Source organism: Triturus cristatus, chromosome 4_1, assembly GCF_964204655.1.
Source record: "Triturus cristatus chromosome 4_1, aTriCri1.1, whole genome shotgun sequence".
Lineage (NCBI taxonomy): Eukaryota > Metazoa > Chordata > Amphibia > Caudata > Salamandridae > Triturus > Triturus cristatus.
In genome coordinates this window covers 473,806,598-473,878,686 of record NC_140585.1, presented here as the reverse complement: position 1 = coordinate 473,878,686, position 72,089 = coordinate 473,806,598, and positions in this window count along the sequence as shown.

Sequence of the window (72,089 nt, the reverse complement as noted above, 5' to 3'; positions counted from 1 at the left end):
AACCCAGAGCTTATAAAAGCTTGCGCAGACTGATTTTGGATCATGGTTTATGTGAGGTTTGGTGTAGGCTTAATTCTGGACAGTCAGGCCACACATTCTTCTCAGCTCCTCATAAAAAACTGGTACGACTTGATTATTTTCTTGTTTCCCATTCTATGTTGAACAAGGCATCTATTTACACTCTCCCAAGGTTCATTTCTGATCACAATCCTTTAATTTTGGAGATTGGGTTTGATTTTATAATTCAGCGCAACTCTGCGTGGACTTTTGATCGTAAATTGCTGCTAGACTTGGAGTATTGTAAACATATTAGGGATTGGATCATGTGTTTTTTTCAGATCAATAGGAATTCTGCTGCTGTAGCAGTGGTCTGGGATGCGTTTAAGGCGGGACTTAGAGGGGAGACCCTGAGTTTCGCCGCCCAAAAGCGTAAAAAATTTAAGGCAATTGTGAAAAAGCATATTTTGGATCTGAGTATTGTAGAACGTGAGTTGGACCAAAAAGTGAAGGAGGGAATTGATCTTAACTCTGTATTGAACAAATTAGCTATTAAAAAATCTAAAGTCTATCAGCAATTTGCAGAGGAGGCTGCCGCTAAATTTTTGCTCCATAAAAGAGAATGCTATGAATATGGGAAGCAGACTGGTAGGGTTCTTGCTAATCGGCTTCCTCAAAAGGAGGCACAAAATGATATTATTAAAATTAAAGATACGCAGGGGATAATTCAGGAATCCCCTCAAGGGGTGCGCAAGGCCTTTCAGGCATATTATGAGGGCTTATATTTTGGTGAGCAAACAAAAAAGGCAGATGATTATCTAGCTGGGATTCTCTTTTCATCATTAACAGCAGAACAGAAAGATGGTTTGTCAGAACCAATTTTGTGGGAAGAAGTGGAGGTGGCTCTTCTTTCACTTCCGCGTGGCAAAGCAATGGGCCCTGATAAAATCCCACTAGAATTTTATATTTTGTTTAGGACGGAGCTCAGAGAAGAGCTGCTGAATACCATCATTCAGGCCTCAGTAGGCTGTCCTCCGGAGTCATGGTCTAAAACGAAGATTGTTGTGTTTAAAAAGAAGGGGAAGGATGAGCTCCAGATGGGGTCATACCGACCTATCTCTCTGATAAACTCGGATAGCAAGATTTATTCCAAATTATTGGCTGGTAGAATTGCCAGAGTAATCAGCTCATTAGTCTCAGTGCGCCAGCATGGCTTTATAGCCGGCCGGGGGACTACTGATCATATAAGGCGTGTTATATCCTTGTTAGATTGGGCGCAGGCGACGGAATCTCAGATGGGGGTGGCCCTGCTGGACGCAGAGAAGGCCTTTGACAGGGTCTCCTGGGATTTCCTATGGTCGGTTTTAGCATGAAAGGGGTTCCCCCCTGATTTTTTGAGGGCTATTGAGGCTATGTATTGGAATTCAGCAGCTACAGTCCGTATCTCAGGGGAGGAATCCGAAGAGTTTAGAGTGCTCAGGGGGACTAGACAGGGCTGCCCTTGTTCACCTTTTCTTTTTGCCCTATACATAGAGCCGCTAATATTTTAGCTTGAACAGGATGCACTAATCGTCCCAGTTAAACCTTATTGGCACGAAGTTAAGGTTTTAGCCTATGCCGACGATCTAGCAGTTATTACAAGTAATGTGATCAGTGCTATAAACAGAATTGAGATTGTGACAATGGAATTTGCAGCATTCTCTGGCTATAAATTGAATTTAGCAAAAACACAGATTTTACACTCGGCTAAGGGATATCCATCCGATATTAAAATTACTGAAGAGGCAGTATATTTGGGTATCAAACTCTCTTCAAAAGTAGAAAATATCCCCGCTCTAAATATTGACCCTATTATCATAGCTTCTAACAAAACTTTGGAAAAGCTTGATCACCTGCATTTATCACTCTATGGAAGAAGTAACGTCATCAAAATGCTTATCTTTCCAAAACTCCTATATCTGTTCCGCGCTATCCCGCTATGGTTCCCTAACTCTATATTTATGAGTTTAGAAAGGATGTGCTCCCGGTTTATGTGGAGCTATAAAAGAGCGAGAAGGGCCCTGAGATGGCTTTATCTACCAAATGGTCGTGGGGGGTGGTCAGTCCCTAACTTTCGTCTCTATTATTATATATCATTACTACAGCATATGGGGGTTATGATTTCTGGAGAGAGGGCTTCATGGGACCCGGCCACCTCTCCTTCTGTTTATGAACTAATCTTGGGCCCAGAAGCCCTATACTTATTTGTGAGGCTTATTGAACCCAGTTACTACAAAAAAACGCGGTTTAAAATTATATCAGCCGCGTTTTACATATGGAAAAAGGTACGTTCTCTGTTTAATATAGTAGATTTTAACCGCTACACTCCGATTGGCTTATTAGGGACACTGCCTGTTATTTTTCAGGATTCAGTCGCACGTAGGTGGCGCACTGTCGGTATCCAGGATATTGAGGATTTAGCCGAAAATAATCAAATCAAGTCGTACGCATCTTTAAAGGAGGAATTTGGTCTCGATAAAGCTGACTTTTTCAAATATCTACAACTGCGGAGTTTTCTAGAGAAGGCCACTATAAAAGGTACCTGTTCGTTTGAGGACACTCCTATTGTCAAGGCAATAATCCGTAGGGATAAATTGGCATTGATGTATCAAGAAGTTAGTCGGGGGCAGCAGGACGACCTTATAGCACAGGAACAAAAATGGAAAACAAGGCTTGGGATCTTGAACATAGATCTGCAGGAAGTGCTAGAAATGGCTAATTCAATTTTGTTGACTGGGTCTTTTAGGAGTCAATGCTTTATGGTGATTTTTGATTTATACTACACCCCTGCTAAGATAGCTAAGTGGAAAACTGGAAGGGGAGATAGTTGCCCCCGCTGCGGCCTACATGCAGCTGATGCAGTACATATGTTTTTTGAATGTCCATCCTTAGCACCGTTTTTGCACGATATACAATATTTTTTAAATTCTTCTTTGGCAATCCAGATGGTCTTAAATGCTGGATTGATACTGTTTGGTATTGAAGCTGACACAATAGGTAATAAGCGGGCAGCACCGCAAAAGGGTTTTCTATTTCTTTGTATGTCAGTGCTGCGTCTCTGTATTACCTCACAGTGGTTGAGTCAGGATCCACCTTTGTTTTCGGAATGGAGGGCGAGGATTCTTGCCATGTATCATATGGAAATGGCCTTATATAAACTGAAAGGCTATAAAAGAAGGCAGCTGGGTATGCAATTATGGGCGCCATTGACGGGATGGATATGATTGGTATCTGTATTTTAATTCAACTAGATATGAATATAAAAGTATTTGCTAAAGTTGTGTCTATGTCTTGTTAAAGGCTTCATTATGTATGTTATGTTATTGTAATCTGCTTGTGCCGAATAAAAAATTTATAAATACGAAAATATACAAGAACATTGCTGAAAAAAATACTGTAATCTGCTTAATGCCAACACTACGTGAGTGCTCAATATTCAATGAGGAACTTTTGAAATTGGAAAAGGAAGAGAAAAGGAAGAGATTAAGAAAATGGAAGCAGAGGACAAAATTCAGCATGAAAGAATTACTTTTACATTAACAGGCAAACTGAAAAATAAATTGGATTCACTAGAGAAGAACATTTCCAAAACAGCTGGATTAGAAAAAAATCTATATGTTTGCATGAATTGTCGAGTGATTTTAAGGAGAAATTTGGATGTAGAAAAAGGTTTAGTGAATGGAGCTATGGGAAGAGTTGTGGGTTTTATTAATTACCAGAAAAAAGATGGAATTGAATGTTTAAAAATAAAATTTGTTCAGATAGAAGAAGTTAAAGACATTTGTCATTGTTCAGTTCGTTTCATGCTTGTGAAAGACTTATATGTGCGTAGAAAGCAGTTTCCATTTTCTCTAGCATATGCTGTAACTATTCACAAGTCTCAAGGATTGACTGTAGATAGTGCTTTTGTAAACATTGGTTCTACTGTGTTCAAAGAAGGTATGGCATATGTTTCTCTGTCACGAGTAAAAACATTATCTGGTTTATTTGTGATAGACTTTGATGACTCAAAAGTTAGTGCTGATACAAACTGTGTAAAGGAGTATAATAGATTAAGAAGAACCTATGCTCCTCATTTAGGACAGTATCCTGTGATTGAAAAACATGTTGTTTCTCGGAAAAGGAGATTTGAAAATATCTGTAATGTGGATGAACAGAACAAAAAAAAAAGGACAGTGATGTGATAGCAAGGAAAAAGAAAAAGGACAGTGTTGAAGAGGTTGTTGGTTGCCATTTTGAAAATAGCTGTGGTGTCAACTGCTATGCAAATGTAGTGCTGAATGTTGTATTTTATCTTGAAAAGTTGCAAGAACAGATAATAGTAAATCATGGAAAAAGATAGTGTTCTCTGCTGAGTCTCCTTTATGAGAAGCTGAGTAATGATAAAACTAAAATAGAAAGTGCTTCTGATGTTAGAAATCTTTTAGATGTATGTTCTGGATCTACACAGTTTAAAGAAAATGTCCAGCAAGATGCACAGGAATTCTTAATATATATACTGAGCGTACTTGAAGATGAAGGAGTAGAAGTAGAACACTTATTTGGTGTCTCTTACAAATGGGAACATTGCTGTGAAAACTGTATGAACACATGTAGTAGTAATGTTGATTCAGAAAGGTTCATATTTTTACCATTACCACAAAGTAAATCAGTGACTTTTAGTAAATTAGTTAAAGATGCCAATCACAACATGGAATGTTCTGACATGTTTTCCACGTTATTTTTACAGAAATATGGTCAGTATGTAATTTTAATGATGCAACGTTGTAGAGCTGATGGTTCAAAATTGGATACTTTAATAAAGAAGTTTATAGGACAACAATTATCAATTTCTGGAAAAACTTTTGTTACAGTTGCAATAATTTTTCATGAAGGACCTACTGTAACTTCTGGACATTACACAGTTTATCTTAAATGTGAAAAAGGCTGGACACTGTGTAATGATTCCCAATTGATTTTCAAGCAACGTTTGCCTTATGATTTACCCAATTCTTACTTAATAATTTTGAAAACTAAAAACTGCATCTGAAGAAAGCATTTTTTGTAATTTTAAAGGATTATAATTGAAGATATCACTTAAAAAAGATTTTGAAATTACTATTTGGCCTAAAGGAAAAGTAATAAAAACAATTGTGGACTCCTTTGACAGAAATTATTTTGGCATGTGTGCTTTTGTGACAAGGTTTAAAGACGGTTTATCTAGAAAATTTTTATTCATCTAGAAAAGTACTTGTAATATATATGTAATATTTCTAACAAGGTATATCTTAGTGAGGATAGTTTTTGGGCTTTGTTTAAACAATCTTTCAGATTGTTTTTTTTTTGCCCGCTGTTAAATGATGAATACAATTGTCTTCACTATTTGAAGTGAAAATTAAAAAATTCTGAAAACAGCAAAAAAAGGGCAAAAAATTGCTTTGTAAAATATGTAAAAACATGTAATGTTTTTTGAAATGTATGATTGAATGTTAATACTTTTTTCTTTTTTTGCAGAACTAGAAAGAAAAAAGAAAAAACGAAATTCTGTTCCCTTGCAAAATACAAAAAATTTATTTTTTCCAAATAAGTTATTTTTTTAAAAAAATAAGTGAAAAATATTTGTATTTCTCAATCCTCCCTTTTCATGCTTCCATTTCTTCACCTCTATTTGTACATCCGCGCACCCAAAAAAAAAAAAAAAAAGAAATCCCCCAAAAATTTTTGGGGGTTTAGTTTTTAAGTGGCTCTTAAAAGAGCCCTTGAGTTAATGGAGGGAAACAGGAAGAGAAATTTGAAAAAAAAGAAAAAACATCTATGGCCTACTGCACTCATGCGTATCAAATTTTATCTGAATGAGATCAAGACTGGTCTCAACCACAGAAATAAGTCGACCGCAATCAGTGCAGCGTGTGGACAACCTCGCAAGGTGGTCCAAAAAGAGGTGTGGAAGAAGGCAAAGGCACCACTGCAGAAGAAGTGCTCGCCTGAGCTGCCGAAGATGTGCTCGGCTGAGCTGCTGCAGATGTCGTCGGTTGAGCAGGTGGAGGGTTTGCTCCAGAAGCTCGACAAAAAGATACTGGATGCATTGCCTCAACATGCCTCGTCATTGTGTGTATGCTAAAAGAATATTTCTTGTTAGCATTCCCACGTGATAAGACTTTTTGACACAATGTACAAGTAACTTTCGGTGCATTTACCTTTTTTTGTCCCTCTGGGAAAGTAAAAAACTGCCATATAAAGCTGTCTTTCTGCCTCTCAAGAGTGTCCTGCTCAATGTCTGAAGATGGTTGCTGTTCAGCCATTGTCTCTCAACAACAGAATAGCTCCTTCTCCAAAGGAATCAGAACTAATAATTGGGAAGAATCTGGAACTGAAAGTACTTCAAACCAATCAAAAGTGATGATTCTTGATCACATGACTTGCCATGAGGGGATTGGGTGTGGTGTTGAAACAATCAGAAACTGAAAGTAATGTTAACCAATTAGAAGTGTTGTTTTATTATGCATATAACCCGAGGTGCGCGCACTGAGCAAGCTCCGAGCGCGCACATTGTGTTTACGCATGCGCGAACGCGTAGGAGCGCATGTGCATACGTCATATGCGCGTACGTAACGCGCATACGTTGCACACGCGTATACGCGAACGTTAACGCGCGGAATTTAAGCGTATGCCGAAGTGAACCGCGTGGAGCGCGTACGACGCACGCACGCATGCGTACGTACTTACGCATACGTACTGGGTGCGCGCTCCCAGCGCGCACTATAACGTATGTATGCGTACGTAAATAACGTACGACGGTATTCATAAAAAACTTACGAAAACGTACTAGGTGCGCGCTCTGAGCGCGCACCCCAAGAATTTATATTAAAAAAAAAAAGTGGAGAAAAATTAATTGCAAAAATTAAATAAACTGTTCAACTTTATCCTAATGAAAGTAAAAACAAAAGAGCAAAAACAAATAAAAGGATACAGATAATATATAAATGAATACATAGGATTTTTTTTTTATAAAAAAAAAATATATATAATTTAATAATTCAAAAATTAGCATTTAAAAAACCGTACAAATTCACTGAAAAAGCCATAGGTTTCACACACGTTATAGTTAGGAATTAGCATTTAAAAAACCTTGCAAATTCACTGAAAAAACCATAGGTTTCACACACGTTATAGTTAGCTGGACATTTCTCTCATACAAAACCAATGAAATTCCCCCGTTATAGTTAGTACAGCTAACTATAACTTGCGCAACCGCAATCCATTGCTGATGACGTCACATATTACATCACTCATGACATGGTCAGTGACATCACTCATGACATCACTGATGACATCTCAAATGACATCACTGACGATGTCACTGTTCAAGACATCAATGTGATAAATTACCACATCTTCTCACACCCTTATAAAACCATTGATATACCAACTGAAAATTACACAGTTCCATTCTCAAATCCATAAATAATGCAATACTAATAACTGCATGCCTAAAAAAAAACTTTTAGATCTTCATTCACCTCCACACACTCACCTGTACAGTCACTCATAGTTACATTCAGTCCATAAAAAAGTATCATATGAATTTATACATATATCTATATAGACACTCACACACTAACAATCATCTATAGAGGTACTCTCACACCTAGTCATTCATACAAATAATCACACTGCCATTTACTCATTAATGCAGTTATACACACTCAAGTTCACTCACTCACAAAATAGTATCATATTCTTATGCTCAATAAGAATCATTGACACAAGCACACATTCATCCATACAGACACTGTCACAATTACACACTCTCACATCTAACCACTTATATACTCTTACACACATATAATATGCCTTTTACATATTTAGTTAGTCACAAATGTACCACTGAGATATACATTCAAACCATAACACAGCCATACATACACTCACTCAACCATACAGTCCTTCACAGATGCATTTTCAATAACATCCAGTCATAGAATCACACACTCACTCATCTATGCACACTCACACACACTTTACCCACACAAACACATAGGAACTCATACAGATACTGAGACAAGCAATCAAAAACCCATATAGACACTTATATAGCTATTCACAAAACCATGCCACGACTTATACACCAACACACAGACACATACAAAACATTTATACAGTTTATGCACTACTCTGAAGTAAGATGTAGTTAAAGGACTCACTTGTCGAGTCAGTTACACAACACAGAAAATCAACCCTTTACACACTTGTACACCCACTCATTCTTTAACAGGCCTTTCTCTATATTTATCATTTTTTTTGCAAATTAAACGTTCACTGGATGACATCATCAGTGACATCGTCAGTGATGTCATTTGAGATGTCATCAGTGATGTCATGAGTGATGTCACTGACCATGTCATGAGTGATGTAATATATGACGTCATCAGCAGTGGATTGCAGTCGCGCAAGTTATAGTTAGCTGTACTAACTATAACGGGTGAATTTCATTGGTTTTGTATGAGAGAAATGTCCAGCTAACTATAACGTGTGTGAAACCTATGGTTTTTTCAGTGAATATATATATAGAAATCACAGCATGCCCACAATCGGGAGCTGGCCTTAGTGGGAAAAAACAACCCTCGCGTTTTTATCCGCAATTACCACCTGGTAATAAAATTGACATCTTCCAGGAGGCAGTGGTACAGGAAATTTACAACATAAGGGGATCTAAATACAAGGACAACTTAAAAAAAGAGGAAAGAACAGCCTTAAAAGCACTAATGGAAGATAAACAATTACCATCAAAATGGCTGATAAGGGTGGGAATATTGGCATCCAAAACACCGAAGACTATGTAATGGAATCACACTCCCAACTGAAAAACAAAGAATACTATAACAAATTGGACAGGAATCAAACAAAAACTTTTAAGGAAAATCTAGACAAAAAAATCTGTCAATGGCATAAAAACAGAATTTGATTGATGAGGATGAGAGGAAATTATTGGTCACTGAACATCCAATTACAGCAACAATATATTTCCTACCCAAAGTGCACAAAAATCCCCAGAAACCACCGGGTCGGCCGATAGTGTCCGCAAAGGGATCACTGTTGGAACCTGTAGCTAGTTACATCGACCATTTTTTGATGCCCTTTGTGCTCAGCCTTAATTCATATTTGAAGGATACAACCGATCTCCTGAGACATCTGCAGGAATTACCCTGGCAACCTTAATACATGCTAATCACGATGGACGTAATATCACTGTACACTAATATTGAGAATGACATTGGTCTGGCCGCATGCAGCTATTTTCTAAAAGAAAGGGACATCAAACTTAAACATCACAATCAGATGTTGATAGACATGATCCAAATGTGTCTTACCCAAAATGTGTTTCTATTTGGAGAAGAAATCCAGGATATGCGTGTCTCACCATGGGATGGTGGGAGCAACAGGTAGCATGGCATCCAAATAATGACAAATATGTGGAAAATATCATGAAGTGGTTGAGATATATCGACGACTTGTTGATAGTGTGGGACGGCACAGCACAAGAGTTTGAGGAATACTTCAAAATTCTAAACTCCACGGATGCGAAAATCAAATTTACATACAATATCAGCAACGAAAGAATTGTTTTCCTCGACACAGAGATTTATGTTGCTAACAACAAATTAGAAACCACGCTACATAGAAAAGAAACATCTACCCACTCAACCTTACATGCAAATAGCTTCCACCAGACAGCAGTTAAGGACAACATCCCATATGGAGAATTTTTGAGGCTACGCCGTATTTGCTCGGAACAACATGAGTGGGAACAACATAGCAAAAACTCAGCAATGAGATTTAAACACCGTGGATATAAAAAAGGAATCATCCAAAGATGCTGGAGGTGTGCCAATGATAAGAAGAGACTGACCATCCTGGACCCAAACTACAAAAGAAAGAACAAGGAGACCAATCAATCGACCCCTGTAAGACTAATCTTGGATCACTCTAAAGAAGCAAAACAAATAGGAGACATCCTACGCAAGAATTGGAAGCTTTTACAACTATACCCAGTGGTAAGCGAAATTATGGGGAAACACCCCAATATCACTTTTCGCCGTGCTAAGAACTTACGAGATAAACTAGTGCACAGTCACCATCAGGACAATACTAAAAAGAAGGGAACACAATGGTTAACAACCAAGGGATTCAAGAAGTGCCACTCACGTAAGGTTTGCCAAATTGCTAGAAACATGACAGAGGTTTCACTCCCGGATAACAACAATAAAAAATGGCAAATAAAAGAACTCATCACCTGTAAAAGTCAGTTTGTGGTTTATGTAATCGAATGCCCGTGCGCACTGAAGTACATTGGTAGCACCAGGTGTGAGCTAAAAAAGAGGATCCTTGAACATGTAAGAGCGACGGTTAACAAGGATAGGAGCAACGCTGTTGCTAAACATATGGAGAGCCATCATGGAGGTAACTGGAAACTCCTTTGGTTCTATGCTTTAGAGACAATTCCTGCACATGAGAGAGGAGGAGATCGTGAAAAAATCTTGAGACGTCGTGAGTCACGACAAATTCTGAACTTTAGGACCTATACCCCATGGGGCTTGAACCAAAGTGAGGAATTATATGTTCATCTGTAGGATTTCTAGATGATTAGTATGTCCATATTATAATGATGTTCTCTATGAAGCCAGGGAGAAGGGTGTTGATGTCACAATGCCAGTTGGAATAGATGTAGTATGCACATCACATTCGCCATATTAGTAATGTGTCAATCCATAATGAATTTATGTGTCCTTCTAATTGGGTCCAAATGTCCAACCAATCATTATAATGTCTCAAAACTATTCCTTACAATATACAGGGAGAGTAAGCCCACCGGAGGGCGAATTAACATAATTGGAATCGGGCTCACCATAGGTGAAAGTGAAATCACACTATCACTCGAAACCATATAAGGTGGGGACAAATTAAAATCGGAGCTCCGTTTGTCTCCTTCATGGAGCAGAATCAGTAATATAAGGGTTAATGAGCTCATGAATAAAAGCCCATTTACCATCGTAAAAAAACAGTGGTAGCAAAAAGGAATTGACCATGAACATTAAAATCTGGGTAACAGACCTTCGGTTCCAAGAAACTCACATGTGCAAACTCCAATATTGACAGAAATACATAGTTGCAGACGAGGATAGTTTCTCGCTAGTTAAAGTATAAATGTTTCTGATTGTTATATACATGTTTGTGTTCTAAATAAGATTGTTGGGACTTGCTCCACATAAAGGATTGGTAGTGGAATAAATCAGGACACATAGACAATAGGTTTTAAAAAACACATAAGTATTGGACCCCCCCCAAAAAAAAAAAAAAACTGTATGTTAGTGCAAACTACGAGGACCATAAGTCCATTAGAAATGTTGACATGACATCGCTAATCACATGACTATGCATCACTTTGTCTTTATTGGGTGTTTTGAATCAGGTACACTAACCGTGACCAAGCTATCGGCTAATAGCGAAAAGGTGGTCCAAAAAGAGGTGTGGAAGAAGGCAAAGGCACCACTGCAGAAGAAGTGCTCGCCTGAGCTGCCGAAGATGTGCTCGGCTGAGCTGCTGCAGATGTCGTCGGTTGAGCAGGTGGAGGGTTTGCTCCAGAAGCTCGACAAAAAGATACTGGATGCATTGCCTCAACATGCCTCGTCATTGTGTGTATGCTAAAAGAATATTTCTTGTTAGCATTCCCACGTGATAAGACTTTTTGACACAATGTACAAGTAACTTTCGGTGCATTTACCTTTTTTTGTCCCTCTGGGAAAGTAAAAAACTGCCATATAAAGCTGTCTTTCTGCCTCTCAAGAGTGTCCTGCTCAGTGTCTGAAGATGGTTGCTGTTCAGCCATTGTCTCTCAACAACAGAATAGCTCCTTCTCCAAAGGAATCAGAACTAATAATTGGGAAGAATCTGGAACTGAAAGTACTTCAAACCAATCAAAAGTGATGATTCTTGATCACATGACTTGCCATGAGGGGATTGGGTGTGGTGTTGAAACAATCAGAAACTGAAAGTAATGTTAACCAATTAGAAGTGTTGTTTTATTATGCATATAACCCGAGGTGCGCGCACTGAGCAAGCTCCGAGCGCGCACATTGTGTTTACGCATGCGCGAACGCGTAGGAGCGCATGTGCATACGTCATATGCGCGTACGTAACGCGCATACGTTGCACACGCGTATACGCGAACGTTAACGCGCGGAATTTAACCGTATGCCGAAGTGAACCGCGTGGAGCGCGTACGACGCACGCACGCATGCGTACGTACTTACGCATACGTACTGGGTGCGCGCTCCCAGCGCGCACTATAACGTATGTATGCGTACGTAAATAACGTACGACGGTATTCATAAAAAACTTACGAAAACGTACTAGGTGCGCGCTCTGAGCGCGCACCCCAAGAATTTATATTAAAAAAAAAAAGTGAAGAAAAATTAATTGCAAAAATTAAATAAACTGTTCAACTTTATCCTAATTGAAAGTAAAAACAAAAGAGCAAAAACAAATAAAAGGATACAGATAATATATAAATGAATACATAGGAATTTTTTTTTATAAAAGAAAAATATATATAATTTAATAATTCAAAAATTAGCATTTAAAAAACCGTACAAATTCACTGAAAAAGCCATAGGTTTCACACACGTTATAGTTAGGAATTAGCATTTAAAAAACCTTGCAAATTCACTGAAAAAACCATAGGTTTCACACACGTTATAGTTAGCTGGACATTTCTCTCATACAAAACCAATGAAATTCCCCCGTTATAGTTAGTACAGCTAACTATAACTTGCGCAACCGCAATCCATTGCTGATGACGTCACATATTACATCACTCATGACATGGTCAGTGACATCACTCATGACATCACTGATGACATCTCAAATGACATCACTGACGATGTCACTGTTCAAGACATCAATGTGATAAATTACCACATCTTCTCACACCCTTATAAAACCATTGATATACCAACTGAAAATTACACAGTTCCATTCTCAAATCCATAAATAATGCAATACTAATAACTGCATGCCTAAAAAAAAACTTTTAGATCTTCATTCACCTCCACACACTCACCTGTACAGTCACTCATAGTTACATTCAGTCCATAAAAAAGTATCATATGAATTTATACATATATCTATATAGACACTCACACACTAACAATCATCTATAGAGGTACTCTCACACCTAGTCATTCATACAAATAATCACACTGCCATTTACTCATTAATGCAGTTATACACACTCAAGTTCACTCACTCACAAAATAGTATCATATTCTTATGCTCAATAAGAATCATTGACACAAGCACACATTCATCCATACAGACACTGTCACAATTACACACTCTCACATCTAACCACTTATATACTCTTACACACATATAATATGCCTTTTACATATTTAGTTAGTCACAAATGTACCACTGAGATATACATTCAAACCATAACACAGCCATACATACACTCACTCAACCATACAGTCCTTCACAGATGCATTTTCAATAACATCCAGTCATAGAATCACACACTCACTCATCTATGCACACTCACACACACTTTACCCACACAAACACATAGGAACTCATACAGATACTGAGACAAGCAATCAAAAACCCATATAGACACTTATATAGCTATTCACAAAACCATGCCACGACTTATACACCAACACACAGACACATACAAAACATTTATACAGTTTATGCACTACTCTGAAGTAAGATGTAGTTAAAGGACTCACTTGTCGAGTCAGTTACACAACACAGAAAATCAACCCTTTACACACTTGTACACCCACTCATTCTTTAACAGGCCTTTCTCTATATTTATAATTTTTTTTGCAAATTAAACGTTCACTGGATGACATCATCAGTGACATCGTCAGTGATGTCATTTGAGATGTCATCAGTGATGTCATGAGTGATGTCACTGACCATGTCATGAGTGATGTAATATATGACGTCATCAGCAGTGGATTGCAGTCGCGCAAGTTATAGTTAGCTGTACTAACTATAACGGGGGAATTTCATTGGTTTTGTATGAGAGAAATGTCCAGCTAACTATAACGTGTGTGAAACCTATGGTTTTTTCAGTGAATATATATATAGAAATCACAGCATGCCCACAATCGGGAGCTGGCCTTAGTGGGAAAAAACAACCCTCGCGTTTTTATCCGCAATTACCACCTGGTAATAAAATTGACATCTTCCAGGAGGCAGTGGTACAGGAAATTTACAACATAAGGGGATCTAAATACAAGGACAACTTAAAAAAAGAGGAAAGAACAGCCTTAAAAGCACTAATGGAAGATAAACAATTACCATCAAAATGGCTGATAAGGGTGGGAATATTGTCATCCAAAACACCGAAGACTATGTAATGGAATCACACTCCCAACTGAAAAACAAAGAATACTATAACAAATTGGACAGGAATCAAACAAAAACTTTTAAGGAAAATCTAGACAAAAAAATCTGTCAATGGCATAAAAACAGAATTTGATTGATGAGGATGAGAGGAAATTATTGGTCACTGAACATCCAATTACAGCAACAATATATTTCCTACCCAAAGTGCACAAAAATCCCCAGAAACCACCGGGTCGGCCGATAGTGTCCGCAAAGGGATCACTGTTGGAACCTGTAGCTAGTTACATCGACCATTTTTTGATGCCCTTTGTGCTCAGCCTTAATTCATATTTGAAGGATACAACCGATCTCCTGAGACATCTGCAGGAATTACCCTGGCAACCTTAATACATGCTAATCACGATGGACGTAATATCACTGTACACTAATATTGAGAATGACATTGGTCTGGCCGCATGCAGCTATTTTCTAAAAGAAAGGGACATCAAACTTAAACATCACAATCAGATGTTGATAGACATGATCCAAATGTGTCTTACCCAAAATGTGTTTCTATTTGGAGAAGAAATCCAGGATATGCGTGTCTCACCATGGGATGGTGGGAGCAACAGGTAGCATGGCATCCAAATAATGACAAATATGTGGAAAATATCATGAAGTGGTTGAGATATATCGACGACTTGTTGATAGTGTGGGACGGCACAGCACAAGAGTTTGAGGAATACTTCAAAATTCTAAACTCCACGGATGCGAAAATCAAATTTACATACAATATCAGCAACGAAAGAATTGTTTTCCTCGACACAGAGATTTATGTTGCTAACAACAAATTAGAAACCACGCTACATAGAAAAGAAACATCTACCCACTCAACCTTACATGCAAATAGCTTCCACCAGACAGCAGTTAAGGACAACATCCCATATGGAGAATTTTTGAGGCTACGCCGTATTTGCTCGGAACAACATGAGTGGGAACAACATAGCAAAAACTCAGCAATGAGATTTAAACACCGTGGATATAAAAAAGGAATCATCCAAAGATGCTGGAGGTGTGCCAATGATAAGAAGAGACTGACCATCCTGGACCCAAACTACAAAAGAAAGAACAAGGAGACCAATCAATCGACCCCTGTAAGACTAATCTTGGATCACTCTAAAGAAGCAAAACAAATAGGAGACATCCTACGCAAGAATTGGAAGCTTTTACAACTATACCCAGTGGTAAGCGAAATTATGGGGAAACACCCCAATATCACTTTTCGCCGTGCTAAGAACTTACGAGATAAACTAGTGCACAGTCACCATCAGGACAATACTAAAAAGAAGGGAACACAATGGTTAACAACCAAGGGATTCAAGAAGTGCCACTCACGTAAGGTTTGCCAAATTGCTAGAAACATGACAGAGGTTTCACTCCCGGATAACAACAATAAAAAATGGCAAATAAAAGAACTCATCGCCTGTAAAAGTCAGTTTGTGGTTTATGTAATCGAATGCCCGTGCGCACTGAAGTACATTGGTAGCACCAGGTGTGAGCTAAAAAAGAGGATCCTTGAACATGTAAGAGCGACGGTTAACAAGGATAGGAGCAACGCTGTTGCTAAACATATGGAGAGCCATCATGGAGGTAACTGGAAACTCCTTTGGTTCTATGCTTTAGAGACAATTCCTGCACATGAGAGAGGAGGAGATCGTGAAAAAATCTTGAGACGTCGTGAGTCACGACAAATTTTGAACTTTAGGACCTATACCCCATGGGGCTTGAACCAAAGTGAGGAATTATATGTTCATCTGTAGGATTTCTAGATGATTAGTATGTCCATATTATAATGATGTTCTCTATGAAGCCAGGGAGAAGGGTGTAGATGTCACAATGCCAGTTGGAATAGATGTAGTATGCACATCACATTCGCCATATTAGTAATGTGTCAATCCATAATGAATTTATGTGTCCTTCTAATTGGGTCCAAATGTCCAACCAATCATTATAATGTCTCAAAACTATTCCTTACAATATACAGGGAGAGTAAGCCCACCGGAGGGCGAATTAACATAATTGGAATCGGGCTCACCATAGGTGAAAGTGAAATCACACTATCACTCGAAACCATATAAGGTGGGGACAAATTAAAATCGGAGCTCCGTTTGTCTCCTTCATGGAGCAGAATCAGTAATATAAGGGTTAATGAGCTCATGAATAAAAGCCCATTTACCATCGTAAAAAAACAGTGGTAGCAAAAAGGAATTGACCATGAACATTAAAATCTGGGTAACAGACCTTCGGTTCCAAGAAACTCACATGTGCAAACTCCAATATTGACAGAAATACATAGTTGCAGACGAGGATAGTTTCTCGCTAGTTAAAGTATAAATGTTTCTGATTGTTATATACATGTTTGTGTTCTAAATAAGATTGTTGGGACTTGCTCCACATAAAGGATTGGTAGTGGAATAAATCAGGACACATAGACAATAGGTTTTAAAAAACACATAAGTATTGGACCCCCCCCAAAAAAAAAAAAAAACTGTATGTTAGTGCAAACTACGAGGACCATAAGTCCATTAGAAATGTTGACATGACATCGCTAATCACATGACTATGCATCACTTTGTCTTTATTGGGTGTTTTGAATCAGGTACACTAACCGTGACCAAGCTATCGGCTAATAGCGAAACGCGTTGGTTTGTCCCTCAATTTTGGATGCTGCAAGCTGAATAAAAAGGAAATTTGGGATAATAATTTCAGAACCCGTGAGTGCGTGCCATTTAGTTCCAGGAGGAAATTAGATGACGAATATATATATATATATATGTAGGTAGTTATAGTTAGGACCGTGTTTCCATAGGAAATCCGCAACATTCTATTTTGAATAACTTTTGCGCAGATTGACTAATCCTCGCGAAATTTTCAAAATAGGTGGGGCGCTCCGCTCCGCTCCTACCCTGAACGTCTCGGGGGGATTCGTCAAGCGGGGGCTGAGAAAAAAGGGGAGTCCCAAAACGTGTTTTCCCCATGCATTTTTCCATAGGACCTTTAGTCCAAGCTACAGCCCGAATGGCTGAACAGAATTACTTGAAATTTGGCAAAGAGGTAGTCCTCAGGTCAGGGATGTGCCTTTTGTAGGTCTGGTGTAAATGTGTTCAGTATTTGCTGAGAAAATAGCATTTGAATCAATATATATATCTAGAGGCGCGCTCCGAGCGCTTACGGTAAGCTTACCGTACGCGCACGCTGCCATGCGCGAGCTCAATTCTGATTGGTGGTTACATGACTGTAAACATTCGAATCGGTCGAAATCAGGAAGTGTTGGCCTCCATTTTGTGTGTCTCACACTGATAAAAAAAAAGGAGGAGAATGTGGAAAGGGGGCAACGAAGAGAGTTGCAGACCCCCTAGCGTTTGTCAGGGGGTCCAAGAAGGCCATAAAAGTATGAAAAATACATTTAATTTTTTTTTTTTTTTAAACGCGGGGTGCGCGTACGGTAAGCTTACCGTACGGTAGAAAAAAAAATAAAAGAAGAAAAAAACAATTTGAAGTGTTTAGATATTAGGGGGCTCTAAAAAGAGCCGTTGTGTTCATTGAGTGTTTTTTGGTACCTACAAGTAAGTACCGATACAGAGTCTAAAGTTCAAGAGGAAGACTCTGTTCCCTTCATCATTGAAATGTACACCGTCTCCTCTATAAATGTCTTGCATGTTGTAACGCAAGTTGTTGTGGTATATAGAACCCATACCATAGTCTCTGAGGAAAGCAGAAACAGATTTGTTGACGTGCTTTCTTGCTTTGTCAATCTGCGGACAAAATTGATTGGACCAGTTCCACTTTTGCCTTTGGCATATGTTAGAATATACAAAGGCAGAATGAGGAAAAAGCGACATCAATTGCACAAAGGTGTCCTTAATAAGCATTTCCAGACCTACACCAGTTAAAGTGCCTAGGTCATTTCCACCACAGTGCACAATAATAAGGTTAGGCTGTGGGAGATGTAGAAAGGTTTTCACCAAAGGCATTAATTGGTGCCACTTTAACCCTCTCTGACCAATCCATTTAATGTCTACATTTGGCAAAGCAAGGTCTCTCACCATACCTCTTTTTTCTGCAAACTTTTCACTCCAGAAGACATAGCTGTGACCTACAATCCACACTGTGAACATCTTTCAAGGAGATCTGGATGCACTCTGAAGGTGTCTTTCAGTAGAATGGCAATATGAAATGAAAGACAGTTTGAACATGGAGGCATACATATTTTTTTTAAATAAAAAGAACTCATTGGCTGTTTCACACCATTCTACACTAAAAACTAGGCTGTATGTGTACATTTTTAGAAGCATGTTTTGTATTGGTTCAGAAAATTGTGTTCCCACTGAAGAATAGTTTGGATTTGCTGTTAGGTTGGACAGGTGAAGCACTCTTGGTCTTTCGATTTGAAACATTGTGTGGTGAACTTCTGACCTCTCTCCTCACAGCAGTGTTCCATGAGCTGTTGCTATGGTAGCAGGCAGAAGACAAGTTGGGGGAAGGGTACATTTGGAAAAGTGTTGAAGTTTTCAACCAATAGAAATGTTTGATTTCATTTGAAAAAAAGTTGGAAGCACAGAGATTTGTAATTAACATGTATATGTGTGAAAAAAGAGAGGGAAACATTGCCATTAATTGGTTCTGCTCAGAGGAGAGAGGTGTACAGCTCTGATATTCTGACTCTGATAGTCTGCTGTTTGAGTGACACATTTCTTTCTCAACTAACTAATCTAATTTTAAAGGTGAGTTATGAGTTTGAGAGGGGATGTATGTGGTGAATTTTGCATGAGTCTGTGAGCACAGAGGAATTGTTGTCAGAGATGTATTTCGTGTCTCTCTGGTTCTTTTGAGAAGTAACCATGCATATGTCTCTTGCAACTGAAAATACACAGTCTGCATAAGCAGACTGTTAGCACACACCCAGCAGTGTATCCTGTAGAATCATGCTGAGTATTCACAAGTGACTGGTGTTTTATGGAAGCAGTGAGTAACGCTAATACATTCAACATCACTAAGGCTGATTTCTTTTGCTGGAGTGTAGTCAGTCACCAAGGTCACACATGTTCATGGTCTGAAATAGCTGTTTGCACATGTGCTGTTTTCTGTATCTGAAAACTGTAATGAAAATGTATGCGACTGTTAGAGTAATTAACGCTTGCAGGAAAAAACAGTACTAAGTGTGGTTAGAAATTGGCAAGCAAATTTCATTTTCTGCGTAAAATCACAGCATGATTCTGTGAGCATAGAGGAATTGCTGTCAGAGATGTATTTCGTGTCTCTCTGGTTGTTTTGGGAAGTAACCATGCATATGTCTCTTGCAACTGAAAATACACAGTCTGCATAAGCAGACTGTTAGCACACACCCAGCAGTTTATCCTGTAGAATCATGCTGAGTATTCACAAGTGACTGGTGTTTCAGGTAGCAGTGAGTAACGCTAATACATTCAACATCACTAAGGCTGATTTCTTTTGCTGGAGTGTAGTCAGTCACCAAGGTCACACATGTTCATGGTCAGAAAAAGCTGTTTGCACATGTGCTGTTTTCTGTGTCTGAAAACTGTAATGAAAATGTATGCGACTGTTAGAGTAATTAACGCTTGCAGGAAAAAACAGTAGTAAGTGTGCTTTGAAATTGGCAAGCAAATTTCATTTTCTGCGTAAAATCACAGCATAAGTCTGTGAGCACAGAGAAATTGCTGTCAGAGATGTATTTCGTGTCTCTCTGGTTGTTTTGGGAACACGGAATTTGGATGTAGGGAAAGGTTTAGTGAATGGAGCTATGGGAAGAGTTGTGGGTTTTATTAATTACCAGAAAAAAGTTGGAATTGAATGTTTAAAAATAAAATTTGATCAGATACAAGAGGTTAAAGACATTTGTCGTTGTTCAGTTCGTTTCTTGCTTGTGAAAGACTTATATGTGCGTAGGAAGCAGTTTCCGTTTTCTCTAGCATATGCTGTAACTATTCACAAGTTTCAAGGATTAACTGTTGATAGTGCATTTGTAAACATTGGATCTACTGTGTTCAAAGAAGGTATGGCATATGTTGCTTTGTCACGAGTGAAAACATGATCTGGTTTATTCATGATAGACTTTGATGACTCAAAAGTTAGTGCTGATGCAAATTGTGTTAAGGAGTACAATAGATTAAGAAGAACCTATGCTCCTCATTTAGGTCAGTATCCTGTGTTGGAGAAACGTGTTGTTTGTCGGAAAAGGAGATTTGAGTATATCTGTAATGAGGATGTAGAGAAGAGAAAACAAAAAGAGAGTCATGTGATTGCAAGCAAAAAGAAAAAGGACAATGTTGAACAGGTTGTTGGTTGCCATTTTGAAAATAGCTCTGGTGTCAACTGCTACGCAAATGTAGTGCTGAATGTTGTATTTTATCTTGAAAGAGCAGATAATAGAAAATCATGAAAAAAGATTCTGTTCTGTGCTAAGTCTTCTTTATGAGAAACTGAGTGTTGATAAAGCTATAATAGAAAGTGCGAATGAAATTAGAAATCTATTACATGTTTGTTCAGGACGAACACAGTTTTCTCAAAATGTCCAGCAAGATGCACAGGAATTCTTGATGTACATCCTTTTGGTACTTGAAGATGAAGGAGTAAAAATAGAAAATATGTTTGGTCTCTCTTATAAATGGGAACATAGTTGTGAAAACTGTTTCTACACATGCAGCTCTAATGTTGATTCAGAAAGGTTTATCTATTTAACATTGCCAGAGACTAAATCAGTGACTTTTAGTAAATTAGTTAAAGATGCCAATCACAACATGGAATGTTCGAAATGTAAATCAGACATGTTTTCAACGTTATTTTTAAAGAAATATGGACAGTATGCAATTTTAATGATGCAACGTTGTAGAGCTGATGGAACAAAATTGGACACTTTAATAAAGAAATTTACAGGACAGCAATTATCAATTTCTGGCAAAACTTTTGTAACAGTTGCAATCATTTTCCATGATGGGCCTTTTGTAACTTCTGGTCATTACACATGATTCTGAATTGGTTTTCAAGCAACGTTTGCCTTTTGATTTAGCAAATTCCTATTTAATTTTTCTGAAACCAAAATTTTAGAAAGAAATTGCAACATCTAAAGAAAATATTATTACAATTTAATTGGATTACCATCGGAAATGTCATCAAAAATTATTATAAAAATTACCATTTGGCCTTACGGAAAGGTAATAATTTGCATTGTGGACTTCTTTGACACAAATTATTTTGGTGATTATGCTTATGCAACAGAATTTTCAGACGATATTTACTGAAATGAGTTATTGTTCTTACGTGAGATTTATATTGCAAATGTTTCATTTCTATTACGGTATGTTTTAGTGAGAAGAGATTCTGGGCTTTTTTTAAACAATCTTTCTGATTTTTTTTTTTTTGCCCGCTGTTAAGTGATGAATGCAATTGATTTTACGATTTACAGTCAAATGAAATATATTCTGAAAACAGCAAAAAAAGGGCAAAAATATGTTTGTTGAAATATGAAGATATGTGCACTGTATTCTAAAATGTATTGTTAAATATTAATACCTTTTTCTTTTTTTACAGATTGAGAAAGGAAAAATATAAAAATAAACTTCTTTATAGAAAGTTAAATAAATCACTTATTTTTCTTTAAGTTATTTTCATTGTCAGGTAAGTGAGAAATGTCTGGAATTATCACACATTTACTTTAATGCTCACTTTTTTTCACTACTCTTCTCTATGCTTTTCTCATTTGTGTAGTAGTCCATCATGGACCTTGTAGGTTGATTAAATTTTTTGGGGTTTTTAAAAAAAAAAAAAAAAAAAAAAAATGCGCGTACCGTACGTGTACGGTAAAAAAAAAAAAAAAGTCATTTAAAACATTTAAAAATAAGTTAAGAGGGAAGGTTGGCTCTTAAAAGAACCGTTGTGTTCATAAAGGGAGAGAGGAAAGAAAGAATGGGAATACTAACAAGGACCACAGATGTGCTGGTCTATCCTATTGTTTATGAGGGAAACACTGGTCTCCGCATGAACAATAAGGCCATGACATCTTGTGCACCTCATTGTAACCCTCCCAAAACGAGGATTTATATCCAGAGGACCAGAAAAGGGTGATGCTCCCACCGCAGAGGAAGGGCTCAGCTGAGCTGCCGAAGATGTACTCGGCTGAGCTTCTGCAGGTGTGCTTGGGTGACTTACTGGAGATGTTTCTCCAGTATGTCTGTACAAAAGGGGGTGGTGATGGACGGAGCATCAGAACCAATCAAACACTCACACCCAGTCAACAGATCTGGGTTTGATCCATCACCGTTCTTTAGCCCACTCTGCCACCCCAGTTCAGACATGGCCATATGAAAATCAGTCTGACCCTGTGCCTCATGGGAACAGTCCAGCCCGAACTGCCAAGCCATGTCTTCTCTGGACCGGAAACAAGCTTCCTAGGACCGGTTTCTGGCATTTCAGCCGTCTTCAGCCAGGCTTGTTTGAATCCAGTGGCAAAGTGAGCAAGGGACTCACGTCTGAGCATACCCTGCCAACTTATGGCGAACAAAGCGGTACAAAAGGGGGTGGTGATGGACGGAGCATCAGAACCAATCAAACACTCACACCCAGTCAACAGATCTGGGTTTGATCCATCACCGTTCTTTAGCCCACTCTGCCACCCCAGTTCAGACATGGCCATATGCAAATCAGTCTGACCCTGTGCCTCATGGGAACAGTCCAGCCCGAACTGCCAAGCCATGTCTTCTCTGGACCGGAAACAAGCTTCCTAGGACCGGTTTCTGGCATTTCAGCCGTCTTCAGCCAGGCTTGTTTGAATCCAGTGGCAAAGTGAGCAAGGGACTCACGTCTGAGCATACCCTGCCAACTTATGGCGAACAAAGCGGTACAAAAGGGGGTGGTGATGGACGGAGCATCAGAACCAATCAAACACTCACACCCAGTCAACAGATCTGGGTTTGATCCATCACCGTTCTTTAGCCCACTCTGCCACCCCAGTTCAGACATGGCCATATGCAAATCAGTCTGACCCTGTGCCTCATGGGAACAGTCCAGCCCGAACTGCCAAGCCATGTCTTCTCTGGACCGGAAACAAGCTTCCTAGGACCGGTTTCTGGCATTTCAGCCGTCTTCAGCCAGGCTTGTTTGAATCCAGTGGCAAAGTGAGCAAGGGACTCACGTCTGAGCATACCCTGCCAACTTATGGCGAACAAAGCGGTACAAAAGGGGGTGGTGATGGACGGAGCATCAGAACCAATCAAACACTCACACCCAGTCAACAGATCTGGGTTTGATCCATCACCGTTCTTTAGCCCACTCTGCCACCCCAGTTCAGACATGGCCATATGCAAATCAGTCTGACCCTGTGCCTCATGGGAACAGTCCAGCCCGAACTGCCAAGCCATGTCTTCTCTGGACCGGAAACAAGCTTCCTAGGACCGGTTTCTGGCATTTCAGCCGTCTTCAGCCAGGCTTGTTTGAATCCAGTGGCAAAGTGAGCAAGGGACTCACGTCTGAGCATACCCTGCCAACTTATGGCGAACAAAGCGGTACAAAAGGGGGTGGTGATGGACGGAGCATCAGAACCAATCAAACACTCACACCCAGTCAACAGATCTGGGTTTGATCCATCACCGTTCTTTAGCCCACTCTGCCACCCCAGTTCAGACATGGCCATATGCAAATCAGTCTGACCCTGTGCCTCATGGGAACAGTCCAGCCCGAACTGCCAAGCCATGTCTTCTCTGGACCGGAAACAAGCTTCCTAGGACCGGTTTCTGGCATTTCAGCCGTCTTCAGCCAGGCTTGTTTGAATCCAGTGGCAAAGTGAGCAAGGGACTCACGTCTGAGCATACCCTGCCAACTTATGGCGAACAAAGCGGTACAAAAGGGGGTGGTGATGGACGGAGCATCAGAACCAATCAAACACTCACACCCAGTCAACAGATCTGGGTTTGATCCATCACCGTTCTTTAGCCCACTCTGCCACCCCAGTTCAGACATGGCCATATGCAAATCAGTCTGACCCTGTGCCTCATGGGAACAGTCCAGCCCGAACTGCCAAGCCATGTCTTCTCTGGACCGGAAACAAGCTTCCTAGGACCGGTTTCTGGCATTTCAGCCGTCTTCAGCCAGGCTTGTTTGAATCCAGTGGCAAAGTGAGCAAGGGACTCACGTCTGAGCATACCCTGCCAACTTATGGCGAACAAAGCGGTACAAAAGGGGGTGGTGATGGACGGAGCATCAGAACCAATCAAACACTCACACCCAGTCAACAGATCTGGGTTTGATCCATCACCGTTCTTTAGCCCACTCTGCCACCCCAGTTCAGACATGGCCATATGCAAATCAGTCTGACCCTGTGCCTCATGGGAACAGTCCAGCCCGAACTGCCAAGCCATGTCTTCTCTGGACCGGAAACAAGCTTCCTAGGACCGGTTTCTGGCATTTCAGCCGTCTTCAGCCAGGCTTGTTTGAATCCAGTGGCAAAGTGAGCAAGGGACTCACGTCTGAGCATACCCTGCCAACTTATGGCGAACAAAGCGGTACAAAAGGGGGTGGTGATGGACGGAGCATCAGAACCAATCAAACACTCACACCCAGTCAACAGATCTGGGTTTGATCCATCACCGTTCTTTAGCCCACTCTGCCACCCCAGTTCAGACATGGCCATATGCAAATCAGTCTGACCCTGTGCCTCATGGGAACAGTCCAGCCCGAACTGCCAAGCCATGTCTTCTCTGGACCGGAAACAAGCTTCCTAGGACCGGTTTCTGGCATTTCAGCCGTCTTCAGCCAGGCTTGTTTGAATCCAGTGGCAAAGTGAGCAAGGGACTCACGTCTGAGCATACCCTGCCAACTTATGGCGAACAAAGCGGTACAAAAGGGGGTGGTGATGGACGGAGCATCAGAACCAATCAAACACTCACACCCAGTCAACAGATCTGGGTTTGATCCATCACCGTTCTTTAGCCCACTCTGCCACCCCAGTTCAGACATGGCCATATGCAAATCAGTCTGACCCTGTGCCTCATGGGAACAGTCCAGCCCGAACTGCCAAGCCATGTCTTCTCTGGACCGGAAACAAGCTTCCTAGGACCGGTTTCTGGCATTTCAGCCGTCTTCAGCCAGGCTTGTTTGAATCCAGTGGCAAAGTGAGCAAGGGACTCACGTCTGAGCATACCCTGCCAACTTATGGCGAACAAAGCGGTACAAAAGGGGGTGGTGATGGACGGAGCATCAGAACCAATCAAACACTCACACCCAGTCAACAGATCTGGGTTTGATCCATCACCGTTCTTTAGCCCACTCTGCCACCCCAGTTCAGACATGGCCATATGCAAATCAGTCTGACCCTGTGCCTCATGGGAACAGTCCAGCCCGAACTGCCAAGCCATGTCTTCTCTGGACCGGAAACAAGCTTCCTAGGACCGGTTTCTGGCATTTCAGCCGTCTTCAGCCAGGCTTGTTTGAATCCAGTGGCAAAGTGAGCAAGGGACTCACGTCTGAGCATACCCTGCCAACTTATGGCGAACAAAGCGGTACAAAAGGGGGTGGTGATGGACGGAGCATCAGAACCAATCAAACACTCACACCCAGTCAACAGATCTGGGTTTGATCCATCACCGTTCTTTAGCCCACTCTGCCACCCCAGTTCAGACATGGCCATATGCAAATCAGTCTGACCCTGTGCCTCATGGGAACAGTCCAGCCCGAACTGCCAAGCCATGTCTTCTCTGGACCGGAAACAAGCTTCCTAGGACCGGTTTCTGGCATTTCAGCCGTCTTCAGCCAGGCTTGTTTGAATCCAGTGGCAAAGTGAGCAAGGGACTCACGTCTGAGCATACCCTGCCAACTTATGGCGAACAAAGCGGTACAAAAGGGGGTGGTGATGGACGGAGCATCAGAACCAATCAAACACTCACACCCAGTCAACAGATCTGGGTTTGATCCATCACCGTTCTTTAGCCCACTCTGCCACCCCAGTTCAGACATGGCCATATGCAAATCAGTCTGACCCTGTGCCTCATGGGAACAGTCCAGCCCGAACTGCCAAGCCATGTCTTCTCTGGACCGGAAACAAGCTTCCTAGGACCGGTTTCTGGCATTTCAGCCGTCTTCAGCCAGGCTTGTTTGAATCCAGTGGCAAAGTGAGCAAGGGACTCACGTCTGAGCATACCCTGCCAACTTATGGCGAACAAAGCGGTACAAAAGGGGGTGGTGATGGACGGAGCATCAGAACCAATCAAACACTCACACCCAGTCAACAGATCTGGGTTTGATCCATCACCGTTCTTTAGCCCACTCTGCCACCCCAGTTCAGACATGGCCATATGCAAATCAGTCTGACCCTGTGCCTCATGGGAACAGTCCAGCCCGAACTGCCAAGCCATGTCTTCTCTGGACCGGAAACAAGCTTCCTAGGACCGGTTTCTGGCATTTCAGCCGTCTTCAGCCAGGCTTGTTTGAATCCAGTGGCAAAGTGAGCAAGGGACTCACGTCTGAGCATACCCTGCCAACTTATGGCGAACAAAGCGGTACAAAAGGGGGTGGTGATGGACGGAGCATCAGAACCAATCAAACACTCACACCCAGTCAACAGATCTGGGTTTGATCCATCACCGTTCTTTAGCCCACTCTGCCACCCCAGTTCAGACATGGCCATATGCAAATCAGTCTGACCCTGTGCCTCATGGGAACAGTCCAGCCCGAACTGCCAAGCCATGTCTTCTCTGGACCGGAAACAAGCTTCCTAGGACCGGTTTCTGGCATTTCAGCCGTCTTCAGCCAGGCTTGTTTGAATCCAGTGGCAAAGTGAGCAAGGGACTCACGTCTGAGCATACCCTGCCAACTTATGGCGAACAAAGCGGTACAAAAGGGGGTGGTGATGGACGGAGCATCAGAACCAATCAAACACTCACACCCAGTCAACAGATCTGGGTTTGATCCATCACCGTTCTTTAGCCCACTCTGCCACCCCAGTTCAGACATGGCCATATGCAAATCAGTCTGACCCTGTGCCTCATGGGAACAGTCCAGCCCGAACTGCCAAGCCATGTCTTCTCTGGACCGGAAACAAGCTTCCTAGGACCGGTTTCTGGCATTTCAGCCGTCTTCAGCCAGGCTTGTTTGAATCCAGTGGCAAAGTGAGCAAGGGACTCACGTCTGAGCATACCCTGCCAACTTATGGCGAACAAAGCGGTACAAAAGGGGGTGGTGATGGACGGAGCATCAGAACCAATCAAACACTCACACCCAGTCAACAGATCTGGGTTTGATCCATCACCGTTCTTTAGCCCACTCTGCCACCCCAGTTCAGACATGGCCATATGCAAATCAGTCTGACCCTGTGCCTCATGGGAACAGTCCAGCCCGAACTGCCAAGCCATGTCTTCTCTGGACCGGAAACAAGCTTCCTAGGACCGGTTTCTGGCATTTCAGCCGTCTTCAGCCAGGCTTGTTTGAATCCAGTGGCAAAGTGAGCAAGGGACTCACGTCTGAGCATACCCTGCCAACTTATGGCGAACAAAGCGGTACAAAAGGGGGTGGTGATGGACGGAGCATCAGAACCAATCAAACACTCACACCCAGTCAACAGATCTGGGTTTGATCCATCACCGTTCTTTAGCCCACTCTGCCACCCCAGTTCAGACATGGCCATATGCAAATCAGTCTGACCCTGTGCCTCATGGGAACAGTCCAGCCCGAACTGCCAAGCCATGTCTTCTCTGGACCGGAAACAAGCTTCCTAGGACCGGTTTCTGGCATTTCAGCCGTCTTCAGCCAGGCTTGTTTGAATCCAGTGGCAAAGTGAGCAAGGGACTCACGTCTGAGCATACCCTGCCAACTTATGGCGAACAAAGCGGTACAAAAGGGGGTGGTGATGGACGGAGCATCAGAACCAATCAAACACTCACACCCAGTCAACAGATCTGGGTTTGATCCATCACCGTTCTTTAGCCCACTCTGCCACCCCAGTTCAGACATGGCCATATGCAAATCAGTCTGACCCTGTGCCTCATGGGAACAGTCCAGCCCGAACTGCCAAGCCATGTCTTCTCTGGACCGGAAACAAGCTTCCTAGGACCGGTTTCTGGCATTTCAGCCGTCTTCAGCCAGGCTTGGCAGTTCGGGCTGGACTGTTCCCATGAGGCACAGGGTCAGACTGATTTGCATATGGCCATGTCTGAACTGGGGTGGCAGAGTGGGCTAAAGAACGGTGATGGATCAAACCCAGATCTGTTGACTGGGTGTGAGTGTTTGATTGGTTCTCATGCTCCGTCCATCACCACCCCCTTTTGTACCGCTTTGTTCGCCATAAGTTGGCAGGGTATGCTCAGACGTGAGTCCCTTGCTCACTTTGCCACTGGATTCAAGCAAGCCTGGCTGAAGACGGCTGAAATGCCAGAAACCGGTCCTAGGAAGCTTGTTTCCGGTCCAGGGAAGGCATGGCTTGGCAGTTCGGGCTGGACTGTTCCCATGAGGCACAGGGTCAGACTGATTTGCATATGGCCATGTCTGAACTGGGGTGGCAGAGTGGGCTAAAGAACGGTGATGGATCAAACCCAGATCTGTTGACTGGGTGTGAGTGTTTGATTGGTTCTCATGCTCCGTCCATCACCACCCCCTTTTGTACCGCTTTGTTCGCCATAAGTTGGCAGGGTATGCTCAGACGTGAGTCCCTTGCTCACTTTGCCACTGGATTCAAGCAAGCCTGGCTGAAGACGGCTGAAATGCCAGAAACCGGTCCTAGGAAGCTTGTTTCCGGTCCAGGGAAGGCATGGCTTGGCAGTTCGGGCTGGACTGTTCCCATGAGGCACAGGGTCAGACTGATTTGCATATGGCCATGTCTGAACTGGGGTGGCAGAGTGGGCTAAAGAACGGTGATGGATCAAACCCAGATCTGTTGACTGGGTGTGAGTGTTTGATTGGTTCTCATGCTCCGTCCATCACCACCCCCTTTTGTACCGCTTTGTTCGCCATAAGTTGGCAGGGTATGCTCAGACGTGAGTCCCTTGCTCACTTTGCCACTGGATTCAAGCAAGCCTGGCTGAAGACGGCTGAAATGCCAGAAACCGGTCCTAGGAAGCTTGTTTCCGGTCCAGGGAAGGCATGGCTTGGCAGTTCGGGCTGGACTGTTCCCATGAGGCACAGGGTCAGACTGATTTGCATATGGCCATGTCTGAACTGGGGTGGCAGAGTGGGCTAAAGAACGGTGATGGATCAAACCCAGATCTGTTGACTGGGTGTGAGTGTTTGATTGGTTCTCATGCTCCGTCCATCATCACCCCCCCCCCCCCTTTTGTACCGCTTTGTTCGCCATAAGTTGGCAGGGTATGCTCAGACGTGAGTCCCTTGCTCACTTTGCCACTGGATTCAAGCAAGCCTGGCTGAAGACGGCTGAAATGCCAGAAACCGGTCCTAGGAAGCTTGTTTCCGGTCCAGGGAAGGCATGGCTTGGCAGTTCGGGCTGGACTGTTCCCATGAGGCACAGGGTCAGACTGATTTGCATATGGCCATGTCTGAACTGGGGTGGCAGAGTGGGCTAAAGAACGGTGATGGATCAAACCCAGATCTGTTGACTGGGTGTGAGTGTTTGATTGGTTCTCATGCTCCGTCCATCACCACCCCCTTTTGTACCTCTCCAGTATGTCTAGCATAAGTCCTGGGATGTTTATACTTAATGTGTCTAACCATAGAGTGATTTCCAAAGGAATACTTCTTCATTGGATTCCCTCTAGATAAGACACGCTCACAAAGTGAGCAGGTGACTAAAGGAGCATTTACCTTTTTCTGCCCCTCTGGATAGGTGAAATATTCCCATACAAAAGAAGTCTTTTGTTTCCTCCTTCTCTCTCTGATGATACTGCTCACTCTCAGAAGAGGACTGCTGTTCTGCCATCGTATCACAAAGACAACTCAGCTCCTTCTCCTAAGGGATCACAAGCAGAAATGAGGGGAATGGGTGTGGTGTGGTGTAGGAAGGTTCTAGAACTGAAAGTAGTTTAAACCAATCAAAAGTGTTGTTTCTTGATCACATGACCAACCGTGCGCATACGTTACGCTTACGGAGCGCTTACGGTAAAAGTATGCATGCGCGTATAAAAGACACGCGCACACGCGCATGCGCATAACAGGCACGCTCCAACACTGTCGCGTAACGTGCGCGCGCGCGTGCGCGTGTAACGTATGCGCTTACGCATCGCGTGCGCAGTACGGACGTCTACGCAAATTGCGTAACCATACGCAAACATAGTAGAAATATTACATACTTAAAGCAAAACGAGCGCTTACGGTAAGCTTACCGTACGCGCACGGAAAAAAACAAAAATAATAATTGTAAAAAAGAATCACTATGTTATACTACTATATCTTACCTGTTTGATTAAAAAAAGGTGAAAAATTATATATTGCTGAATTTATTTTATTTTACCATAGTGTTTAAAGGGAATATAAAGTAAAAAAAAAAAATGTAAAAAACCTTGCAAAGATAAAAAATAAAAATGTTTCAAACATGTTACATATAAGAATTAGCATTTAAAAAACCATACAAATTCACTGAAAAAAACATGGGTTTCACACACGTTATAGTTAGGAATTAGCATTTAAAAAACCTTGCAAATTCAGTGAAAAAACCATAGGTTTCACAGACGTTATAGTTAGCTGGACAATTCACTCGTAAAAAACCAATGAAATTCCCCCGTTATAGTTAGTTAAGCTAACTATAACTCGCGCACCCGCAATCCACTGCTGATGACGTCACATATAACATCACTCATGACATGGTCACTGACATCACTCATGACATCAACTGTGTCCCCCCGGGACACAGTTGTTTGCAATGACAGATCGGGAGCCTCACGGCTCCCGACCTTTAATTGCAAACTGCTTTGCTTCATTGAAGCGAGAGCAGGGAAACGTGCTCTCACTTCAGTGAAGCAAAGCAGATTGCTTTTCCCCATGGGGAGCTGCATGTTAGCAGCTCCCCATGTGGAAAAGCAATGCCGGCTCCCGTAGGACGCGGGGAGCCAGCAGGGACCATGGGGGCATTGGGGATCCCCCCACGGTCCCCAACGTATCAAATAGGCCCCGGGGGATTGGGTCCCTGCGGCGAATAGAAATTATTGGTAGGAGCCGTTTTTTAAAATGGAAAATAAAGGAGTCACGTACCTAGTGCGGCACTCAGAGCAGCCCCCTAGTGTGCACGCGAGGGGTACGTGACTCCTAGCATGAGAAGCTATCCCGGCTCCCGAAGGTCACTGGGAGCCGGCGGGACCGTGGGGGCATTAGGGCGCCCCCCACGGTCCCCAACATATCACATAGGCCCCGGGGGATGAGGTCCCCGGGGCGAATAGAAATTAATGGTGGGAGCCGTTTTTTTAACGGTAAAATAAAGAGTTTTGTACCTAGCGCGGTGTTCAGCACACGGCCCCCTAGTGTGCATGCGAGGGGTACGCGACTCCTAGCACGAAAAGCTATGCCGTTTCCTGAAGGTTGTGGGGAGCTGGCGGGACCATGGGGGCATTGGGGCTCCTCCACAGTCCCCAACATATCACATAGGCCCCAGGGGATGGGGTCCCTGGGGCGAATAGAAATTAATGGTGGGAGCCATTTTTTTTTAATATGGTAAAATAAGGAGTCGCGTACCTAGCACGGCATGCAGCGCAGCCCCCTAGTGTGCACGCAAGGGGTACGCGACTTCAAGCGCGATAAGTTATGCCGGCTCCTGAAGGTCGCGGGGAGCTGGCAGGACCGTGGGGGCATTGGGGCTACCCCCACAGTCCCCAACGTATCACATAGGCCCCGGGGGATGGGGTCCCCGGGGCGAATAGAAATTGATGGTGGGAGACAGGTTTTTTTACGGTAAAATAAGGAGTCGCTTACCTAGCACGGCGTTCAGCGTGGCCCCCTAGTATGCACTCAACGGGTACGTGACCCCAAGCGTGAAAAGGTATGCCGGCTCCCGAAGGCCGCGGGGAGCCGGCAGGACCGTGGGGGCATTGGGGCTCCCCCCATGGTCCCCAACGTATCACATAGACCCCAGGGAATGGGGTCCCCAGGGCGAATAGAAATTAATGGTGGGAGCCAGTTTTTTTTACAGTAAAATAAGGAGTCGCGTACCTAGCCTGGCGTTCAATGCGGCCCCCTAGTGTGCACGAGAGGGGTACGTGACTCCAATTCGCACTGGGTGCACGACTCCAAGCAAAAATATTAAAGAAAATGTTAATAAAAACCTAGGTTATATGTTAGGAGGATATTGGGTGGCTCTAAAAAGAGCCCTTGTGTTTATTGGGAGATTTTTGAAGCTACATGTAAGTGTCGATGCAGAGTCTTAAGTTGCTGAGAAGGAATCTGTATCCCTTATCTGTGAAATGTACACCATCAGTCCTGTAGATGCCATCCATATTAAAACGCAGATTGTTGTTGTATATGGACCCCATACTATGGTCTCTGAGATAAGCAGAAACAGCTTTATTGACATTTTTTCTAGCCTTCTCAATCTGTGGACAAAATTGATTGGACCTGTTCCATTTCTGTCTTTACAAAAGGGGGTGGTGATGGGCGGAGCATCAGAACCAATCAAACACTCACACCCAGTCAACAGATCTGGGTTTGATCCTTCACCATTCTTTAGCCCACTCTGCCACCCCAGTTCAGACATGGCCATATGCAAATCAGTCTGACCCTGTGCCACATGGGAACAGTCCAGCCCGAACTGCCGAGCCATGCCTTCCCTGGACCGGAAACAAGCTTCCTAGGACCGGTCTCTGGCATTTCAGCCGTCTTCAGCCAGGCTTGCTTGAATCCAGTGGCAAAGTGAGCAAGGGACTCACGTCTGAGCATACCCTGCCAACTTATGGCGAACAAAGCGGTACAAAAGGGGGTGGTGATGGGCGGAGCATCAGAACCAATCAAACACTCACACCCAGTCAACAGATCTGGGTTTGATCCATCACCATTCTTTAGCCCACTCTGCCACCCCAGTTCAGACATGGCCATATGCAAATCAGTCTGACCCTGTGCCTCATGGGAACAGTCCAGTCCAAACTGGAATGGCATGGTGAGCAAAAAAACGATGGATTTAGGCCCAGATCGCTGTACTGGGGTGAATGTATGACATTGTTCTGCATTCTGTCCATCAATTGTTGTTTTTGCATTTGTCACCCCGTGTGGGAAGGGTATGCTCAGACGTGAGTCCCTTGCTCTCCATGCCACTGGAATCAAGCTATCCTGGCTGATGAGGGCTGAAAGCCCGAAACCGGTCCTAGGATGCTTGTTTCCAGTCCAGGGAGGACCTGGCTTGGCAGTTCGGGCTGGACTGTTCCCATGGGGCACAGGGTCAAGACTGATTTGCATATGGCTGGGTTCAAACTGGAATGGCATGGTGAGCAAAAAAACGATGGATTTAGGCCCAGATGGCTGTACTGGGGTGAATGTATGACATTGTTCTGCATTCTGTCCATCAATTGTTGTTTTTCCATTTCTGTCTTTGGCACATGTTAGAGTACACAAAGGCAGTTTGGGGGAAAAGCAACATCAATTCTGCAAAGGTGTCCTTCATTAGCATTTCCAGTGCTACCCCAGTCAATGTGCCTAGGTCATTGCTACAACAGTGCACAATCATAAGGTCAGGTGGTTGGAGATGCACAAAGGATTTAACCAATGGTATCAATTGGTGCCACTTTAATGCTCTCTGTCCAATCCATTTAATATCCACATTTTGCAAAGCTTGGTCTATGTCAATACCTCTGCTTTCAGCATACCTATTGCACAAGAAAATATAGCTGTGTCCAATAATCCACACAGAAAGCATCTTGAAGGGATTTCTGTAGGTAATCAGAAGATGTCTGCAGCCTAGGAAGGCAGGTGGAAGAATAAAATCTAAAATAGTGGACAAGATGCTGTTTTTAAGAAAGTAGCGATTTGATTGGCTGTTTAAGAACACTCTACATTCAAATATAGGGTGCATTTTACTTTGTTTACAAAACATGTTTCTTATTGTTTATTAACATATGCTGGAAAGTTACAGCATAAAGGATAAGGTCAAGCATTGCAAAGCCAACCACACCTGCTATTGTCATTTGCAACACTGTGTGGTGAACTTGTGACCTGGCAGCTAAGTGGAATATTGCATGCCCTGTTCCTATGGAAACTGACATTAAGGACAAGGAGTGAAGATGTCAGTTGAGAAGTACTATTATCTGTGACCAATGAAAAATCGTTTTTCAATTTGAAAATCACTGAGAAGCAATGCCATTTGTTGCTTATGTCTATATGTGCTGAAAAATTTAGGGAAGGTTCGCCAATACTGGTTCAGCCTTGCAGAGTCTGTGGATCAACATTCTCTGTGTGAAAAAGAAAATCCTGACTGAGTGTGTGAGATTTTGTATTCAACAGATTTTTTTAGGTGAGTTACATATTTTTGAGGTTTATTTAAAAAAGATTTGACATTTTTATAAAACTGTGTTGTTTGAAATATATTATTAAATGCAGCGATGTATATTGAGAATATTTTTATTGTACTTGAAGTTTGTTTAAAAAACAGTATGTACAGTAATATATATATTTAAGTGTGTTGGAAGATATAGTTGAATGAAGTCTCTTATTTACTATTATTAATTGGTTAAATATGTACTGAGAAGGTGTATTTTCTAAAATATTCATATAAGGTGTAGTTTAATAGGCATGGATATTTCTTCTGTGTAAAAAGGTATAGTTTAAAAATATAGCATTATTATAGATAGTGTGGTAAAATGAGGTACAATTGTGCGGTTTGGAAGATGATCATATAAGGTGTTAATAATTATGATTCTGTTATTAGTTTGTACAGTTTGTGCAGTTTTAAAAATCCACATAAAAAAGTGATATTTATTACTCTTCTTCATTAAGTCTGTTGAGAGGTACAGTTTGATGAAGTTTCATATTTGTAGATTTAAAGGTCAATATTTAGCTGCAAAGAAAGACAGTACATATTCCTATTTCTGGTATGTAGTGGTATGTAGTGGTTAGTATGTCATGAGTCAGGTATTAGTTTACATTATATTTATATACTTGTATGAATTAATGAGAGGTACCTGATGCATTAGAGGAATGCAAAGGTCGTGAAAAATTTGATTTTATAAGTGCATGAGAAGTGATTTTGTGTTTCTATAATGTCCAATTTCGTAGTTAGTATATAAGTAAAAGTGCACAATCTATGTGGTCCCCTTACCCCCTGCACACTACTGATTCACTCCTGCAACAATACATCCAGTAGCCATACAGATAAGCAATCACAGTTTCACTCCCTGTCCACTCCTCCTATCATCCTTACTGAACCATGTCCGTATCTACTCTCTGTGCAGAAACACAAGCACTTAAAAACTCACCCTCCTGTCAACTACAAGCATTCTCACTATCTAGTCACTGTCCGTACACCTATAGAATGCCTCAGGGTTTAATACACATAGTGCTACAGTGAAATGTACACAATGTATGCAGTCTTCTAACCCCCTGTAGACTACTGATTCTGTCTTGCAATAAGCCTCGTAGTATTCATGTAGTGCCCCAATTAGCCTGTCACTGTCTGTCCACTCCTGCAATCATTCTGACAGAACCAAGTCCTTATCTAATATCTGTGCCAACACACATGCACTTATAAACTGTCACTGCAGTCAAATACCAGCAGTGTAACTATTACGTCACTATCCATGCACTTGTAGAGTGAATCAGGCATTAAGATGAACAGTGCTACAGTCAAATGTGTACAATCTATGCAGGCCTCTAACCACTAGCAGACTATTGATTTACACTTGGAATAAGCCAGGAACTGTTTATGTAGTGCCCCAATCAGCCTTTCACTGTCTGTCCTGTCCTGTAATCATCCTTACAGAACCATGTCCTTATCTAATATCTGTGCCAACACAAATGCACTTATAAACTGTCCCTGAAGTCAACTACCAGCAGTGTAACTATCAAGTCACTATCCATGCACTTGTAGAGTGACTCAGGCATTAAGATAAGCAGTGCTACAGTCAAATGTGCACAATCTTTGCAGGCCTCTAACCACCACGATACCAAAGGGGATGATGGACGGAGCGTTTGAGCAAATCAAACTTACCTGGGTTTAATCCATCATCATTCTTTAGCTCACTCTACCACCCCAGTTCAGACATGGCCATATGCAAATCAGTCTGACCCTGTGCCTCATGGGAACATTCCAGCCCGAACTGCCAAGTCATGTCTTCTCTGGACCAGAAACAAGCATCCTGGGACCGGTTTCGGGCTCATAACCCTCATCAGCCAGGCTATCTTGAATCCAGTGGCAAAGTGAGCAAGGGACCCACGTCTGGGCATACCCTGCCAACTTAGGGTGAACAAAGCAATACCAAAGGGGATGATGGATGGAGTGTTTGAGCAAATCAAACACTCACCCTCAGTCAACTGATCTGGGTTTAATCCATCCTCATTCTTTAGCTCACTCAACCACCCCAGTTCAGACATGGCCATATGCAAATCAGTCTGACCCTGTGCCTCATGGGAACAGTCCAGCCCGACCTGCCAAGCCATGTCTTCTCTGGACCGGAATCAAACATCCTGGGACCGGTTTTGGGTTCATAACCCTCATCAGCCAGGGTATCTTGAATTCCGTGGCACAGTGAGCAAGGGACCCACGTCTGGTCATACCCTTCCAACTAAGGTCAAACAAAGCGATACCAAAAGGGATGATGGACATGCGTTTGAGCAAATCAAACACTCACCCCCAGTCAACTGATCTGGGTTTAATCCATCATCATTCTTTAGCTCACTCCACCACCCCAGTTAAGACATGGCCATATGCAAATCAGTCTGACCCTTGTGCCTCATGGGAACAGTACAGCCCGAACTGCCAAGCCATGTCTTCTCTGGACCGGAAACAAGCATCCTGGGACCGGTTTCGGGTTCATAACCCTCATCAGCCAGGCTATCTTGAATCCAGTGGCAAAGTGAGCAAGGGACCCACGTCAGGGCACACCATGCAAACTTAGGGCGAACAAAGCGATATTTAAGGGGATAATGGACGGAGCGTTTGAGCCAATCAAACACTCATCCCCTGTCAACTGATCTGGGTTTAATCCATCATCATTCTTCAGCTCGCTCCACAACCCCAGTTCAGACATGGCCATATGCAAATCGCTCCGACCCTGTGCCTCATGGGAACAGTCCAGCCCGAACTGCGAAGCCATGTCTTTTCTGGACCAGAAACAAGCATCCTGGGACCGGTTTTGGGTTCATAACCCTCATCAGCCAGGCTATCTTGAATCCAGTGGCAAAGTGAGCAAGGGACCCACGTCTGGGTATACCCTGCTAACTTAGGCCAAACAAAGCGATACCAAAGGGGATGATGGATGGAGCGTTTGAGCAAATCAAACACTCACCCCCAGTCAACTGATCTGGGTTTAATCCATCATCATTCTTTAGCTCACTCCACCACCCCAGATTAGACATGATCATAGGCAAATCAGTCTGACCCTGTGCCTCATGGGAACAGTCCAGCCCAAACTGCAAAGACATGTCTTCTCTGGACCGGAAACAAGCATCCTGGGACTGGTTTTGGGTTCATAACCCTCATCAGCTAGGCTATCTTGAATCCAGTCGCAAAATGATCACGAGACCCACGTCTGGGCATCCCTGCCAACTTAGGGCGAACAAAGCGATACCAAAGGGGATGATGGACGGAGCGTTCAAGCAAATCAAACACTCACCCCCAGTCAACTGATCTGGGTTTAATCCATCATCATTCTTTAGCTCACTCCACCACTCTAGTTCAGACATGGCCATATGCAAATCAGTCTGCTCATGTCCCTCATGGGAACAGTCCAGCCCGAACTGCCAAGCTATGTCTTGTCTGGACCGGGAACAAGCATCCTGGGACCGGTTTCGTGTTCATAACCCTCATCAGCCAGGCTATCTTGAATTTAGTGGCAAAGTGAGCAAGGGACCCACGTCTTGGCGTACCCTGCCAACTTAGGACAAACAAAGCGATACCAAAGTGGATGATGGACGGAGTGTTTAAGCAAATCAAACAGTCACCCCCAGTCAACTGATCTGGGTTTAATCCATCATCATTCTTTAGCTCACTCCACCACCCCAGTTCGGACATGGCCATATGTAAATAAGTCTGACCCTGTGCCTCATGGGAACAGTCCATCCCGAACTGCCAAGTCATGTCTTCTCTGGACTGGAAACAAGCATCCTGGGACCGGTTTCAGGTTCGTAACTCTCATCAGCCAGGCTAGCTTGAATCCAGTAGCAAAGTGAGCAAGGGACCCAAGTCTGGGCATACCCTGCCAACTTAGGGCAAACAAAGCGATACCAAAGGGGATGATGGACGGAGCGTTTGAGCAAATCAAACACTCACCTCCAGTCAACTGATCTGGGTTTAATCCATCATCATTCTTTAGCTCGGTCCACCGCCCCAGTTCAGACATGGCCATATGCAGATCAGTCTGACCCTGTGCCTCATGGGAACAGTCCAGCCTGAACTGCCAAACCATGTCTTCTCTGGACCGGAAATACGTATCCTGGGACCGGTTTCGGGTTCATAACCCTCATCAGCCAGGCTATCTTGAATCCAGTGGCAAAATGAGCAAGGGACCCACGTCCGGGCATACCCTGCCAACTTATGGCGAACAAACAATACCAAAGGGGATGATGGACTGAGCATTTGAGCAAATCAACTGGAATCAAGCTATCCTGGCTGAAGAGGGGTGAAACCCCGAAACTTGTCCTAGGATGCTTGTTTCCAGTCCAGAGAGGACCTGTCCTGGCAGTTCGGGCTGGACTGTTCCCATTGGGCACAGGGTCAAGACTGATTTGCATATGTCTGGGTCCAAACTGGAATGGCATGGTGAACAAATAAACAATGGATTTAGGCCCAGATCTCTGTACTGGGGTGAATGTATGACATTGTTCTGCCTTCTGTCCATCAATAGTTTTTTTTGCATTGGCCTCTAACCACCAGCAGTCTATTGATTCACCCTTGCAATAAGCCAGGTAGTATTCATGTAGGGCCCCAATCAGCCTGTCACTCTCTGTCCACTCCTGCAATCATTCTTACAGAACCATGTGCTTATTTAATCTCTGTGCCAACACACAAGCACTTATAAACTCACTCTGCTGTCAACTACCACCATTTAAATTATCCACTCAGTATCCATGCACTTACAGATTGACTCAGGTATTAAGAGATGCAGTGCTACAGTCAAATGTGCCCAATGTATTCAGGTTACTAACCTCCAGCAGACTATTGATTCACCCTTGCAATAAGTCAGGTAGTATTCATGTACGGCCCCAATCAGACTGGCACTCTCTGTTCACTCCTGCAATCATTCTGACAGAAGCATGTCCTTATGTAATCTCTGTGCCCACTCACAAGCCCTTATAATGTCTCCCTGCTGTCAACTATCACCACTGTAACTATCGCCTCAGTATTCATACACTTGTAGAACGACTCAGGCATTAAGACAAGCGGTGCTACAGTCAAATGTGCACAATCTATGCAGGCCTCTAACCCCCAGCAGACTACTGATTGAGCCTTCCAATAAACTAGGCAGTATTCATGTAGTGTCCCAATCAGCCTGTCACTCTCTGTCCACTCCTGCAATCATCCCCACAGAAGCATGTCCTTATGTAATCTCTGTTGCAACACACAAGCACTTATAAACTCTCTCTGCAGTGAAGTACCAGCAGTGTAAGTATCCAGTCACTATTCATACACTTGTAGAGTGACTCAAGCATTAAGACAAGCAGTGCTACAGTCTAATGTACACAATGTATGCAGGCCCCTAACCCCCAGCACAGTACTGATTCATCCTTGCAATAAGCCAGGTAGTATTGATGCAGTGCCCCAATCAGACTACCACTCTCTGTCCACTCCTGCAATCATCCTGACAGAACCATGTCCTTATCTAATCTCTGTTGCAACACACAAGCACTTATAAACTTACACTACTGTTAACTAACAGCACTCTAACTATACAGTCTAGGTATCCTCAAATCTATCCCATATACTTCTCCAATCACTTATCCACGACTATACTTATCCTTTTACTCTGCCAATACCAGCAGTATCTTCTTATCCTATCACTCCGCCAATACCTCAGTACTCATAAATTGACCATGTATTCTACTTGCAGCACTGTAATCATTTCAATTACTAGTAATGTATTTATAGACTGGCTTAGCCACTAATACAATTACACCTCCAATATTCTGTACAGTACGCATGCAAACCTCCAACCAGGTACATACTAATTATACATTCATGAAAATTCCCACTTACTACCCTTGCAGCCTAGGAATCCTCTTGATACTCCCATGCACTTCCTCAATCACCCATCCAGCACTATGTACTTATCTTATTACTCTGTCAATACGTAAATACCTCTGGAGCAGATTTACAAGCCCCCTACGCCACTACTACATCACTTTTTGTGACGTAGTGGTGGTGCTGGGGGCACATCCATTTTTACAAAGTTAGGAAAAGCCACCCTGCATAGGTTTTCCTCTCCTTGTAAATACAGCCTTTTCATACGCCGCACTTTCTGTTGAAGGGGCATTCCATGGGTGTTGCTGTGTATGTTTCCACACAACACCCATAGAACCAGACACATGTCTAAATTGACAAGAAAACATAAATCTGGACATGTGTTTGAATGCTGTACCACCCTAGAGGTGGCGTAGCAAGGCGCAACAAGGAGAATTCCTTTCATTTCTCCTCATTTTTTCCATATTCAATGCGCACTGCATTTTACGCCACACATTGAAGGAGGAAAATGTCTTCCGTGATTGTTTTTGTACTGGAAGATGTTCCTTCCTGCACAAAAACAATCTGCCCACGATGCAGGCATCCTTGCACCATGGTGCAAGGGTGCCTGTGCTAGCACATGGCTACAGTTTGTGCGCCAGTGCAGATGGAAGCACAGAGATGCGACATATTCATGTAAATATGTTGCATGCCTGTGTTTCAGAAGTGTTGCAGCGTAGTGCAGCAAAAGGGCTTGCGGTGCCACACTACGTCATACATCTGCCCCCAAAAATTCATCATACACTACTAAAGCATTCTTTCATTCAATCATGCTGTACACATACATTCAAGCAAACTTTCAGACATACCATACAATTATAGTTTTTTTTTTAACCAGATAAGGTAGTTCTGAGAAGAACTTTTTTTTTTGTGGTATTTTTTTGTATTTTTTAAACAATTTTGTATTTTTTTGGTGTTTTTTCAGAAACTTATCAAAAAATCGTACAAAGTAAACAGAAAACTTTTGGAATTAGATGACATTCCAAAAACAAAACAAAATAAATAAATTAACAATGGTGATTCCGTTGAGTAGCACAAACTGTATCTACTGACTGCTCTCCGTAGCAGATAATTTTCTTGAACTTGCAACAGTGCTGTTGCAAAAAGGCAAATTCTGGACGTATATCCATAGGAGGTTGGGATGTTGACGCTCCTGATGTACTTGCTCCTGCTGCTGGTGGATTTTTAGAAGCGTGCCTCATTTCCTCCTGAGCCAGATTTTTAGGATGCTGAGTATACAAGTGCTTATACATACTGGCAGTCCCGCAGGAGGTTTTCTTCTGACTGCATCTTGAAAGTACTCTGTCACAAATTATGCAGATCACCTTTGTAGCGTTCACTTTCTTTTCTCCTGCTGGATAAGTGAAAAACTTCCACACCACAGATTCTGGGCTTTTCTTAGGTGGATCCTCTACCAACAGTTCTTCATCCGAAGATTCTTCCACCTGCTGGTCCTGTTGTGATGCCATTTTATTTTGAAGTCCTAAAATAAACATAAAAAAAGCCAAACTTGATCTTGATGAAGAAGCGATGCTCCTCTGAAAATGCTCTAACAAGAATGAATAAAATGGGTGGGGTCCTTCAATACTTAAAGTGGGAAATTTTATAGACCAACCGAATCTTTTATTTTGAGGTCACATGGGATTCACGCACCCTACGCTCAGGAAGTGCACACCCGACGCCACTTCGTGAAAATATATTTAAAAATAATATAAGTTAATTACAAGTAAAAATATATTATTTTTATGAATATCTTAGATAATCTCTTGCCCTAATATGTACATTAAAGATACATACATATAATTTTAGAATATAAAAACGATTGCGGGATGAGCGCACACAGCACACCCCAGCACGCATATGATGTCACGCGGGGCCTGCCACCGTTCAAGTGCTGCGTACCGTAATGCGCATGTGTCGCTAATACATGGGAGCAGGAGTCGCGCATCGGTCGCATAGCTATTGTGCACATCACGTAATATTATACGTATTTGACGTAACTGGAAAACACGCACCCGTCGCACACCGTACGCGGATCCTTCACAACTTTTTTTTAAACGCGCACCCACCGCAATGGGTGCGCTGTGGGTGCGCAACGTGAAATTTAAAAAAATATATATATAAATGAATGAAAATAAAAAAATAATTATAATATATTTCAGAAAAATATATAATATTGCTTAATAAATATTATATTTACAAAGAAACAGTTTAAAAAAATCTAGATATTCATTACAAAAAATATAGGTATAACTACTATAATAATTCACTGAAAAAACCATAGGTTTCAGGCACATTATAGTTAGAAATTAGCATTTAAAAAACCTTAGAAATTCACTGAAAAAACCATAGGTTTTAGGGAAAGTTATAGTTAGTTGGACATTTCACTCATACAAAACCAGAGAAATTCTCCCGTTATAGTTAGTTCAGCTAACTATAACTCGTGCCCCCGCAATGCACTGCTGATGACATCACATATTACATCACTCATGACATGGCCAGTGACATCACTGATGACCATCTCAAATGACATCACTGATGACATCATCCAGTGACTGTGTATCTGTAAAGTTTAAATATGTTTAATATATATAGGGAAAGGCGTATTGAAGAATGAGAGGGTGTATAAGTGTCTGAATGGATGATTTAGTAGGTGCGTGACTGACTCTATAAGTGAGTGAATTAACTTATCTTACTGAATGCATGGGTTAGTGAGTAAACCGTGTGAATGTCTGTATCCGTCTGTCTATTGGTGTGTAAGCGGCTGCATGGGTTTGTGAATAGCTACATGAGTGTCTATATGGGTTATTGATTGGTTGTCTGAGTAACTGTATGGGTGCCTGAGTGTTTGTGTGGGTGCGGAATATGTGACTCTGTACATAGATGTGTAAGTGGGTGATTCACTGTGTGCATGGTTTCAAGAGTGTATCTGTGAAGGACTGCATGGGTGGATGAGTGTGTGTATAGGTGTGCTATTGAGAGAATGTATATCTCAGTTGTATATGTGTTAGTGACTGCATATGTGAATGGCAGTATATATGTGTGTTGGAGTATATAAATGGGTATAACTGAGAGTGTGTGATTGTGAGAGTAGCTGTATGGATGAGTCTGTGCTTGTATCATTGATTGTATAAGAGTGTAAGTATGTGCTAGTATTTGTATGAGTAAGTGAGCTGGTGTGTGTATAACTGTATAGGTGAGTAAATGGGAGTGTAATTAATTATTTACCTCACTGACTAGGTGTGTGAGTACCTCTATGAATGAGTGGTGGTGTGTGAGTGTCGATATAGGTGTATGAGTGCTTATGATAGTCCTGTATTGAGTGACCGTAAGTATGAGTGACTGTAAGGGTGAGTGAGTGGATGTGTGTGTAGACCTAACAATCAGTGAGTGGGTATCTAGTTATTTGTCTTGTAGTGTCTATGGTTTTGAGAATGGCAGTCTGTAATTTAGAGTGGGTGTATCAAAAGTTATATTAGGGTGTGAGAAGAAGCATCAAATTATCACATGGATGATGTCATCAGTGATGTCATTTGAGATGTTACTAGTGATGTCATCAGTGATGTCACTGACCATGTCATGAGTGCTGTAATATGTGACATCATCAGCAGTGCATTGCGGGGGCACAAGTTATAGTTAGCTGAACTAACTATAACTGGATAATTTCACTGGTTTTGTATGAGTGAAATGTCCAACTAACTATAACTTTTCCTAAAATCAATGGCTTTTTTCAGTGAATATATATATATATATATATATATATATATATATATATATATATATATATATATATATTCACTGAGAAAAACATGGGTTTCAGGGACGTTATAGTTAGAAATTATCATTTTAAAAACCTTTGAAATTCACTGAAAAAAACATAGGTTTCAGGGACGTTATAGTTAGAAATTAGCATTTAAAAAAACATAGAAATTCACAGAAAAAAACCATAGGTTTCAGGGACGTTATAGTTAGTTGGACATTTCACTCGTACAAAACCAGAGAAATTCATCTGTTATAGTTAATTGAGCTAACTATAACTTGCACCCCCACAATGCACTGCTGATGACGTCACATATTACATCATTCACGACATGGTCAGTGACATCACTAATGACATCACTAGTGACATCTCAAGGGACATCACTGATGACATCATCCAGTGACTGTGTGTTTCTGTAAATTTTAAACATTATATATATATATATTCACTGAAAAAAACATAGGTTTCAGGGGTGTTATAGTTAGCTGGACTTTTCACTTGTACAAAACCATTGAAATTCCCCCGTTATAGTTAGTTCAGCTAACTATAACTCGCGCGCCCGCAATGCACTGCTGATGACGTCACATATTACATCACTCATGACATGGTGAGTGACATCACTCATGACATCACTGATGACATCTCAAATGACATCACCGATGACATCACTGATGACATCATCCAGTGAATGTCTGTTTTTCTGAAAATTAAATATGTTTCATATATGTATATCTAAACAATGATGGAAGAATAAATGGGTATAAAAGTGTCTAAATGGATGATTTGTTTTTGAAAAATTGATTGTGTAACTGACTGATTAAGTGTATCATAGTGAATACATGGCTTAGTGAGTAATGTTTAAATATGTAAATATCTGTATCAGTCTCTCACTTTGTGTATAAGTGGCTGCATGGGTTGGTGAGTAGCTACATGGGTGTCTATATAGGTTATTAGTTGGTTTTTTGAGTATCAGTCTGAGTGTCTGCATGGTTCGGTGGGGGTATTACGTAGTGCATAGGTGCATGAATGAGTGACTCACTGTTTGTATGTGTTGAAGACAGCATGTGAGCAGGACTGTATGGGTGGATGAGTGTGTGTATGGGTGTGTTAGTGAGTGAATGACTGTCTAAATAGTGTCTTTATGAGTAACTACATATGTTTTAAATTAGTATATGTGACTATTGGTGTATATAAGTGAGTATATGTGAGAGTGAGAGATTGAAAGAGTTCCTGTATGGATAAGTATGTGTTTCTATAAGTGATTGTTTAAAAGACTAAGTATGTGTAAGTTTCCGTAGAAGTAAGTTTGGTGGTGTGTGTATAACTGTATATGCACATAAATGTATGTTTGATTCTTTATTAGCATGAGTGACTATGTGTGTGAGTAACTCTATGGATGAGTGGCATTGTGTAACAGGATGTATAGGTGTATGAGTACATATGATGAGTGAGTACATGTATGAGTGACTGTATAGGACTGTTGGTGAATGAGTGGATATGTATGTGGATCTTAGAATTACTGAAGAGGTTCTTGTAACTGGTATTGGTATGTCCATTGTTTTGAAAATTTTAGTCTCCTTTTTTGAATGTGTGTATCAAAGGATATATTAGGGTGAGAGGAGGTCTGCCACTCTATCACAAGGATGATGGCATCAGTGATGTCATCAGTGATGTCATTTGAGATGTCATCAGTGATGTCATGAGTGATGTCACTGACCATGTCATGAGTGATGTAATATGTGACGTCATCAGCAGTGCATTGCGGGCGCGCAAGTTATAGTTAGCTGAACTAACTATAACGGGGGAATTTCAATGGTTTTGTACAAGTGAAAAGTCCAGCTAACTATAACACCCCTGAAACCTATGTTTTTTTCTGTGAATTTCTGAGGTTTTTTAAATGCTAATTCCTAACTATAATGTGCCTGAAACCTATAGTTTTTTCTGTGAATTTCAAAGGTTTTTTACATGCTAATTTCTAACTATGCCTACAGAGATAGGACATGTGAAGAAAGAAGAAAAAATGCACAGAAAGAAAAAAAAGAAGTGCAGAAAGAAGCAACAGAAGTCCTCAAAGACGAAGACAAGTGCAGGAAGAAGGATAACGTGCAGAAACAACAAAAAGAAGAGCAAAATCATCCTGTACCCTCAACTTTTTCAGACGGATACTGGTGGTAACTGAGTCTGACTAACCAGTCCTAGAGCCAGTGCTATGTTAAAAGACACTTAGAATACAGTGAAAACACCTACATACACTAGGGAACATTATGCGTTGGGGTCCCCCTGTGATTAGCATGACCTCCTCTGTAAGCCCCTAGTATATAATAGGGCAGGGGGGTTAAAACTACCTCTTAAAACAGGCCACAGGGCGGTTTTGCACACGTTAACTCAGGCCCCGTCCCCTCCCTTCACCACTGTGTAAACACACCCTGTGTCCCTTTTTAGTTGGGAGATTAAGTTCATTTGAATCCTGAGGGTCCCTAGGGTCCAACTAGCCCACTAGGTACCTCCAGTAAGTGCCACAGAGCTGCGTTGCAGAGAGGTGTAAAAAGTGGCACGGCCTGGACCACCTCTCTGCAATGCAGCTCAGTGGCGCTTACTGGAAGCACTTGGTGGGCTAGTTAGCCCCCAGGGGCCCTCAGTATTGAAGGGAAATTATATCCCCAATTTAAAACGTGCCATAGTGCGTGTTTGCACACGTCACCTCAGGCCCAGTCCTCTCCCTTCACCACTGTGTAAACGCGCCCTGTGGCTGTTCTAAATTGAGAGATTAAGTCCCCTTGAATCCTAAGGGTCCCTAGGGTCAAACTAGACGACTAGGTACCTCCAGTAAGTGCCACAGAGCTGCGTTGCAGAGAGGTGTAAAAAGGGGCTTGGCCTCAGAACACCTGTCTGCAGCGCAGCTCCCTGGCACATACTGGAGATGCCTGTTTGGCTAGTTGGCCCTCAGGGACCCTCAGTATTGAAGAGGAATTAATTCCCCAACTTACAACTCGCCAGGGGGCGCGTTTGCAGAGTGCTGCAAGGAAGGGGCGTGGCCTCCGGCACGATGCCAGTCTTTTGTTTATTTTAATTTTTTTAGAAGGGGGGCTGTGTGGTTCCCCTTCTTATTCTAATTTATTGGCCCTGATGACCCCATCCCCCAGGGCCTGTCTCCTAATTATATTTTTTTGATCTCAATCCCCAGGGCCGGCCACTGTTTTTTATTATTTTTAAAAAATATATATTTATAGACACACCTAGCACATGCTGGACAAACCGTACGTACCTATCACCATGACGATTTGCGTGATATTCATTAAAAGGCGACTATGCATACAATGAATCCACGTGGAATGTATTTACACCACTAGTGAAGCTCTGACATGTCTGATGCCCTACCGTGCCTAATCCCGGTAGACACCCTTGTCGTTTATTTATACAAACATGGGTAGCTATTGACGGGCACATTTAATACACATGCACACCAAGCCATTCAAAGGGGATTCGACAAAAATTCGACCAAAACTATGCAAGAAACCCCCCTCACGGTTAATAAAACACACATCCACTGCCGGATGTGTAATACTTTTTATTTTACTCTCTGGAAAGGGGACGAACATCACTTGAGAGTCACAGCGCGCTCCTGGCAGAGCCCAATGCTGTGTTACACCCACCATTGCCTGCCGAGTGCTACACACCTCTGTGTTGTATTCCACCAGCTAGTGCATATGCTATGACACTCTCTAGCCCATGTGCACTGTAACACCACCCCGTGAATATGTCATGCCACACTTGTCTTCGCACGGGTTATATTGCCCCATCTAACGTGCCTTCCTCGATGCCTATGTTATAACGCACAGTGCTATGCCATACATATTACAATCTGGGATCCATATCTCTGTCACAGTGCATATGCAATGTTACACTCCCCAGAACTTATTTTATATTACAACTTTAGAGACTAGTTAGGTTACACAACACTGCCCTGTGCATATTACACTCCAAGGCGCATATCGCATAGCACGCGCTAGTGCCATCTCGCGCTCTCCAATGAATCTGTCATTGCGCACAATGTATTGCATATTATATTTCACGCCCAGTTCATCTTATATCACACTTTTTGGTGCATAGTTTATACCATACACTATATCTAGTTTTCATTTTCAATCGTGCTCTCAGGACTATGTTCTATATAACACTGTGTTCACCTACCCTTTTCATGGGCATTACATTTTGCGATAGGGGGTGGAGGGTCAGGGGGTGTTTCTGCCAAGTGAGCCCGGAGTCACAGTCACAAACGTCCTCTTCTTCCTGAATAAAAGCGAGAATATGCTGCATACTTGTTCATATTTTAAGTAGTTCGCACAGACACACGTTTTAAAAACAATAAAGTTCCTAATACCCGCCTTCTCTGAACAGTTAGATTGCTGCCCCATCCCCCTCCTCCCTATCCTCTGTTGTGTGAATCCATGGACTAGCCTCCTCCCTCCTGCCATGCATGGTCTGATGTGCTGCCACTGCCCTCAATTTAGAATGATGTACCAGTCCAATCCTCGTGCCCTCCATTGCCCAATTCTATGCCCCATCATTGACCTCCTGCTTAAACTCTGTGCTTAGCTTGCTGCCCCTATTCTCCTTCCCCCTGCCCTCCGATGTCTTTGTGCATGCCCCTGCTCCATCCTTTTTGCCCACCATGTTCCATGGACCTGCCACTCCTATCTACTCTGAGTGTTCTGTTGAGCTGCCACTCCCCTCCCACCTCCCTAGCATTGTCAGATGACTGTAACCTGTCCCTGACACCTCCACCCTGCCTGTCCACATGCCATGCCCCTATCCTCTTCCTCCTGTCCTACATGGTCCATTGTACTGCCACACCCTTCTGCCCTCCCTGGTCTGTTGTGCTGCAACTGCTCCTCCTGCCTGCCCCGTGCGGTCTGTTGTGAGGCCCCTTCCCCTGAAATTTCTTGTCTGTGCACAGGTCCTGACCCTCCCTTCTATCCTCCATCGTCCTTTGTGCATGCCCCTGCACCCTCCTTCTTGCCCATCATAGCCATTGTGCTGCCACTAACCCTCCCACTTGCCATGCATGGTCTTCTGTGCTGCCATGGCCCCTCCCACCTTCCCTGTGTGGTCAGTTAGCTGCCCCTGACCCCCTCCCACCTTCCCTCCATGGTCTGTGTGTCTGTCATCACAGTCTCACTGTTGCTCTTCATGGTGTGTCTTGCTTCTAGTGCCCATCCTGCATGACCTCCATGGCTATCTTGCTGCTCCTGCCCTGCCCCCTTGCCCCCAGCCCTCTGTTTACATGTGCAGACCCCTACTCCCTCCCTCCTGGCTTGTCTGTTCCATTGTAATGCCCCTGATCCGTCCCTCCTGCCCTTTATGGTCTGTTATGCTGCAGCTTTCTCTCCTGTCTGTCCATTATGGTCAGCTAGCTACCATTGCCTCTTGTCCCTCTGTTCTCTGTTGTCCATGTGCATGGTCCTGTCCCCTCCCTCTTGCTTTCTATGGATTGTTGTGCTGCACTCCCGTCCCGTATGCCCTGTGTGGTGTATTGTGCTGCTGCAAACCCTGATGCCTGCCCTTCAGGGTCAGTTTGGTGCACCTCTCCATGTCCCTCCTGTCCTCTGTTATCCAAGTCCATGTCCCTACCCCATTTCCTTTCATGATCCAATGTACCATACTTGCGAACCTTTTGAGCTTGGTAAGAGGGAGATTTTGAAAAAAAACTGGGGTATTGATTTTCCCCTTTGAGTTACATTGAAAAAGAGGAGATTGTAGACAGGAGACAGATCAAATAAAGCCCATTTGAGCTTAAAAACATTGGACGTTTCCTGGCTGAATCGGGTCTGTTGGCATGTATGGTTGTACTACCATTGCCTCTTCCTTCTGCCCACAATGGTCTATTACATTGCCACAGCCTCTCTTGCAAGTCCTGTATTGTTGGTTTGTTGCCCCTGCCCCCCTTTCCACTGCCCTCCATAGTCTGTTGTGCTGCCACAGCCCTTCCTGCCTGCTCAGTGTGGTTAAATTGTTGCCTTTGAACCCTCCTACCTACCTTCAATTTTCAGAGTCCGTGCCCCTGGCCTCTGCCTCTCAACAGTATCCTAATGAACAACTAGATTGCTAACATTCTATATTTATTACAAAAGTGTGGAACGCCAGACGTCATCTTGATGTAATCAAAACTGTAATACCTAGAGCATTTCCTTTAGAAATTACATATATGAGAGGGTCATATTGGCATCAAAATTATGGTTAGTGCTCTAAAAGACTAAAATAAGGACATATTTTCTGAGTTTTCAAATAGCGACAAAGCACTTTTAAATTATTTGTTATCTTTATGTTTTTTTATCCAGTTGACCACTTGATTAAATGTTGCACTTAGGGGAGAGGATGTGGTGTTACTTCCAGAACTGCAGACTTTGCAACTGGGGAACCAGGTTGGAGTTTCTGCTTCAGCTCGACATTCTGTGATTCTGGTCAAATCACTTAGTCTCCCCGTGTCTACAACTAAAATGAATTTGTTCTTGTGTGATGTAACCAATGCTCATGTAAAGCACTCCAATACCTGACAAGTCTGCACTATATAACACTGCAAAAACACAAAATAATAAGTGTTTTGCACACTTCTGTCATTGGGCTATATTTGGGCTACATCTGGGTGATTTTGGGCTACATTTGGGCTCTTTTGTCTCCGGTGGCCATCTTGGGAGATTTATTTGTTATGAAGTTTCCTAATTTCCTTATGTACTGCAGTCTCCTCAGTAGGAAATGCTTTCAGTTTTTTACTTTGATTCCATGATAAAGGTATTCAGATATGTCACACATTTGCCATAAATTCTGAAAGTTAGCACTCTAGTTGCTCATTAGACCACTGTAGTAAAACTACTGTTCACCATGGAAGTCTGCTCCTGGTATTAAAAGTGCATGTTTCAGTCTGCATGTCAGAATTTTTTAATGAAATAGAAGAGGATTTGAGAAGTCACTCAAAATGTGCCCTCATGTTCTTTCTTCAGCGTTAATCATAATTTCTATGGCAAAATGAACCCCCTCATTGTGTTCCTTTTTAAATTAAATGTTTTAAGTGTTACCAGTTTATTCCAATCAAGATGGCTTCAGGTGTGCCATACTTTTGTCATAATGAAGACAGTAAGCGCTCTAGTTGTTTTTAAGAACACTCTGGGACATTCTGTCATTGGGCTATACTTGGGCTACTTCTGGGTGATATTTGGGCTACATTTGGGCTCTTTTGTCTCTGGTGACCATCTTGGGAGACTTATTTGTTATGAAGTTTCCTAATTTCCTCATTTACTGCAGTCTCCTCAGTAGGAAATACTTTCAGTTTTTTACTTTGATTCCATCAAGAAGGCATTCAGATGTGTCACACATTTGCCATAAATTCAGAATGTTAGCACTCTTTTTGCTCATTAGATCACTGTAGTAAAGCTACTGCTCACCAGGGAAAACTGCTGCTGGTATTGAAAGTGCATGTTTCAGTCTGCATGTCAGAATTTTTTAATGAAATAGAAGAGGATTTGAGAAGTCACTCAAAATGTGCCCTAATTTTTCTTTCTGCAGCACTAATCATACTTTTTATGGAAAAATGAACCCCCTCATTTTGTTCCTTTTTAAATTAAATGTTTTAAGAGTTACCACTTTAATCCAAGCAAGATGGCTTCAGGTGTGCCATACGTTTATCATAAGTAGGACTGTTAGTGCTCTAGTTGTTCTTTGGAACACTCTGGGAAGCTGCAGTAGAACACAAAGGAATCAACTGACAGTCTCTGCCCTTGTTGGATGTACATGTTTTACTGAGAATGTCAGACTTCATTCTCACATGACTGAGAAAGATAATGTGAATTTACAGAAAATAAGCTCTCAGTTTAGCTTATAGATCACCTTCCAAACCTCTGTGGGAAAAGCATGAGAAAATATTTTTCTCTCAATCATGATATCCCAGCAGAAGGCTTTTTCACATGGTGAAATCACCTTAGAACATACCACAATTCCTAAAATGAGTATGGTACCATCAACAAATGATTTATAATGTAACTAAAGTCTTAAAACCTTCTATTAACTGCAATGTTTTTTAATGAGGTGCTATCATGTATATTGGTCCCAAGATGGCTGCCAACACTTCTTGTATGAAGTGCTGACAGCCAATCAGATCTCAGGATGAGATGTGTGGTTAGGCTCCGCCCACATATATATATGATTTTACTTTTGATTTTCTCAGGAACTACTGAACAGATTGACACCAGACCTACAAAAGGCACATCCTTGACCTGAGGACTACCTCTCTGCCAAATTTCAAGTAATTCTGTTCAGCCGTTCGGGCTGTACCTTGGACTAAAGGTCCCTATGAAAAATTGCATGGGGAAAACGTGTTTTGGGACCCCCCTTTTTTCTCAGCCCCCGCTTGACAAATCTCCCCGAGACTTTCAGGGTAGGAGCGGAGAGGAGCGCCCCACCTATTTTGAATATTTTGCGAGGATTCTTCAACCGGCGCCAAAGTTATTCCAAATAGAATGTTGCGGATTTCCTATGGAAACACGGTCCTAACTATAACTATCTACTGGCGACCACCAGTAGATAATATATATATATATATGTATATAATATATATATATAAGGTATATTGAAGTATGAGTGGGTGTATGAATAGAAGATTTAGTAGGTGCTTGACTGACTGTATAAGTGAGTGATTAAACGTGTCTTACTGAATGCATGGGTTAGTGAGTAGACTGTGTAAATGTCTGTATTAGTCTTTCAGTTGGTGTGTAAGCCATTGCATGGGTTGATTAGTAGCTACATGAGTGTCTATATGGGTTATTGATTGGTTGTCTGAGTATCTGTATGGGTGCCTGAGTGTATGTGTGGGTGGGTGACTCTGTACATAGATGTGTGAGTGGATTGTTCACTGGGTGTATGGGTGCATCTGTGAAGGGCTGTATGGGTGGGTGAGTGCGTGTATGGGTGTGTTGGTCAGTGAATGGATGTCTCAGTGTTACATGTGTGAGTAACAACATATGTGAAAGGCAGTATATGTGAATGTTGGAGTATATAAATTACTATTTGTGAGAGTGAGTGATTGTGAGAGTTGCTTTATGGATGAGTGTGTGTTTGTATCAGTAATTGTATAAGAGAGTTAGTATATGTTAATATCTGTATTAAAAGTGAGGTAGTGTGTGTATAACTGTATAGGTGAGTAAATGGGAGTGTGAATGATTCTTTGCATGATTGACTAGGTGTGTGAGTAACTCTATGGATGAGTGTTGATGTATGAGTGTCTGTATAGGTATATGAGTACAAATGATAGTGCTGTATTGATAAGTGACTGCATGTATGAGTGACTGTATGGGTAAATGAGTAGATGTGTGTGTAGACCTAGGAATCAGTAAATGGGTATTTAGTAACTGGTATTGGTGTGTCTATGGTTTCGAAAATGATAATCTGTATTTTAGAGTGGGTGTATCAAAGGTTATATTAGGGTGTGAGAAGGTGTATCAGATTATCACATGGATGATGTCATCAGTGATATCATTTGAGATGTCATCAGTGATGTCATCAGTGATGCCACTGATCATGTCATGAATGATGTAATATGTGATGTCATCAGCAGTGCATTGCGGGGGCACGAGTTATAGTTAGCTTAACTAACTATAACGGCTGAAGTTCTCTGGTTTTGTATGAGTGAAATGTCCAACTAACTATAACGTCCCTAAAACCTATAGTTTTTTCTGTGAATTTCGATTGGTTTTTAAATGCTAATTTCTAACTATAGCGTCCCTGAAACCTATGCTATTTTCAGTAAATTTCAAAGGTTTTTTAAATGATAATTTTGAACTATAACGTCCCTGAAAGCTATTGTGTTTTCATCGAATTTCTACATTTTTTTAAATGATAAGTTCTAACTATGCCTACTGAGGTAGGACATGTGAAGAAAGAGGAAGAAAGGCACGAAAGAAGCAAGAGAAATGCAGAAAGTGGCAACAGAATTCCAGAAAGACGAAGAAAAGTACAAAAATGTTATATGGAGGGTAGGTTCATCGTCGACATTGCTAAGTTAGAATGAGCTTCGCTGCCATGAGGCTGCTTTTGCACACAATAGTACATGCCTTTGTCTTTGCAAGACTATGTTTGTGCCTTTCAAATGGGAACTGTCTGCTTTTCAAGTTCTGTGCTGTTCTCTGGGGTTTAGTCTGCACACGATGTACAAGGTCGATAAACAATGCCCCTTGTTATTCTGTTCTGGTCAGTCCCTTGCACCTAGACATAACATGACACACAGCTGCACTACTGAAAGTCGTGTGCTTTAATATTGCAGTGAAGCATGTTGTTCACACACTTGGAGAGATACCTTTCCAGAGAGAAGAGCTGTGCTGGTCCCGAGTTGTAATCCTTTCATCTAGGCCTTGAGGTATGGGGTCTGCTAAAAAAACACCCAGAGGTCTTCTTTTGATAATAAACTATATCTTATCACGGGGAGGGTGGTTAGGCAGTGTAGCCCTTTTCCACTGTCTTTATACAATACTGTCCCCGTTTGTATTCCATGGAATTGTGACAATGCTGACGATATTGTGTTTATGCATTTTGCTGCTAGTAATGGCACGTGTACTATACCATAGAGCACGTTAGTTAAATTAAACATTTTAAACTGTACCGTGACTCTGATTACTCTTATTGTGGACAAGTGTGAGAGACTGAACGAAAGAGTATGTCTTGCTCCCACAAATCCTGAGAGAGTCGGAAGTGTTGTGTTCTGGGTTGTCTAATCATTGTAGCTTCGCTTTTAGTCGAAGAATGAATGAGACAATATAGCTGGTCGGTTTTGAGGATTTTGGGTGCATGAGGTTACAGGTTGGTACACCACTATCCACCGAGGTCCTGGTTTCCTGCATATAGTTCTGTATATCTACAGAATCCCTGAAACATGGCGCCGCCAATGTTTGGTCTGGTTCTTATCTGCGAGACACTTGAGTAGTGCTTGTGCTTGTCCACAATACCCTCACTTCTGTTTCCGGAGACAGTTGTTATGGTGTAACCTCCTATATTGATGTTTTTATAGGTTCTTTTAAGCTTGGTGTTTAAAAAAAATGTTTTTTCTCTCTATTCATAACCTGTTAACCCTGATGAGGGTGCGGAGCTTATATTTGTGGTGGAAGTGAATCTGGCTTACAACTTCAAGGTGTTTTATTTTTGGGTCACCTTTCCCGCGGTGGATGAAACAGATGGTCTGTTTCATGCATACACTGCCACGGCCCTTTCTCACAATTATGAGCCATATAGGGCTCTTGAGGTTCCGCTTACAGCTTGGCAACATCAAATTTGGTTTAATGGTGCCTTCCTCACCCAGTATCACCGATCCGTTTAGGTCCTTTATCGATTTATGGGGCCACTTAGCCCGTTTTAGTTGGATACACCCCACACCCACATTATTTAACTCTTGCAATTGGAGACCTTTGTGTCTTACATATGTCTTTAATATGCGCGCATAGAGCTGTTATACAGTATGTGATGCACAACGTCCAGTTGGAACCACCTGGCGCTGCTGCACATCCTGCGGGACGTGGTGGTGTGACTATCAGTCCCGTTATGGTTAATTCAGTAATGGGCAGGTGACCACAAAATAAGGATGAATTACCTTTTTGGCTTGCCGAAAAAGTTGGACAGCTGGAGGCTGTTTTTCCAAATACCGCTCCTGTGGAGAAACACAGGATATTGACTATTAGTTTGCCTAAAGACTTACATCTTGAGTTAGCTGATTGTAACACCTGGGGAAACGTGTTCGCAGCGGCATAGTCGAAGTACTTCGGCATTCACTCCATGACCGTACTCCCCTCCGTAGTCGATGTGGTTGCTGATATGATCCTTGCAAATGTCAAGGGCGATGCAGTAATCTTTCAAGTGGCAAACTGCTTGGAGGATGTCCCTGATGTGGACAAGCCACGCAAATTACCAAAGATTATTGCAAAAGCTTATAAGACCATTGTCCACAATAGTTTGAATGATAAGCCTTTTACTCAAATGCAAACTCAATCTCAAATCCAACAAAAAGCTCGGTCTGATAAAGATGGGCATCCACTCTTTCCTAAAACGAACTGGAAAAATAAGAAACAGGGGCAGCAACAACAGAAGCAAGGGTCGTGTGCAGGTTCACCGACACCTGAGACTTTTGAACGTACTTATGATTTGTGCAACTGCGCAAAACTTAAGTTACCCGATAGATTTCAAGTCCCTAAACAACGCTCTCCTTGTTCTTTACAGGACACATTGGGCTCACAACTCGGTGCTGGAGACCGAGTAGGTCGTGGCAAAGGACCATCGACGAAACAGGGACAGGATCAGCCTCAGCAGTTTGACATCAAGGCCAAATCAGAGGAGCTGCCTCGGTTTCTTCCACCATTTCCAAAGAAGAAAGTTGCCGCTTTGACAGCAAGATATGCCTCAGATGGTGAGAATCCAACTGCTGGATTGGACTTGGGCAGTGACTCTGCTAGACAGTGCAGATGAAGTTACCATAGTGCGGGAGGCATGCATCCTTGTCTGAAGGTGACAGCAACTGAAACTTTTATTACTGAGGAGACAGCAGACACCTGGGTTGCCTCCCGATAGACTAGATGACATAGTTTTTCAAATTGAAGGTGAGATCAGAGGGATATTTTGGGAGATCCTAACCTCTTCTTACGACATTTTGTTTGCGGAGACAGATTGGCCCCCACCCTTTGTTCTGCTCGCATCAAGAGGGGAGGATGTGATACTTCTGAGTTTTTCGTGTTACATCCCCAAGGAGCATGCGGAGGCTTTTGCATTTGAGTGGGCTTTGGCCCTTGCACCGGCAGTGTACCATAATCAGGTGAACTGGGATAAAGATTCTCTGCCACATGAGATTCCATTGCGGTCATGCCACAGCCTCAACCCCAATATCCCATCCAGCGGGAAGCTAAAGGTCCCATTTCTGATGTTCTAACTGAGTTGGAGTATCAAGGTGTGATTGAGACGTGTGTGTCACCAATGAATAGTCCTCTTTTTACAGTATCTAAACCCGATGGGTCTTATTGCATAGTGTTAGATTACTGGCATTTGAACTCTCATTGTCATACTTTTGCGGTACAGTGTCTGCACTTGTAGACAGTCTTGTTCGTAAGAAATATAAAGCGACACTTGACATTTCCAATAGCTTCTATAGTCATAACCTGTCCCCTGAATGCAGTCAATAGACAGCATTTATGACCGGTGGAAAACAGAAAATATTTCGGCGTTTACCTATAAGAATAGCCCCAGGGTTTTTGCCGCAAGTGTTGTCTCTTTGTTGGACAGCATTGACCCAGATGCCTACTCGTACGTTGATAATATTTATCTCACAGACGATGAACTATGGCCACATCTATGCCATGTCGACAGTATCATACTAATGTTTGCAGACTACGCTTACAAATTTAACTTTGCTAAATCACACATCGCTTGTTATGCGGTGCTCTTTTTGGGCTATGAGCTCAATAATGAAGTTGGGGCTTGGGTTCCCACTTTCTGGAGAAATGAGCACTTTTGTAGTCTCTGTCTTCTCTGAAGAAACTTCAGTCTTTACTGGGATTTTAAAATTTAGGGCAGGCTTACATTCCCGATTTTGCCCAGCGTATCAAGCCTCTTTATGCCTTGATGCAACCTACATTTTCAAAAGCCAGCTGGCTTCCGGAACATTCAGCTATACTGCAACCTTTACAGTCTGATCTACTTGAATCTAAGTACTTGTTGACACGTGATAACCACCCAAACCTGGTGATACAAATCGTGCCAGGCACAGTGGGTTTTCACTTACTTGACGTACAATGAAGGTGACACAGTACCTATTGCATACAAATCGCATTTATACACTTCGGCTGAAATGCGGTTTTCCACTTTTGAAAAAGTTTTGACAGCTGTGCAGACGGCAGTCCCTTTTTTTTTTGCAATGTGTTTTTTGGCTTTAATTACAGCCATAAATACATAATTGGACAACATTTTCAACTTTAGTCAACACAGTCTCTGAGCAAACATCAATTTAAATTGCATATCAAGCATTACTCTCCTGTTCTGCATGTCTACGCATCTCTATTTCCACTGTAGTTGACATACAGGGATCCCCCCGATACTTATTCCACAGCGACCATTTCCTATCCCATTTTTTGGGGCACACCCGAGCAACAAAAACTTTGGTCTCTGCCACAGATGGCAGTCCTGAAGGAGGGGAAACACATTTTGGTGGTTAAACCTTTCCCTGCTTTAGATGCAGTAACTAAGGTAAGTGTGCCATCCCTGTTGGATACAATGGGCTACTTCTTTGATGTCTCTTGATGTCACATTTATCTTTGACCCCTCTCTTCAAACACAGGAGTTCTTGCAGTATGAACATGTTCATCTACCTCCTCTGTCTTTGCTTCCTTTAGAGGAATACAAATGTATTATTTACACCAATGGTTTGGCGCAACCGGCCACCGGCTCTAAACATGCTTACTCAGTGGCTTATGTTATCATGGCTGATACAATAGTGAATAGAGAATTCAAGTCTAATATAGTGCATACACAAGTGCTAGGTGACAGTACCGCCCAATTGGCTGAGCTGCGCGCTCTTGTTCTTGCTCTGGAGTTTGCAGATCCAAATGTGTCTCACTTTGTGTGATTCTTATTATTGTGTTCAGTCTTTCAATGACAACTTATTTTTTTGGTCTCAAAAAGATTATCGAGATTCTAAAGACAGCACGATAAAGCAAAAACAGCTTTGGTTTTGAGTCAGAACTTAAAACATGTCTCCCACTAACACAGGTTATCCAAACTCTTGGCCATCAGCGTGTGGGAGCACATGCTGTTGGTAATTCTTTGGCTGATGAAGCAGCCAAGTCTGCAGTAGTCACGTGTTCCCTAGCAGCCGTTACAAGGTCCATGACTAAGATTTATAACGAGATTTTGGCAGCAATAGCTGCTACTGCGGAAGGCACCAATTACCCACAGGGTTTCCCTTCAAAGTATTCTTATCAGTTAACTCCTGAATAAGCTCCTTTTGCCAGAATATCAGACGTTGGTGATCGGCTGATTCCCAACACTGACCACAGAGATTCTTTGATCAAAGCCGCACATGAAGGCATAGCTTCGGCCCATGCGTAGTGTCTGCGACAGTTTCTATCTTGCAGCAACGTTACTGGTGGCGTGGTTTATATAAACAGACCTGTAATTATGTACTTTCTTGTGACATCTGTCAGCAAATCAAGCCTTCTATGGGAACACATCTACCACAAACACAGCTATGCATTTCTAATAGGCGTTTTGGTTGTGTATATCTTGATCACTGAGGTCCATTTTCTTCAGATACTGCATATAAATACATTTTGGTTGCAGTTGATTCATGCACTAGATTCCTTTGGGTTTGGCCACAACGCAGTGCTGATGCTCAAAATGTCATCAGGGATTTGCGTGTCTTTGTAGGGATCTTTACCTGTGGCAACTTTCATTCAGACCATGGTCCAGCGTTTGCCTCTAAGTCATAAAAGGACACAATGAAGTCTTTGGTGGTGCTGTTGCAGTTCTTGCCTCCATAAAGCCCTGAGGGAAATTCAATTGTGGAGCTGATGAACCGTGACTTCTTAGACAGCTAGAGTCTTAGGTACTGGCAGGAACTGGCTAGCCCATTTGTATAGAGTTCAACGTGCACTTAATAATCTCCCTAGAAGACCTCCGAGTGGGCAGACCCATATGAGATGTTCTTTGGCACCAAATGTTTGTGCCAGACCTTGATGGTCTAGACCTTGTGGTGACTGCCCCAACCTTTGACGTACATAATCATTCTACTATGTTACAGGACCTACAAGAGACCCGTGACAGTCTTGGAACTGAACATTTGCCCTCTGCCACTGACGATGCACTGCTGATGCCGGTGGCCGGCTGGCTTCCAAAAGTTAGTGGTCTGGTCCGAGAGAAGTTGGAGAACAAAAAATAATTTGGTCCCTCTTATAGTGCACCGGTTCCAGTCCTTGGCTTGAAGGGTATTTGTACATTCATTTGACCATCGCTTCTTGTTTGAAAAGACAACAGATACATTTCAGTGGACAGTGTCAAGTTACAACTTCTGGCTGATTCTGAATAGTATGAAGCCTGCTGTTTCATGCCCCACAATTTCTAGGAATCCTGGGGTTGGTGCATCTTTCAACTTACCACACGATACTGTCATCAAGATATACCCTAGTGTCGACCGTTTGCCTATCTCCCCTGCTTCCTCCTGCAATGAGGAAGTTGAATATACTTATCCCATTAGTATATCTTATGTAGTATATCTTATGACTCGTCCTCCACATCCTCGATTGACCCTACCAAATTGAATATTTTTGTCTCCTGGTTTAAACAGACTTACTTAGTCCCTCCTTGGACATACATCTGGTTGATACTCATCTTGATTTTTCTCTTCATGTCAATTGGTTTTGTGACGGTGTTTTTCCTACTCATCAATGGTCACTACTTACCCGAACGCTCTGCTGTGTACTTGGTTGATGGTATTTTGGCCCCCCATTAATCTTCCCACATCATGAAACGTGATCAGACTCTTTTTAACAGATCAGCATTCCCAGTAGCAGATGGCTTCGTCTGGGATAAAGTGGATTTTCAGGTCCATGGACCGACTGTAATCCTCAACGTGCCATACATATTTTGTGTCTCCATGGGTGATGTGGTAACACAGGACATACGTTCAGATGACTGGGGTGTGCATGTGATACAATTATTGTTTTCAGATTTGAAGTAATATGCTGCTTTTAATGCTGAAGATTTGTATTTAAGTTCTGCCATTAATGCCAACTTGTTCTGTTATCAATATTATGGGCATGATTTCCTGCATAAGACAAATACATTTCGACCTGTTTTTAAATCACACGCAGTGGGAACATTGCCCTACACCGTTAATAGGGAGTTCAACACAATTAGAAATAAATGTACATACTTCACAGATTTTGATAGTTCAACACCTGAGTCCTATTGTTTTAAATTAAATATTTCTTCAACTCCCACAGTCATGCTGACCCATAAAAAATTAATCTATTCCAATTCGTTCCGACATGATCTGTCAGTAAGGGGCTATGATCACTGGAAGGTCACCATTGATTTAAAATCTATCTGGGGTTCTAAGACCTGGCAGGTGCAAGGCACTGCAGCTTTACATCGTGCCTACCTCATCGCATTGCAAATTTTGTTTTTAAATGATACAGTGTACCAACAACTTGCTTTGGTTTGGCAACTGCAAAGAAGTAGTACGCCCCTGCCATTCCCTCTTTATCTGGATATAATAATTGGCGTTCCTACACAAATTTTTACCATTGATGAATTACAGGTTTTATTTTCAAAATAACACTTTTAACGTCTCTGAAGTGGATCCTTTAGGTTGGCTGGTATGGCAGACAAATTTGAATGCCTGCCAACTCCGTTTTTATAACACTACTTCGGGTTAAACGCAAGATAGACTCGACCCATGATTTTCAGATACACATTCGGTAACCACCTATTCGGTGGGCAAATTATATCAACAGTGGTTGCAGCACTCCACACTATCGTCCGTTAAATAACACTTATCGTTGTTATCCAGTAACATCAATTTGGCCGACTTTGTCTTGGGACCCAGGGTTTCTAGAACAAATAGATTCATTTATGCAGCTTAATATGGAAACTTTCCAAGATTGAAGCTGCATCACGTTTGCGTAAAATTGACCAAGCAAACTTTGAAAAGGATCTTGCTGTTTTTGACAATAGTATTAACACACTGTCTTCCCGCATTTACACATTGGATATATTGTTTCTTCTGTTATTGATATTGTAAAAGAAGATGTGTCTTTGTTATACCATGGTCAAAATCAATTGTGTTCAGTGATGCAATTCACTTGTACTTTACAAACTCTGAAAATGGGTAAAGTACAATGGGCTTATTTAAATGTGTCTGCCTTGTTTTTGCCATTTATTTTGACCGACAACAGCAGTTTATGTCCATGAAAGATGCAACCTACACTCTTCTACACATAGAAAAAATAGACCCTTTGCCTTTCTCTGTGGCGGAGACTGACTCTGCTGTTTGGCTAATTCATGGAGTTATATCTTTACCTTTCTAATTGTTTCAATTCAGCTCTTGTTCGAAACATTACCTGCTAGGCAGCTTTGAACCCTTGGGTAGCTCTTTTCTGCATGAATTGTGGTCTTTGTCTTTCACCTACAGATGTTTACAGGATGAGAAGGAGGTATACCTAACGGGGGAGTACTGTGATTCTACAGTAGGTCATTCCCTTGTTTGTAAATCATAAATTTGCATGGGGCTTGTAATGTGTTAGCTCCAAACCTTGCGTGTGTTTTAAAAGGTAATCCAGTTCCCGCAATAACTCCCACATTCACTCTGCTTACTAATGGTAGGTATCTTATTTTAAATAACCAAGCATGCTGCGGTTTGCTAGCTGGAATCCCGTACAATGTAACGGTTTCACAGCGCGTGATTTGTTGTAAAAATATGCTTTTTCCTCCCCCGTGTGGGAAGCTCGATAGCTCAATTTGGCCTTCCATACCAACTTTGAAATCAGATTTTGATAAGTTGAGCAGACTAAAAGTGCTTTTATTCCTACAAGAAGTCCCCCTCACTTCAGCACGAGAGACCTTCAACCTGCAGGTGGCTAGAACATCTAGCGAGATTCAGTCTCTTCTGAACACTGACCTCCCACAACATTTTGGGAAGCTTATACACCGCATTTTTAATGCATCTGATACAAATGGCCTTGCACATTTTTTTAAAGCTGTAGGCAGGCAATATTTAGAGTAATTCCTGAATTCATTCATGCTATCTTTCCCAGCGTCTTTGGAGGATTCCCTTAATTACTGGCATTAGCTGCTAGTATTCTGCTTCTACTGCTGCGCAATGGCTGCTCCTCTTGTAGTACTGCACAGACCGAGTCAGCTGCAATTGCTCCGTGACCATATGCATGGATGCTTCGGTACATTACCACTGGGAACACTCAGTGAGACTTATGGGTTGTCCTTCCGCTTTGCGTACTTCACTTGCGTGCAGCCAGTCTTTTCATGTTTACGATGTCCGTTTACATGGGCGTTGGATTTATGCCTCTCCAATACATCATGTTCAGACCCTGATTTTGACCAGTTGATGGGTCCCTTAATGGCCCATGAGCAGGACTGTTCTGAGATTGGCCTTATGGCGTGTGCGGCTGCACTTGGAGTCTTGGCTCAATGGGATATCTGTGAAGCTGCACAGAATCTCCTGCTTCAAAGTTACATTGAATAACACACAAGTTATCCAGTGATGCTAATGGAGGCACCCAACTGTGAGGAACACGCTTGTTCATTCATCTTGCTGAATTGGATGGCATCCCTTTTTTCTACCAATGACAATGATGTTCTTTTGGAGGGTGTTACATTTTTTTGTTCATACATTCTGATGGATTAACTTCGCTAATGCACCAGAGGCATCTCACAGGTTCTTCAGTTTCAGATGGATTTTTACAATTTTTTTCTCCCCTAAATGTTTTTTTTCCCTCTCTTCAATTTTTTTAAATAAATGGAAGTGCCTTTGAACTCTGCTCGCAATTTTGAACTCTGTTTTCATCCTATGTCTACATACTATGGATTTACCAGGGGGCGGGTGTTATAAGGAGGGTAGGTTCATTGTCGACATTGCTAACTTAGCTTGAGATTCGCTGCCATGAGGCTGCTTTTGCGCACGATACTACATGCCTTTGTTTTTCCAAGACTCTGCTTGTGCATTTCACAAGGGAACTGTCTGCTTTTCGCATTCTCTGCTGTTCTCTGGGGTTTAGTCTGCACATGATGTACAAGGTTGATAAACAATGCCCCTGGTTATTCTGTTCTGGTCAGTCCCTCGCACCTAAACATAGCATGACACACAACTTCACTACTGAAGGCCGTGTGCTTTAATATTGCAGTGAAGCATGTTGTTCACACAATTGGAGAAACACCTTTCCAGAGAGAAGAGCTGTGCTGGTCCTGAGATGTAAACCTTTCATCTAGGCCTTGAGGTATGGGGTCTGCTAAAGTCCAGAGGTCTTCCTTTTTATAATAAACTATATATTATCACGGGGAGGATGGTTAGGCACTGCATCCCTTTTCCACTGTCTTTATGCAACGATATCCCCGTTTGTATTCAATGGAATTGTGACAATGCTGACAATATAGTGTTTATGCATTTTGCTGCAAGTAATGGCATGTGTACTGTATCATAGAGCACGTTAGTTAAAATAAACATTTTAACCTATACTGTCACTCTGATTACTCTTATTGTGGACAAGTGTGAGCGAGAAAAAGAAAGAGTACGTTTTGCTACCGCGATTCCTGAGAGAGTCAGGACTGTTGTGTTCTGGGTTGTCTAATCATTGGTGGCTTCGCTGTTAGTCGGAGAACAAATGAGACACTATAGCTAGTCGGTTTTTGGGATTTTGGGCGCTCAGGTGATAGGTTGGTACACGACTATCCACCAAGGTCCTGATTTCCTGTGCATAGTTCTGTATATGTGCAGAATCCCTGCAACAAAAGAAGTAAGAGATATGCAGAAAGAACCAACAGAGGTGCAGAAAGAGGCCTTGTTTCAAAGTCATCCTGTGCCCCTAACTTTTTACTGACTGGTACTGGTGGTAACTGACTCTGACTAACCAGGCCCGGAGCCAGTGCTATGCTGAAAGACACTTAGAATACAGTGAAAACACCTACATACACTAGGGTTGGGGTAGCCCTGTGATTGGCATGACCTCTCCTGTAAGGCCCTAGTACATAATGGGGCATGGTCATTAAAACTATCTCTAACTCAGAGGTGCAGAAAGAGGCAAGTGAGGTGCATAAACAGGAAGGAAAGGTGTAGAAACAGGAAACAGGGGTGCAGAAAGAGGCAGGTGAGGTGCAGACAGAAGTAAGAGCATTGCAGAAACAACCAACAGTGGTGCAAAAAGAGGCAAGAGGGGTGCAGAAAAAGGTATGAGGGGTGCAGAAAAAAGGAAGAGAAGTGCAGAAAGAGGCAAGAGAATTGCTGAAAGAAGCAACAGAGGTATAGAAAGAAGCAAGAGAAGTGCAGAAAGAGGCAAGTTAGGTGCAGACAAAAACAAGCGCACTGTAGAAAGAACCAGAGGAGGTGCTGAAAAAGATATGAAGAGTGCAGAAAGAGCAAGAGAAGTGCAGAAAGAGGCAACAGAGGTACAGAAAGAGGCAAGAGAGGTATAGAAACAGACAGGAAAGGTACAGAAAGAGGGAACAGGGGTGCAGAAAGAGGCAAGACAGGTGCAGAAGGAAGGAAAAGAAGTGTAGAAAGAGGCAAGAAAAGTGCTAAAAGAAGCAATAGCAGTATAGAAAGAAGACATAAGAAAAGTACAGAAAGAGGCAAGTGAGGTACAGAAAGAACCAACAGTGATGCTGAAAGAGGCAACAGAGGTGTAGAAGGAGGCACCAGGGGTGCATAAAGAAGGAAGAGGAGTGCAGAAAGAAGCAACAGGGGTGCTGAAAGAGGCATTAGGGGTACAAAAAGAAGGAAGAGAAGTACAGAAAGAAGCAACATAGGTACATAAAGAGGCAATAGTGGTGCAGAAAGAGTCAATAGAGGTACAGAAAGAGACAAGAGAGTTGCACAAATAGGGTAGATGGGTGAAGAAAGAGGCAGGAGGGGTGCAGAAAGAAGTAACAGAGGTGCCAGAAAGGCATAAGAGGTGCTGAAAGAAGCAAGTGGTGAAGAAAGAGGCAACAGAGTTGCATAAAGACGGAAGAGAGATACAGAAACAAGCAAGTGAAATGCAGAAAGAGGCAATAGAATTGCTTAAAGAAGCAACAGAGGTGTAGAAAGAAGCAAGAACAGTGCAGAAAGAACCAACAGAGGTACAAAAAGAGGCAAGAGGGTTGCAGAAAAAGGTAGGAGGGGTAAACAAAGAGGAAAGAGAAAGAGGACGGAGGGGTGCATAAATAAGGAAGAGAAGTACAGAAAGAAGCGAGAGAATTGCTGAAAGAAGCAACAGGGGTGTAGAAAGAAGCAAGAGAAGTGCAGAAAGAGGCAAGTGAGGTGCAGAAAAAAGCAAGAGCAATACAGAAAGAACCAACAGAGGTAATGAAAGAGGTGCGAAGGGTGCAGAAAGAGCAAGATAACTGCAGAAAGAGGTAACAGGTACACAAAGAGGCAAGAGATGTGCAGAAACAGGCAGGAAAGGTGCAGAAACAGGGAACAGGGGTACAGAAAGAGGCAATAGAGGTGCAGAAAGAGAAAAGGGGGGTGCAGAAAGGGGCAAGAGATCTGCAGAAAAAGCATTAAGAGGTGCTGTAAGATGCAAGTGAGGTGCTCAAAGAAGCAAGAGAGGTGCAGAAAGAGGCAATAGAAGTTCAGAAAGAAGCAACAGAGGTGCAGAAAGAGGAAAGAGAAGTGCAGAAAGTAGCAAAAGAGGCGCTCAAAGAGGTAAGAGGGATGCAGAAAGAGGCAAGAGCAGTGCAGAAAGAACCGAGAGAAGTACAAAAAGAAGCAACTGAGGTGCAAAAGGAGGCATGAGAGGAGCAGAAAGAAGGAAGAGAAGTGCAGAAAGAAGCAACAGAGGTTCTGAGAGGCAGCAGTGTGTCTTCAAGAGGACTGTCTCCAGAGGAGCTTGAGGACAGAGAGAGAAGCAGAGTGCATGAGGTGGAGCTTGCAAAGCTCTGTTTGAGGAAAGAGAGTGACATGGATGATGGGAATATAGAGGCTGAAACTTGCCATGGAGGAAAAAAGGATGCTCTTAGAGCATGAGAGAAGTTGAAGGAGCTGAACATAAAAGCCAAGAGTGTGGAGTCCAGTTCCAAATGATGTCAGGAAGTGATCAAGGATTTTGTGAGAAGTGATGACATTAGTCAGTGGTTTAAGGGGTATGAGGTAGCAATGAGGTCCCACAGAGTCCCAGAGAGAGACTGGGGAGCATGGGTGTGGAGCCGCTTCATGACAGAAGGGAGGGATACTTTGCTAGCCTTACCAGAGGAGGATAACACGGTTTATGCTCCTATAAAGGAGGCCTTAATCAGAAGATATGGCTTAATCCCAGAACTATATAGGCCTGTAAGAAACTGGAGTCACCAACTTTGTATGAGTATGTTGCTTTCTTTTGCAGAGCACTGAATGGTTGAGTGAAGGGTAACCAGATAACTGATTTTGAGGGGCACTTTGATTTGATGGCATGGGAGAACTTGTCTGCCAATAGTTATACAGAGCTATGCCAGTACTCGATTGACAGTAATCTGACTGACCCCAGGAAGCTTGCTCTGGAGGCCGACCTCTGGGACAGCATTAACCATGGGCAGTGAACTCTGCTCCACTCATGGAGTTTGCGGAGTTTCCCCGCTCTCTGTATTACGCAGAGCTCGCGGAGCTCCAAAAAACTCTGCTTCGTGCAGCAGAGCAGAGTTTTTTTCCTCACTCGCGTTCACCAATGTTGAGTTGGCGAGCGCGAGTGGGGAAAATCTACCTCCCGGCGAGATTTTTCCTCATTCGCGATCACCAACATCAATATGGTGAGCGCAAGCGTGGAAAATAGACATCCGGGGGTGTTAGATTTGGGGGTCTCTAGTTGGCACAGGTAGGGACTTGTGACAAATAGGGACCCTTGCCTCTAGTTAGGGTAAGGGGGTACACTCCTAAAATAACCCCTGCTCATTCCCTTGGTAGCTTGACACGAGAAGACAGGCTTATCTCAGAGGCAGTGTGTAAAGCATTTGTGAACACATACAGTAATCAAGTGACAACACTACAGATGGACACCACACAAGTTTTATATAAAAAAGAAGTATTCTTTATATAGATTTAACACAAGACCATAAACGACAAGAATCCACAATACTGTACTTAAAATGGTATAATTTAACTTAGTTCTCTTTAGATCTTAAATGCAACACTTTGAGTCAATGTACCTTAAGATGCGACATGCAGGGCAACAAAAGTGTTGCAGGGAAGGTGATGCGGTAGGTCCTTACACGCAAAGGTGGTGATGCATTGAAGATCTGGTGAAAAGAAACAAAGATGGCATCTTCTTGTTGATGCGACACGCTTCTCCGATGTTGCGAGATGTATCGGCTCGATGCGTCAGCTGCAGCGGCGACACCCTTGTCCAGTGATGCGACAACAGAGGCTTTGGCAGCGACACTCTTCTCCAACGATGCGTAATGCTTCCACTCGATGTGACAGTTGCAGCAGCGACACCCTTGTTCAGTGATGCGACGACAGCGGCTGCGATGGCGGCACGCTTCTCTGTGGATGCGAGGTGCTTCTTGTGATGCGGCGCAATGCGACAGCTCCAGCGGCGACACCCTTGTTCAGTGAGGCGATGGCAGCGGCTGCAACGGCGACACGCTTCTTTGGTGTTGCGGGACGCTTCTCGGGATGAGGTGCAATGCGACAGCTACAGCGGTGACACCCTTGTTCAGTGATGCGACGGCAGTCGCTGCAACACACTTCTTCGGTGTTGTGGGACGCTTCTCGTGATGCGGTGCAATGCAACAGCTACAGCAGCGACACCCTTGTTCAGTGATGCGACGGCAGCGGCTGCAACGGCGACACGCTTCTTCTTCTTAAGTCGCACTTCCAGTTCCTTGCGACAGGCAGTACCTCAGAAGGCCCAAATACAGCTACAGGCACTTTAAAAGAACTCTTGGGAAGCTGGTGATTGAAGTCTGTTGTCCCTGAGACTTCAGCAGGAGACAAGCTCTTCTCTCAAGCCCTTGGAGATCCCTAACAAGTTGAAAAAGTGCACACAAAGTCCTTTCTCCTTTATTTGGCAGTCAGGCAACCACTGCAGGCCAATCCCCCAAGCAGCACTTCAGCTTAGGGATAGTCTCTCCTCAGTTTCTTCTGGTTCCTCTCCTCAGCAAAGATTTCTTCTTCTTGTCCAAAAGTGATCTAAAGTTCTTGGGTTTGGGTCCCAATATTAATACCAAGTTTCTCTTTGTTCTCTGAAGGCAGAGAGGCCTTTGCCTAGTCCAAACCAGTTCTGGTCAGTCCTGGAGCACTTTGTTTACATGACTCCTTCTTTCCTTTCAGAGTGCAGGGCAGAGACATCAGACGCATCACGGGAAGTGGAGTCAGCATTGTGGAGGGAAGGCACAGCCCTATTCAGCTCCCAGGTGCAACTCCTCTCTCCCGTCTAGATGCAGATCTCTTTATTCACCACTGGGCTGACTCACTCTGTCTCCTGGAATCCCCAGCCCTGTCACTCAAACTCCAGACAAGGAATACACAGCCTAGCAGAGGCACGTTTGAATGGTTAGACAAGAAAATACCTACTTTCTAAAAGTTGTATTTTCAAACACAGACTGTTAAAACCAACTTCACTAAAAGATGTATTTTATCATTCTGAGTTCAGGCATACTAAATTCGAATTTCTACCATGTTCCCTGAGCTAATTAGGATTATAGGATGTGTTAATCAAACTGCCCATTCTGGCCTATGGAGAACAGGTAGCCTTGCAATAGTGAAAAACGAAAATGGCTGTAACTCACTATGAGAACATGCCACACACACATGTCCTACCTTATACTTGCAATGCACCCTGCCCTTGGGCCTACCATAGGGGTGTCTGATATGAAGAAAAGGGAAGGTTTAGGGACTGGCAAGTGGGTGCACTTGCCCAGTCAGCATGACAGTACCAGACTGCACACAGGCTCTGCAATGGCAGGCCTTAGACTCACTTTTACAGGCTGCTTCTGTGGGTGGCACAACCAGTGCTGCAAGCCCACCAGTAGCATTTGGATTACCAGCCCTAGGCACTCCTGGTGCACTGTACTAGGGTCTGACAGGTAAACCAAACCGACCAATCATGGAATCACTAATTCATACATCAATTTACAATAGAGAGCACTTGCACTGTGGCACTGGACAGCAGTCTAACACCAACAAAAACACATGAGGCAACAGCAAAAATGGAAGGGAGACCCACGCCAAAGTGCCAGGTCTAACGGGGTGGTCAGGTTTCTCATTGCGAGTGGTTGCATATGCTCGCGACCGCTCGCGTTCAGAAACTGCCCGTTCGCATTGAGAAACTGCCCGTTCGCATTGAGAAAGCTGCTGCTCAAGTAAAAATCTACTCCAGTGGCAGAAAAGGTAAGCTTGCGCTGTGCATGGTGCTGTTCGCAATGATTGTACAGTGCGGACAAGCATCCGCCACTGTGCAATCACCGCAAATGTCATTTTTCTATTGTACTCCACCACTCACGGAGCTCCGTGTAGTGCAACAGAGTTTTTTTTGCACTTCGTGTAGCTTTGCATATTGCAACTCCGCAAACTCTGACCAGGGTTAGTCAGCACAATGGTCCACAAGTGGTATGTGGGTGACTCAGCCAAGAGTGGCCATAGTCCCCAGCAGAAGAATAGGGGGGACAAGGGTAAACAAAAGGAGTTCCAAAAAGGGCCCCAAAATAATTGCCAAGGGAAAGGTAGCCAGCACCCCAGTGGTAAGAAACCATGGGTCTCTACAGGGAAGCCAGCAGAGAAGGGTCCTACAAGCATTAGGCTTGTGATCACTGATCAGGTCTGTCACTTCATAGGGGATCCTAAGTGTCCCAAAGCCACCACGGCACCCACTGGTGCACCACCCCATGGGTTGACTAGTGTAGCATTGGGGGAAAAGTTGGACCCATAGGAAGGGTGGGAGCCAGCAGAATTGACCCTTGTCTTGCTAGGGAACAATGAGATGGTCCCAAGAACCCACCTGCCCACAAATACTAAGAAATACGGGTAGTGGGTGACCATTAATGGCCATAGGGTGTAGGCCCTGAGAGACACTGGAGTCAGTGTGACAGCTGTCAGTTGTCAGCTAGTGTCTGAAGAGCAGGTGGTCCCCAATGTACTTTACCCAGTAGTTGCAGCTGACAACTCAGAGTACCTCTGCAAAGTGGCACAGGTTCCCTTTGAGTGGGCGGGTTTCAGGTACCTTGAAAATAGTTGTGAGACCAGCCAAGCCTGTTGACTGTCTGCGTGGTAACAACCTTGAGAGTTCAACTTGGGAGAAGGTGGAACAGAGGTCTCTTCTGGAGATCTGGGTCAGCTTGAGTGGACATGTGTGACCACTTGGTCAATGACAGCCAGTGAGGGCAATCAGGAGGACCTGGATCCTGAAAGGGTGGCCCAGGTTCCTGCCAGAAAGAGAAGAGGCAGTGGGCATAGGAAACCGCCCCCGAAGTCCCCACAGTCCAGGAAAAGGCAGACCTTGAGGGTGATGCCCCAGAGCCTACAGGGGTGCAAGTGGCCGAACTGGGGGATCTGCCTGTACTGACCCATTGGCAGCAGAAAGGGAGCCCCTCCAGGGAGGAACTCTACAAGGAGCAACAGGAATGCCCTTCTCTTGTTGGTTTGCAGCAACAGGCTGCAAACCAGGCAGCAGATGATCAGTCTGGATCACATTGGATTTACAGTGAGAGAGTTCTCCCTTGTAGTAAGACTAATGTTGCAGAGCCTGGGTCAGCCCATGTGCTGGTGGTACTCCAGCACTTCAGAGCCTTCCTACTGGGTCTGGCTCATGATGTGCCTTTAGCAGGGTAATTGGGGCAGGACAAGACCTTTGAAAGGCTTGCCACCCA